This window comes from Trifolium pratense, linkage group LG6 (assembly GCF_020283565.1).
Source record: "Trifolium pratense cultivar HEN17-A07 linkage group LG6, ARS_RC_1.1, whole genome shotgun sequence".
Classification (NCBI taxonomy): domain Eukaryota; kingdom Viridiplantae; phylum Streptophyta; class Magnoliopsida; order Fabales; family Fabaceae; genus Trifolium; species Trifolium pratense.
Window position 1 is genome coordinate 12,514,572 of NC_060064.1, and position 60,908 is coordinate 12,575,479.

The window sequence follows — 60,908 nt, forward strand, 5'->3', positions numbered from 1 at the left end:
CTTTCAGTCGGAACGCTGTATTTTGGTCCTCCCGATAAAGCCAGAGCATCCCTTGTAGCAAGTGATATGATATCTGCACATGATATTGTTGAAGGACAAGCAACTTCAAGTGCTTCCTTTACTTCGTCGATTATATCAAGCCTCTAACACTTGCGTTGGCGCCATCTTTTTTCTCTGAAACGGTTTTGTTTGTAGGGTCAATTAGAAGGGATGCATCACAACCCTGCACATTGATGATGAAAATGTATGTTATACATATATGAATAGCAATAATATATATAACTATTAATATAATTAGTTTGTGAAAATTATAGTTTAAAATATCAAAGCCTATTATTAGTTTAAATATGATAACTAAATCCATTGCATATGAATAAGTTATAGTTTAAAAATTCTTCTGTTTACATAACAACTAAATCCATTACACAATGAAAGAGTTGGAATGCTCAAACTATTTATTTAGTGTGTGAGTGTGCCTATGTGTGCGAACGTGCGTGCGTGCATGCGTGCGTGTGACTTATATTAAATATGGACACCAAATTCATACTTCGTACAAAACATTCAAAATGTTAAGGGTGGCCTTATGGTATTATAGAAATGGTAGGTCGTGGTAAATTAAGGTTATTGGCCATTGTAGGATCATGCTTCCCACCAAAACCAGTTCGCCTATTAGCAGAAATCTGCAGTGAGAAACACCGACCGTATGTGCTCCCAACATGGCCACCATTTCTTCATTTGTAATTCCCTTTGCAGCAAAAAACTTCGATAGTGTTGGAATTGATATGTCAGGTCTCGATAACTCAACATCGGCTATGTTAGACACTAATCCATCCCATCTTTCAGTCGGAACGCTGTATTTTGGTCCTCCCGATAAAGCCAGAGCATCCCTTGTAGCAAGTGATATGATATCTGCACATGATATTGTTGAAGGACAAGCAACTTCAAGTGCTTCCTTTACTTCGTCGATTATATCAAGCCTCTAACACTTGCGTTGGCGCCATCTTTTTTCTCTGAAACGGTTTTGTTTGTAGGGTCAATTAGAAGGGATGCATCACAACCCTGCACATTGATGATGAAAATGTATGTTATACATATATGAATAGCAATAATATATATAACTATTAATATAATTAGTTTGTGAAAATTATAGTTTAAAATATCAAAGCCTATTATTAGTTTAAATATGATAACTAAATCCATTGCATATGAATAAGTTATAGTTTAAAAATTCTTCTGTTTACATAACAACTAAATCCATTACACAATGAAAGAGTTGGAATGCTCAAACTATTTATTTAGTGTGTGAGTGTGCCTATGTGTGCGAACGTGCGTGCGTGCATGCGTGCGTGTGACTTATATTAAATATGGACACCAAATTCATACTTCGTACAAAACATTCAAAATGTTAAGGGTGGCCTTATGGTATTATAGAAATGGTAGGTCGTGGTAAATTAAGGTTATTGGCCATTGTAGGATCATGCTTCCCACCAAAACCAGTTAGCCTATTAGCAAAAATCTGCAGTGAGAAACACCGACCGTATGTGCTCCCAATAGGGCCACCATTTCTTCATTTGTAATTCCCTTTGCATCAAAAAACTTGGATAGTGTTGGAATTGATATGTCAGGTCCAGGTAACTCAACATCGGCTATGTTAGAGACTAATCCATCCCATCTTTCAGTCGGAACGCTGTATTTTGGTCCTCCCGATAAAGCCAGAGCATCCCTTGTAGCAAGTGATATGATATCTGCACATGATATTGTTGAAGGACAAGCAACTTCAAGTGCTTCCTTTACTTCGTCGATTATATCAAGCCTCTAACACTTGCGTTGGCGCCATCTTTTTTCTCTGAAACGGTTTTGTTTGTAGGGTCAATTAGAAGGGATGCATCACAACCCTGCACATTGATGATGAAAATGTATGTTATACATATATGAATAGCAATAATATATATAACTATTAATATAATTAGTTTGTGAAAATTATAGTTTAAAATATCAAAGCCTATTATTAGTTTAAATATGATAACTAAATCCATTGCATATGAATAAGTTATAGTTTAAAAATTCTTCTGTTTACATAACAACTAAATCCATTACACAATGAAAGAGTTGGAATGCTCAAACTATTTATTTAGTGTGTGAGTGTGCCTATGTGTGCGAACGTGCGTGCGTGCATGCGTGCGTGTGACTTATATTAAATATGGACACCAAATTCATACTTCGTACAAAACATTCAAAATGTTAAGGGTGGCCTTATGGTATTATAGAAATGGTAGGTCGTGGTAAATTAAGGTTATTGGCCATTGTAGGATCATGCTTCCCACCAAAACCAGTTCGCCTATTAGCAGAAATCTGCAGTGAGAAACACCGACCGTATGTGCTCCCAACATGGCCACCATTTCTTCATTTGTAATTCCCTTTGCAGCAAAAAACTTCGATAGTGTTGGAATTGATATGTCAGGTCTCGATAACTCAACATCGGCTATGTTAGACACTAATCCATCCCATCTTTCAGTCGGAACGCTGTATTTTGGTCCTCCCGATAAAGCCAGAGCATCCCTTGTAGCAAGTGATATGATATCTGCACATGATATTGTTGAAGGACAAGCAACTTCAAGTGCTTCCTTTACTTCGTCGATTATATCAAGCCTCTAACACTTGCGTTGGCGCCATCTTTTTTCTCTGAAACGGTTTTGTTTGTAGGGTCAATTAGAAGGGATGCATCACAACCCTGCACATTGATGATGAAAATGTATGTTATACATATATGAATAGCAATAATATATATAACTATTAATATAATTAGTTTGTGAAAATTATAGTTTAAAATATCAAAGCCTATTATTAGTTTAAATATGATAACTAAATCCATTGCATATGAATAAGTTATAGTTTAAAAATTCTTCTGTTTACATAACAACTAAATCCATTACACAATGAAAGAGTTGGAATGCTCAAACTATTTATTTAGTGTGTGAGTGTGCCTATGTGTGCGAACGTGCGTGCGTGCATGCGTGCGTGTGACTTATATTAAATATGGACACCAAATTCATACTTCGTACAAAACATTCAAAATGTTAAGGGTGGCCTTATGGTATTATAGAAATGGTAGGTCGTGGTAAATTAAGGTTATTGGCCATTGTAGGATCATGCTTCCCACCAAAACCAGTTAGCCTATTAGCAAAAATCTGCAGTGAGAAACACCGACCGTATGTGCTCCCAATAGGGCCACCATTTCTTCATTTGTAATTCCCTTTGCATCAAAAAACTTGGATAGTGTTGGAATTGATATGTCAGGTCCAGGTAACTCAACATCGGCTATGTTAGAGACTAATCCATCCCATCTTTCAGTCGGAACGCTGTATTTTGGTCCTCCCGATAAAGCCAGAGCATCCCTTGTAGCAAGTGATATGATATCTGCACATGATATTGTTGAAGGACAAGCAACTTCAAGTGCTTCCTTTACTTCGTCGATTATATCAAGCCTCTAACACTTGCGTTGGCGCCATCTTTTTTCTCTGAAACGGTTTTGTTTGTAGGGTCAATTAGAAGGGATGCATCACAACCCTGCACATTGATGATGAAAATGTATGTTATACATATATGAATAGCAATAATATATATAACTATTAATATAATTAGTTTGTGAAAATTATAGTTTAAAATATCAAAGCCTATTATTAGTTTAAATATGATAACTAAATCCATTGCATATGAATAAGTTATAGTTTAAAAATTCTTCTGTTTACATAACAACTAAATCCATTACACAATGAAAGAGTTGGAATGCTCAAACTATTTATTTAGTGTGTGAGTGTGCCTATGTGTGCGAACGTGCGTGCGTGCATGCGTGCGTGTGACTTATATTAAATATGGACACCAAATTCATACTTCGTACAAAACATTCAAAATGTTAAGGGTGGCCTTATGGTATTATAGAAATGGTAGGTCGTGGTAAATTAAGGTTATTGGCCATTGTAGGATCATGCTTCCCACCAAAACCAGTTCGCCTATTAGCAGAAATCTGCAGTGAGAAACACCGACCGTATGTGCTCCCAACATGGCCACCATTTCTTCATTTGTAATTCCCTTTGCAGCAAAAAACTTCGATAGTGTTGGAATTGATATGTCAGGTCTCGATAACTCAACATCGGCTATGTTAGACACTAATCCATCCCATCTTTCAGTCGGAACGCTGTATTTTGGTCCTCCCGATAAAGCCAGAGCATCCCTTGTAGCAAGTGATATGATATCTGCACATGATATTGTTGAAGGACAAGCAACTTCAAGTGCTTCCTTTACTTCGTCGATTATATCAAGCCTCTAACACTTGCGTTGGCGCCATCTTTTTTCTCTGAAACGGTTTTGTTTGTAGGGTCAATTAGAAGGGATGCATCACAACCCTGCACATTGATGATGAAAATGTATGTTATACATATATGAATAGCAATAATATATATAACTATTAATATAATTAGTTTGTGAAAATTATAGTTTAAAATATCAAAGCCTATTATTAGTTTAAATATGATAACTAAATCCATTGCATATGAATAAGTTATAGTTTAAAAATTCTTCTGTTTACATAACAACTAAATCCATTACACAATGAAAGAGTTGGAATGCTCAAACTATTTATTTAGTGTGTGAGTGTGCCTATGTGTGCGAACGTGCGTGCGTGCATGCGTGCGTGTGACTTATATTAAATATGGACACCAAATTCATACTCCGTACAAAACATTCAAAATGTTAAGGGTGGCCTTATGGTATTATAGAAATGGTAGGTCGTGGTAAATTAAGGTTATTGGCCATTGTAGGATCATGCTTCCCACCAAAACCAGTTCGCCTATTAGCAGAAATCTGCAGTGAGAAACACCGACCGGATGTGCTCCCAACATGGCCACCATTTCTTCATTTGTAATTCCCTTTGCAGCAAAAAACTTCGATAGTGTTGGAATTGATATGTCAGGTCTCGATAACTCAACATCGGCTATGTTAGACACTAATCCATCCCATCTTTCAGTCGGAACGCTGTATTTTGGTCCTCCCGAAAAGCCACAGCATCTCTTGTAGCAAGTGATATGATATCTGCAAATGATATTGTTGAAGGACAAGCAACTTCAAGTGCTTCCTTTACTTCGTCGATTATATCAAGCCTCTAACACTTGCGTTGGCGCAATCTTTTTTCTCTGAAACGGTTTTGTTTGTAGGATCAATTAGAAGGGATGCATCACAACCCTGCACATTAATGATGAAAATGTATGTTATACATATATGAATAGCAATAAACTATATAACTATTAATATAATTAGTTTGTGAAAATTATAGTTTAAAAAATCAAAGCCTATTATTAGTTTAAATATAATAACTAAAAATCCATTGGATATGAATAAGTTATAGTTTAAAAATTCTTCTGTTTACATAACAACTAAATCCATTACACAATGAAAGAGTTGGAATGCTCAAACTAATTTTTTATTTTATTTAGTGTGTGAGTGTGCATGTGTGCGAACGTGCGTGCGTGCATGCGTGTGACTTATATTAAATATGGACACCAAATTCATATTCCGTACAAAATATTCAAAATGTTAAGGATGACCTTATGGTATTATAGAAATGGTAGGTCGTGGGAAATTAACATTGTTCTTTGAGACTAATCAACAACAAATGTCGTGTTCAACATTCAAAGTAATTTTTTTATTACTTTTAAAATATTAAATAAATGAGACAAATTATTTTTTTCGTCTATAAATGAAGTGAAAAACACCACTGATACTCAAAAATACAACTATGAGGACCAGAGCTCAAATTCGAGTACGATTGTGAGCAACTTAATAATATCAGATACAAAAGAATAATACATCTATAAATTTATGTTAATCTCTGTTTGCAAAAGAACAAACAAATGAAAACAATAATTTGTTTATGTTTTCAAGCAAATGAGAGTTCAAACAAAATAAAACAAAAGTGTAGCTAATTTCTTTTGTTGAAAACCCTACAGTTCTTGCGAATTTCTCCTTCTTTTCCAACCAAAACTCCAACTTTTCCCATCTTTATCATAGCACTTGCAAAACTCTTAACAAACTTGTCACCATTTGAAGCAAAATTAGACACAAAAGTACTTGTAGATTTATCCAAAGCAAGTTGTTGATCAATCTGCATTATACCTCTCTTAAGAAGAATCTGCTTGTAAAATTCATTATCAACAACAAAAGAAGTATTCTGATCCAAAAATGCAGCACCATTAGTATTTGATTTACACAAGTTAACAAGCTTAGTATTCAATGCAGGGTCACCAATAGAATTTGCGAAGAAACCGCAATGAGCAACACCAACAGTATGTGCTCCCAAAAGGGTCACCATTTCTTCGGTCGTAATTCCTTTTGCAGCAAAAAATTGTGTTAGCTGTGGAATAGGAGAGCTAGGTCCCGGTAGAATATTAGCATCAATACTATTGGAGACTAATCCATCGCGTCTTCCCGTTGGAACGTTGTACTTTGGTCCTCCTGATAAGGCAACGGCATCTCGTGTAGCAAGTGCTATGATGTCGGAACATGAAACTGTTGAAGGACATGTAGCTTCAATTGCTTCCTTTACATCGTCGATTAGATCATAGCCTCTAACACTAGCGTTCGCGCCTGTTTGTTTCTCTGATGTGTTGTTCTTGGTTGGGTCTATGAGGAGGGATGCATCACAACCCTGCATATGCATGAAAATGTATGTTATGAATTGATATAGTTGAGAATATATGTTAATAAAAAATCAAGATATCTTCTCTTGTCTCATATCTGCCGTCATCAGTGGTTGACCGTTTGATTATCCAAAAATCAAGATTATTGATCTTTTTATTGTTGATATCGACGGTCAACCTCTGATTGCAAATGCAAGAGAGGAACAAAATATTTTTTTTAATTAATAACTTATCCTACAAGTTATGCTAAGTTTCTCTACCATAATATCTTGATCAACTTTTTACATCTAATTTTTATATAACTGTTGAAGCTTAAAATGGACTTTTTTTATTGATATCAAACTAACACATAAAATATATTTAACTAGATAGTTCTTACTCTAACAAAACAATCATGAAAATGCATGCGAAGCAAGGCTGCAGTTATGGATTTGTCGCGATTGAATCGCTTCTGTACAACTTTATGCACGATGGACTCGGCTTTTCGACAAGAAGAGGCATAGAATCCTAATTGTAGATCAGCAAATGCCAAAGGAAGTATAAAGAAAAACAGGATGATTGATATCTGCTTCATTTTAAAACCTTTTGACTTAGCTCTTACTTTCTTAATTAATATTCTCTAATATTTTGTGCTTCTCAAAATGAAAATTGAATTTCTATATATATAGGAAAAAAATGAAGCTTCATAGTTGACATGCATAGTTGAAATTGCCGCCTTCCACACTGAATTTCTAGCTAATATGTTGCAAATCATGCAGCTAATAAAGCCATACTAATGTACTATATATGGATTAATTAGACTTAAGAAGAATGATTCAATTCAAATATAATGAAGTTTGGACTAATATATTTATCTTTTGTTGAATGCAGAATTGTAGCTTCGTAAATGTTCACAGAAAAATTAAGAATTATATCATATAGTTTAATATGCTATATATGTTTTTTTTTTATAATGTTTACAGATAATTTGCATTATTGTTGTCACCATTTATCAAACATGACATTGACATAAAAATTAGTAATAAGGAACATATTTGTGAAACTTGGACCTTATATATTTAATTAATAGTATTAGTCACTTATGTGATATAATTTGATCTATAATTTTTAATTGTACAATTTTAGTCTCACTGACCAATGAAATTAAACTTTCACTATAAGTCGGCAAATTACACAATAAAAACAAGTATTCAATTCCTTGTCTTTGTTCATCAGACTTTTTAATTTTTTTTTTATGAATTGTTCAGAGACTAATTATGATTACATCGCTGTATTTGAACTGTCTTTTTAAATATTTTTTATTGGAATGTATCCTTGTTATAGTCAATTTTAGCATTGACCACCATTTCATATGATTCATGATGAACTATGAAATTGAGAATCCATTGGTTGTAGATATGTTATTCTATTTTTCATTTAATAAATAACTATATAGTTACTAAGTAGTTTATAAAACATACCGTGCAATGCAAGTCATAACTATAATTAACATAAACTAGCAACAAACTAATCTTCCAATTGCATATACAATGTAACAATGAAAATTCTCGCTCCATCTTCACTACATATAACACTATTTACGCAAAAATTGAAAAGTGTCTTTGTTTTCAATAATTTGAATGTTAATCAAGACATATTCATTATAAATTATAACCATTAACAACACTTTGTGAACAAAAGACGATGAAAAGCCGCAGAAACCAACTAGCGCAAAATAAACAAAATGCCTTCCCAAAGGAAAAAAAAAGGATTAAATTCAAGTTGTTGCTTGTTGTGCTAGAGGCCTGTGAGGTTTTGGAGCTGCAATGAAATGAAAACATTCAATTGAAAATGGAAGAATAAAATTTTAAATGAACAACTAATCCCTTGTGTGTCCCCGACCCAAATCTGTTCGAAATCAAAACTCAAGCTACTAGACAATATAGAAAAAAATAGTGAAAATTATTTTACCATTTGGATTTCCTTGCTCGTAGAATGTTCGCAGGAGAAGGACAGCTTCTGTTGCCATTATACCTCCGGCACATTTGAAACCCCTTGTAGATGGAAATACAAGGTTAATAAGAAGAAAAATTAAGAATTACTCATTTATAAACAATAAAGGATGTTGAGTAAAGTGGCATACTTATTAGGTGACACGGTGTCGCCTAAATGCAATGATAGTATTGATCCACAACCTCCAAATTTATCATTTGAACAGCCATAAAATACTTCCTTTATACCTGACAAATTATTGAATTAGAAAGGCCAACATAAAAATAGATACTGATAGAGTTCGAACAATTGAAGATTTGAAGGAGCATACCTAAATTTGATAAAGCAGATGCACACATTATGCATGGTTCGCAGGTAACATAAAGACTGCAGTTTGAGAACTTTTTAGCAACTTCAGTCATTGAAAGTCCATTTTTCTGCCACTGTTCTAGAAGCACGTCTATAGCTTCCATTTCTGCATGTCTTGTGGCCTGTAAAAAATAGATTTAGTAATAATAATAGAAATTCAAAGATATTAAAAAACATAATAGTAACAAAAAAAATCCAAAACAAAAGCATGATCCGTGAATTGCATAAATCATTGATGAAATATGTAATAGCTGTCATGGCAAGCTCTATATTAATGAATGACATTCTTGTTTACATATTTGACAAGGGAACATCTGAATAAAAATAGTCAGATGCTTTTTCTATACATGAACATGGAACAGTCTATATAACAGGACTATCAAGAAACGGCTAATTCAAAAGCAGAACTACAGAAACAGATATTAAGTTGTGATTATTTGGAAAAAATGAAGATGCTTCCAAATATGAAGATGACCATATATAAAAATAGAAAAGTAATCATGATCAAGTTACATTTCGTGTCTCGGTAGTTCGATTCCTTCCTGAGGCTATCACCTTGCCATCCTCAACAATTACACAACTGTCAACAGATATTATAGTTTACATAAATATAGTAGTCATAAATCAAATTCACTTTTACCAGTTTGACACCAAACAAATGATAGGATGAAGATGAACACCCGAAATTACAAGTATATGTTGATTGAAACTTGTTCTAATGGTTATATCATGTTAAAGGACAAATTAATATACCATCGTTATTAAACAAATTAATCTCTGACTTTGCATGCAAATCCAATTTATGATGACCCCAGGTACAACAACAGGACAAAAGGAATAGGTAGCTTACCCAACAGGTACTTCGAGGGCATCCATAGCTAATTTTGCCTGTCACATGAAACATAAGGAACTCATTCAATTCTATAACAACAACAACAAAAACTGGTGCAAGAACAAACTGCTACATAGACTACATGGTTCATAAATGGAAAGCAAAATCAATACTTAGTAAAAAGTGACAATACTCAAGTTGTCAGTTGAGATGCAATTTGATAGAGCAGAGATAACAATATAAAATGGTAAGAAGTTATTGTATATATGATGAATGGAAAACTGGAAATACAACCAGAGCTAAGGCTCCTCAGTAGAGAAAGTTTCTCTTACTGCCTAACCACAAAGGTGAATAATAAAACGAAGTGATATCATAACTAATTCCCACTATGATATTTATTGAGGGAATATCCTAACAAACTGCCACGTCAGTCATCACACTTCCTTTGTGACTCTTTTCTTAATTCTCCTCTCATACACACGCCACACTTTGGGCTCGACATTCTCTTTGTTAACCAGCACATCCCCTTCTTTGTTAATAGGCCCACTCCTATCACAATTATTACTACATAAATTATGCCATGCAAATTTTCCACTAACAATCAACACAAATTTTCTCCGCCGCCTTCCATCATTTGAAATTTAACGAGTTAGGAATATCAGAAGTTAAAGAAACCACATAACCAACTACAAAAAATTGTTAATTTATGAAACAATCATCAGCTGAGCTTATTGCCCCCAAAAAACACAACCCAACTAGATGCTGATATGCAGATATGAGTGGTGCATACAAAGAGGTCCCAAAAACATTACCTGTTGTATTGCAAGTTCCATGAATATATGAGTATCTGGAGAGGTCATCTTAAGCTGATTTAGTAGGAGCACAATGATGCAGAGAATAGTGGTTCAGGGGAAACTATTATCCTGTTCTAGTAGCGTGTGTTCTGCAGATACAATATATCAAATATTATTCTACACTGACATATTAGTGTTTGATGCTTGATCATTCACATAGTATAAATTGCAAATTAACTATCACATATAAATATAAAAGCGCTCTACAAGGCAGTCAAAATTGAGATCTTGCCAAAGGTTGGGAAGAGAACAAAAAATGTAAAATGTGATTGTAATACAGGTTATAAGATAAGATCATACAAAGTTTATATATGTGCATATAAATTCATTTATAAGAATTAAGAATAGCATACATAAGGGGGTCAACCATTAACTCACTACCACAACCTCTTTAAACTTAAATTCAAAATCTATAAAAAGGTCAAACACAACTCATAAGTAAAATTAATAACTTCAACCAGAGTAGTAACCACTTTTCAACTCCAAATACAAGACAAAGAACCAAACAACAGAAAACAAGCAATAAGAACACCGAACAGAGGAAGATAACAGAAAACCAACCAAATATATCTCCAAACACCAAACAAATCAAGCGCCAGACCAAAATTCAGTGGGCCAAGCCACGCCTGCCAGACAAAAATAAAGGAACCAGAGGCAGAATGAATATCATGGCACTAGAGGTTATTGGAAACACCGGAGCTGTGAAGATGATAAACACATGCATAGAAGAAGAATGATTGATAAGGTTGGGTTCAAATGAAATAAATGCTCAAAATAGGGTCATAAGGGTGGGTTCAAAGACCAATGGACTTAGGCACGGGAAAAGTTCAGTTCAGGAACAAAACTGAATCTGAACCAAATCACACTGCTTTTCAGTTCAATAAATGTAAACCGGTTGCTTTTTTGAACCAGTTTATAACACCCCGTTTTAAGTAGAAGAAATTTAAAAATAATTTTCTCAATGCGGAAATCATTATTGAAAATAAACTTTAGATTCACTAAAAATAATTTGATAACATACTTAGCCACTCAAATATACTTTACAATTGAAGCATTAAACTAAAAATCAAACTTTGTTAAAATTTTACAAACCAATTGTGATCCAGCTTCGACTTGACATATTGAATATTGAAAAATGATACCTGAAAAAATAAACATCCCGTGGGGTGAGATATAAACATCTCAGTGAATTCCTGGACACGGAAAAACTACCTTACCTCTTTACTCACCTTCATTACTTGGGATTCTAACTTTAATTCTAATTGGACTTAAATTTAAAGAAAAATTTGCAACTTATTTTCAGCAATCACCATATTTGTCTAAGTCTCCGAATGTGAGAATAATCCGAAGGCTTAAACATAACTGACAAGTAACTTAAGGAATTGTGACCAATTTCGTCACCATAACATGTCAGTCAACCTCAAAAGTCTTTTGGTAAGACGGAGATAGATTAGCTCCGTAAACGGTGCCCAGTTTACCCTCACTTACACATCCCGTCTTTTATAAACAGAGAATCCACTTAGTTAGAGTGGATCATAATATCCTCACTTAGTCCTATACGTTCATCTATATGTACATACATAATATAACATACATATACATATATCCTCAACATTTCGTATAGGTAACTTCAATTTATGGAAAAGACAAGATACAAGATACAATGAAGTTGTGGTGTGCTAAAGATATCAAAACAATACACAGGTTACAAAAATACACGTGTTACACAAATACAATAAAGACAGTACAGCAGAAAACCTCAACTTGTAACTTGATTTTCTCTATCAATTATCAATGAAATTTTGTGAAACCAGTGCCTATCTCGAAGGTAATTCGGTCTTCTTTCCAATGACACAGAAATCAGTTAAACAAAAGCAGTGTACAACCAGATATAGTTAAATTACCACAGCAACATCAGTGCAGAATTTAAATCAATAACTGAAACTTAGGGTTCATTTGTCTCACTCAAAACTCAACTAAATTGAGTCATTCCAGAGTCTATTTGATGTTAAATTTTGTCAAGATTCCAAAATGTTAACAATCATTCAAAAATGAGGTCTATAAAAAAAGATATGAATAAAATACCAAATCTGGGTCTAAATCACTCAAATTCTTCATCAAACATCTCATGTGCAATACATTAACAATGGTGCACGTTTTTCATGCATATAATTCAGCCAACCAATCAAAAATCAAATAATCAATTAGACCATGCATGTAAGATTAAATCATTTTCTCACTCAATATCATACCCAAATCATGAAAACCTAAATTGTAACCAAAATCTCCAAATTTAACTAAAACCAACTCATGCATGAGGGAAGAGGGAAGCGAACCCACCTTAATGTATGATCTTGAACCCTAAGAGCATTAATTTGCTTCATGTCCTTGTCAGCCAAGTCTAAGAAGATAGGATAATCAAAAACTTAAAATTTATTGTAGATACATGGAACCATAAAAACAGGAGGGAAATAGAACTCAACACTGGAGTACAGATGTAAAGGATTGAATACCTGCCATCGGAATGGGTAGATAAGGTGACAAATGGCCTCTGATACAGTGATGCTATAGTTAGAAGTGAATATTGGCAAAAAGAAAATACAGAGTAAACTATCATTTTACAATTGAGTTGAATATACAGTCTAAATGAAAAATTACCAAACAACTGAGATAAAATTGAGGGAGAATTATGATCAGTTGTAGTATTTACTACATTTGGAAACTAGTCATCAACACTAATTCACCCCAAAAATAATCATGCAGGAAATATTGATAGAGTAAGTACTCCAAATCTCAATGTATCAGACACTTTTATGTAAAGTAACTACCAAATAAGTGGTTAAATAACAAAAAGAAGTGAGTAGTGTATAATACAAAAGTGAAACTTATCATCAGTATGAATCATAGAGAAAATACAGGTGAAAGCATGCTTGTTCCCAAAAAAATAAAAAATAAAAAGCATTGAAAACTCACCTAGTGTTAACGAAGACAATGAATTGAGCTCTGGGTTCAATTGATTTCCAGGGTTTCAATTGATTTCTAGGGTTTCAATTAAATTTTAGGATTTCTGAGTTCTAGGTTCAATCAGTTTTCATTTTAGGGTTCAAAGAGGGGAACGATTGAGAGAAGAAGGTTTTAAGGGTTCAAGCGACGATTTTGACGGAGAGAAAGAAGGTTTCTGAGTTCGATAGAGAGAAAAATGGAGGGTGGTTTAGGTGAACACGTTTTGGGGATCGAAGAAGGTAAAGAAGGAGATTGACGAAATAGTGAGTTCGATGAGGGAAAAGGTAAAGTTGGAAGAAGGTGAGATAGGCGAAATATTGAGTTGAGTTTGAAGAAGGTCTCTGAAGCCAAAACGCTAAATAAAATATTTTATGCAATTTTTTATTGGGTCATGTTAACATGTGCATAAAAGGCACATGTTAAGGTTCTAAATATAGAAAATTGCATTTATTGTTAAAAAAAAATTTAATGCTTAAGAAGTTAAATGCACATGTTTCAATATATTATTTCTACTTTTGCTTCTTTAACATGTGCCTTTGGTGCACATGTTAACATTTTCCTTAAAAAAAAAACGTACAAGAAACACAACCAAACAAAAGTTACATAATTAAAACTATGGAGAATGTTAACTTGTGCCCTTAAGGTACATGTTAAGAAGATAAATATGGAAAATATTTATTGAACTTGTGTTGTATTTAATTCTCTAAGCATTAAATTATTTGTATCATTAAATGCTATATATTTCTATTTTTAGGTAGCTTAACATGTGCTCTTAGGGCACAAGTTAACATGACCCTAAAACTATTTAATTTCTCTGATAGTATATATATCTCTGAATTCATTATACAAGCACACATCTTACCCGTGGTTTAATTGGACAATAATATAATATAAGGAAGTGATATGGCATTATTGAGTGATTTAATTGAATGTAAGTGGCTGACGTGGATTAAGGTTTTGAGAAGGTGATAAGATAACTATCTAAGAATTATATATATAGATAGATAGATATCTCTGAATTCATTATACAAGCACACATCTTGTATCAAAAAACAAAAAGAAAACTCTTGCACACCAAGAAAAAGATGAAGAATCAAATAGTCTTCAAATTTCTATTGGTTTCGATGACGATCCTCTCACTTGGGTTTGGTATATGTATGTATTCCCCACATTTTTCAATATATATATATATATAGTATATACTAACTAATAATTTTATATATTTAATAATTATTGCAGATGGTGAAGCTACAAAGGAAGATGGTCTTTGTTTTGCAGGGGAAGTAAAGACAGAATATCAATGCTCGAAGATAATTTGCGATCATGATTGTTTCTATTTCCATTCAACTGAAAATGGAGAATGCATTGCACCAAATCTTTGTCGTTGCTTCAAAAAATGTCCTCCAAATAAAACTGTATTTTGATGGCCTAGCCCGTTTTCATACAAAAAATATAACTATATTAATGTCTTTCTTAATTGTGTTAAATAAATTCTTAATGAATTGCAATTTCTTGTTATATTTTTTTTGTCAAGTCAATTTCTTGTTATATTCATGTATTCTGAAGACATGCAAAATGGATTTAGGACCTTGTGAGCAACAAGGAATATTGTTGTCATTTATCATATTGATTATGTTTCTCTCCTTATAAGTCAACTACCATGAACTATTTTTCAAAGAAAATAGCGAATTTTTCATTTCCAAACCATATCGTGAATAAGTAGGAATCATTTCTCTCAATGAGCTTATAATTTATTTTACTAGATTATAACTTATTTTCAAACGTTTCAAGTAGCTTATAACTTATAGCTTATCATATTTTCTTCCAATTTTACCCATGTCATCTTACTTAAAAAATTACTCCCTCCGTCTCAAAACTTTGGTCTTTTTAGAGTTTTGCACCTGAATTAAGAAATCATAAAATTGGTATGTTAAGTCGTTTTTACCCTTACTTTATTAAGAAAAAGAAAATTCCTTTAATGAATGTTTTAGCTTTTGTAAGGGTACAAAATGATAAAACATCGTTAATTGTACTTTGGTTTCTTAAAAGAACCAAAATTTTGGAACAAAACTAAAAAGCTAAAAGGACCAAAAATTTGGGACGGAGGGAGTAAATATTAATTAAACATATCTTTTTTTTTATGTCATTTCATATTTATAAGTTAGTTTAACCGATAATTCTACCAAGAGAAAAAAGAATATGCACAGACAGTGTAAAATTATTTTACACTGTCAACCAATCATAACCATGTTTTTCGTCACATCACCCCACTTAACCCACTTTCTTGATGTGACATGGAAGGTTGAAACATTCTTATTGGTTGAGTGTGTAAAGTTTTTTTACTCAATCTGCTTATGTCCATTAAACTCTTTTACCAAACACTACAAATAATCAGTCAGCTTATTCACTATAAGCTAAAAGCTAACTTATAAGTCATTCACGGTTAGTTCATTTACTATAATTATAAACTAGTTTATTAACTATCCGCTATTTTTACCATACAAAGCCAAGCCAAGATGGGAGAGGGTATTAGTTGCTTATTCTAATGTAAATCTAGCAAGAATAATACATCTATAAATTCATGTTAATCTCTGTTTGCAAAAGAACAAACAAATGAAAACAATAATTTATTTATGTTTTCAAACAAATAAGAGTTCAAACAAAATAAAAAGAAAGTGAAATAGAAAAAAAAATCTCTGCCATTCTCTCTAGCTAATTTCTTTTGTTGAAAACCCTGCAGTTCTTGCGAATTTCTCCTTCCTTTCCAACCAAAACTCCAACTTTTCCCATCTTTATCATAGCACTTGCAAAACTCTTAACAAACTTGTCACCATTTGAAGCAAAATTAGACACAAAAGTACTTGTAGATTTATCCAAAGCAAGTTGTTGATCAATCTGCATTATACCTCTCTTAAGAAGAATCTGCTTGTAAAATTCATTATCAACAACAAAAGAAGTATTTTGATCCAAAAATGCAGCACCATTAGTATTTGATTTACACAAGTTAACAAGCTTAGTATTCAATGCAGGGTCACCAATAGAATTTGCGAAGAAACCGCAATGAGCAACACCAACAGTATGTGCTCCCAAAAGGGTCACCATTTCTTCGGTCGTAATTCCTTTTGCAGCAAAAAATTGTGTTAGCTGTGGAATAGGAGAGCTAGGTCCCGGTAGAATATTAGCATCAATACTATTGGAGACTAATCCATCACGTCTTCCCGTTGGAACGTTGTACTTTGGTCCTCCTGATAAGGCAACGGCATCTCGTGTAAGAAGTGCTATGATGTCGGAACATGAAACTGTTGAAGGACATGTAGCTTCAATTGCTTCCTTTACATCGTCGATTAGATCATAGCCTCTAACACTGGCGTTTGCGCCTGTTTGTTTCTCTGATGTGTTGTTCTTGGTTGGGTCTATGAGGAGGGATGCATCACAACCCTGCATATGCATGAAAATGTATGTTATGAATTGATATAGTTGAGAATATATGTTAATAAAAAATCAAGATATCTTCTCTTGTCTCATCTCTGCCGTCATCAGTGGTTGACCGTTTGATTATCCAAAAATCAAGATTATTGATCTTTTTATTGTTGATATCGACGATCAACCTCTGATTGCAAATGCAAGAGAGGAACAAAATATTTTTTTAATTAATAACTTATCGTACAAGTTATGCTAAGTTTCTCTACCATAATATCTTAATCAACTTTTTACATCTAATTTTTATATAACCGTTGAAGCTTAAAATGGACTTTTTTATTGATATCAAACTAACACATAAAATATATTTAACTAGATAGTTCTTACTCTGACAAAACAATCACGAAAATGCATGCGAAGCAAGGCTGCAGTTATGGATTTGTCGCGATTGAATCGCTTCTGTACAACTTTATTCACGATGGACTCGGCTTTTCGACAAGAAGAGGCATAGAATCCTAATTGTAGATCAGCAAATGCCAAAGGAAGTATAAAGAAAAACAGGATGATTGATATCTGCTTCATTTTTAAACCTTTTGACTTAGCTCTTACTTTCTTAATTAATATTCTCTAATATTTTGTGCTTCTCAAAATGAAAATTGAATTTCTATATATATAGGAAAAAAATGAAGCTTCATAGTTGACATGCATAGTTGAAATTGCCGCTTTCCACACTGAATTTCTAGCTAAAATGTTGCAAATCATGCAGCTAATAAAGTCATACTAATGTACTATATATGGATTAATTAGACTTAAGAAGAATGATTCAATTCAAATATAATGAAGTTTGGACTAATATATTTATCTTTTGTTGAATGCAGAATTGTAGCTTCGTAAATGTTCACAGAAAAATTAAGAATTATATTATATAGTTTAATTTGCTATATATGTTTTTTTTTTAATAATGTTTACAGATAATTTGCATTATTGTTGTCACCATTTATCAAACATGACATTGACAGAAAAATTAGTCATAAGGAACATATTTGTGAAACTTGGACCTTATATATTTAATTAGTAGTATTAGTCACTTATGTGATATAATTCGATCTATAATTTTTAATTGTACAATTATAGTCTCACTGACCAATGAAATTAAACTTTCACTATAAGTCGGCAAATTACACAATAAAAACAAGTATTCAATTCCTTGTCTTTGTTCATCAGACTTTTTAATTTTTTTTTTTTATGAATTGTTCAGAGACTAATTATGATTACATCGCTGTATTTGAACTGTCTTTTTAAATATTTTTTATTGGAATGTATCCTTGTTATAGTCAATTTTAGCATTGACCACCATTTCATATGATTCATGATGAACTATGAAATTGAGAATCCATTGGTTGTAGATATAGTTAACATAAACTAGCAACAAACTAATCTTCCAATTGCATATACAATGTAACAATGAAAATTCTCACTTCATCTTCACTACATATAACACTATTTACACAAAAATTGAAAAGTGTCTTTGTTTTCAATAATTTGAATGTTAATCAAGACATATTCATTATAAATTATAACCATTAACAACACTTTGTGAACAAAAGACGATGAAAAGCCGCAGAAACCAACTCGCGCAAAATAAACAAAATGCCTTCCCAAAGGAAAAAAAAAAGATTAAATTCAAGTTGTTGCTTGTTGTGCTAGAGGCCTGTGAGGTTTTGGAGCTGCAATGAAATGAAAACATTCAATTGAAAATGGAAGAATAAAATTTTAAATGAACAACTAATCCCTTGTGTGTCCCCGACCCAAATCTGTTCGAAATCAAAACTCAAGCTACTAGACAATATAGAAAAAAATAGTGAAAATTATTTTACCATTTGGATTTCCTTGCTCGTAGAATGTTCGCAGGAGAAGGACAGCTTCTGTTGCCATTATACCTCCGGCACATTTGAAACCCCTTGTAGATGGAAATACAAGGTTAATAAGAAGAAAAATTAAGAATTACTCATTTATAAACAATAAAGGATGTTGAGTAAAGTGGCATACTTATTAGGTGACACGGTGTCGCCTAACTGCAATGATAGTATTGATCCACAACCTCCAAATTTATCATTTGAACAGCCATAAAATACTTCCTTTATACCTGACAAATTATTGAATTAGAAAGGCCAACATAAAAATAGATACTGATAGAGTTCGAACAATTGAAGATTTGAAGGAGCATACCTAAATTTGATAAAGCAGATGCACACATTATGCATGGTTCGCAGGTAACATAAAGACTGCAGTTTGAGAACTTTTTAGCAACTTCAGTCATTGAAAGTCCATTTTTCTGCCACTGTTCTAGAAGCACGTCTATAGCTTCCATTTCTGCATGTCTTGTGGCCTGTAAAAAAATAGATTTATAAATAATAATAGAAATTCAAAGATATTAAAAAACATAATAGTAAAGTAATGAAGAAAATCCAAAACAAAAGCATGATCCGTGAATTGCATACATCATTGATGAAATATGTGATAGCTGTCATGCCAAGCTCTACAATATCGAATGACATTCTTGTTTACATATTTGACAAGGGAACATCTGACTAAAAATAGTCAGATGCTTTTTCTTTAAGATGAACATGTAACATAGCCTATATCATAGGACTATCAAGAAATGGCTAATTCAAAAGCAGAACTACAGAAATATTTAAAAGTTGTGATTATTTGGAATATTATGAATTATTCTACATCAAATTTACAGGCACACAAATCAAAATTTGGGGGGTTCAGTTAATTGGAAATTTAGTCTATTGTGTGAGCCAAGCTTCAAATTTCTCATAATTTATCTATAAGTCTCTTTCTCATGTAACACTCATAAAGGTTGAGTTCCTAACCACTGAATACTCCTTTAAACTTGCGAGTTTTTTTATGATATATGAAAATAATTCTTCATTACTTTCACAGCACTATAAAACTTCAAAAAAATTCACTTGAAATTCAGTTCCTATGTATACCACAAAAATATGTATGTTCATGTAATGTCTATATCCTAAAACACTAAGCTTCTAGAATCCAAATTTTTCGAATAGTCTAGTAAAAAGGCATATAATTTGAAAGTAATCCATAGTTCTAAACAGCATGTTGGAAAATATTTAGTTTCCTAGTTTGTTATTTCTAGGAGATTCTAAGCTTATCTATTATTTCCTTTTATGTTTGTACTCTTCCTATTTAAATCAGCCTTGAGCTGATGAATAACACACAACAGTATTCACTTATTATTTTCTACATGGTATCGAGAGCTCCCGATTTTGGGGGTCTCGCTTCCGCAAAACCCTAGCCGCCGTTGTGTTTACAATCTGACCACGACAACTGATTTCGTGTGCGGCACTGTTCACCCGTGGTACTGTTCATACGTACTGTTCATTCCCTGGCACTGTTCACGACGGTACTGTTCACGTAGTTACTGTTCACAGGTGCTGTTCACCGGTGTTAATTTTTCTTTGCTGCTTCCGGTACTACTTGGCTAAGATTATTAATTATGACGTTTTTTTATTCTCGACGACGATCATCCACTTTCAAATACCGTCGTGAATGCAAATATTGTCATCGTTTGGGACATACTATTTTTCAATGTTGGAAATTACATGGTCTTCCGCGACCTTCAAATCAGAAGAATAAAGGTGGAGGTGAGGGTCATACATTCCAAGCCAGTAATTCTGATCAAGAGCATCAGTCTTCTTCAATTCAGCTTTCATTCACGATGGAACAACTAGACAGACTGTACAAAATTCTTGAATCTAACACTCTTTCTGGCTCTGTTGTCCCCAAAGGTACTTCTGCCCTTTTTAGTGTCAGTCCCAGTCGTGCTTGGATAGTAGATTCGGGTGCAAGTGATCACATGACAGGTGATTCTACTCTGTTTTCTTCTTATAGTCCATGTGCAGGTAACCATAAAATAAAAATTGCAGATGGATCCTTTTCAGCCATTGCGGGTAAAGGTTCGGTTGTGTTGTCTCCAAGTCTAACCCTTAAAGATGTTCTTCATGTCCCAAATCTATCTTGTAGTCTCATGTCTGTCAGTAAATTAGCCCAAAATAGAAATTGTCAAACTAATTTTTTCCGTACTCATTGTGTTTTTCAGGATTTGAACTCGGGGAAGATGATTGGTAGTGCTAAGGAGAGTGGAAGACTCTACTACTTCGACATTGAACCTGAATCACAACTACCTTCCAAACCAATAAGTTCATGCTTTGAATCTTTTTTAGTTCTGAATAATAATAATGATGATGTTATGTTATGGCATTCACGATTAGGTCATCCTAGTTTTCCTTATTTAAAACACTTATTTCCTGAGTTATTTCGTAATAAGGATTTGTCTTTGTTTAAATGTGAAGCATGTGAATTTGCAAAACATCATCGTTCTCATTTTCCATTACAGCCCTACAAACCATCAAAACCTTTTTCTGTTATTCACAGTGATGTTTGGGGCCCTAACCGAACGAGTACACTTTCTCATAAAAAATGGTTTATCACATTTATAGATGATCACTCAAGAGTTTGTTGGGTGTACTTGTTAAAGGGGAAATCTGACGTTTGTCAGGCTGTAAAAGATTTTGTTAAAATGGTGCAAAATCAATTTCAAACAAATATTCAAGTATTTAGAAGTGATAACGGCAAAGAATATTTTAACACAATGTTGAGTGATTTTTTTCGTGAAAATGGAATTGTGCATCAAAGTTCATGTCCTAACACTCCCCAACAAAATGGAGTTGCGGAAAGGAAAAATAGGCACTTGTTGGAGGTGGCTAGAGCTTTACTTTTCGCAAGTAAAGTACCAAATTATTTGTGGGGTGAAGCAGTTTTAACTGCTGCATACTTAATTAACAGAGTGCCCTCCAAAGTTCTTAATTTTCAAACTCCAATTCATATTTTCAAAGAATGTTTTCCTAATGACCGTGTTTCAAACGATTTGACCTTAAAAATCTTTGGTTGCACTGCATTTGTTCATGAACATAAGAATATTAGCAAACTTGAACCGCGTGCTATAAAATGTGTTTTTGTTGGGTATTCTCCAACCCAGAAGGGATATAAATGTTTTGATCCAAAAAATCAGAAAATGTTTGTCACCATGGATGTTACATTCTTTGAAAACAAACCTTTTTTTGACACGCATCTTCAGGGGGGAAATTTAAATGAAGATTCGTCTCAAACTGAGGACATGAGTTTTTTTAACTCGTTTCAAACTGAGGACATGAGTTTTTTTAATAATTTATCTTTGCCGGTATCACAAAGTTCTAAGACTTATACTTCTGTACCAACGAAAAATGGCCATGATTCTTTATCTAATCCTACTCCTGTTATGAGTAGTGAGCTTGGTGAATCCGAGCCTACATTTTCTCATGAAGAAAACAATGAGAATCTTGAAAACAATGATAATGATGATCTCATTGAAATGCCACAAAATAATGAGTCATATAAAGATAATAGGTTTGAAGCAGGAAACAAGACTTGGAAAGGAAAGGTTTTTGTGAGAAAGAATCACAAAGAAAGTGATGAGTCCACATCTCAACACTGTCATGAATCTGAACCGGGGGATGATCAACTTCCTAAAAAAAGAAAAGGTAAGTCTATCTCTGTTTCTGAGAGTCGTATTTTGTATCCCGATATCGATGATCCTGTGGCTGTTAGAAAACCTGTTAGATCTTGCACTAAATACCCATTGTCCAATTTTATATCATATTCAAATCTGTCTTCGTCTTTTTCTGCCTTTACCTCAAAATTGTCTAGTGTAGAGATTCCAAAAAATGTACAGGTTGCTCTAGAAGTTCCAAAGTGGAGGGAAGCTGTACTTGAGGAGATGAAAGCTCTTGAAAAGAACAAAACCTGGAGTGTTATGACACTACCGGATGGCAAGAAGACGGTTGGATGCAAATGGGTTTTTACTGTGAAGTATAATTCAGATGGGTCAATCGAAAGGTACAAGGCTCGATTGGTGGCTAAGGGTTTTACTCAAACTTATGGTATAGACTACTCAGAGACTTTTGCTCCTGTTGCAAAATTGAACACTGTCAGAATTCTCTTGTCTCTTGCTGCTAACTTAGATTGGCCCCTACATCAGTTGGATGTTAAGAATGCTTTTCTCAATGGTGATTTAGAAGAAGTATATATGGACATTCCTCCTGGCTTTGAAGACAAGTTTGGATCAAATGTATGCAAACTAAATAAGTCTTTGTATGGATTAAAGCAGTCTCCTAGAGCTTGGTTTGAAAAGTTCACTTATTCCATGAAGAAACAAGGGTACATTCAAGGACAAGCTGACCACACCTTGTTCACAAAGTTCTCCCAAGATGGAAAAATTGCTGTCCTAATTGTTTATGTTGATGATATCGTCCTTACTGGAGATGATATAGTTGAAATGGCAAGAGTAAAAGAGAAATTAGCATTAGACTTTGAAATCAAGGACTTGGGATCCATGAGATATTTTCTTGGTATGGAGGTTGCTCGATCAAAAGATGGTATTGTAGTTTCCCAGCAAAAATACATTCTAGATTTATTGAAAGAAACAGGAATGAGTGGATGTCGACTAGCAGATACTCCCATGGATCCTAATGCAAAACTTTGGGAAGAAGGTAGTGTTCCTGTTGATACTGGAAGGTACCAGAGATTGGTTGGGAAACTGATTTATTTGTCACACACTAGACCTGACATTGCTTTCTCGGTTAGTGTAGTAAGTCAGTTTATGCATTCTCCTTTTGAGGAACATCTTGAGGCAGTCTATAGGATACTGCGATATTTGAAAGCAAATCCTGGAAAGGGATTATTTTTTAAGAAGACTAATGAAAGAAATGTGTCTATCTTTACCGATGCTGATTGGGCAGGTTCAGTCACTGACAGAAGATCAACCTCCGGATATTGTACCTATGTTTGGGGTAATCTTGTGACATGGAGGAGCAAGAAACAAGGAGTTGTAGCAAGAAGTAGTGCAGAAGCTGAGTTTAGAGCTATGGCTCAAGGTATTTGTGAAGGATTATGGATCCACAGAGTCCTAGAAGAGCTTAAGATGAAAATTGAGCTTCCATTGAAATTATACTCTGACAGTAAAGCCGCTATTAGCATAGCTCATAACCCAGTTCAACATGACAGAACCAAGCATATTGAGATCGATCGACATTTCATAAAAGAGAAGTTAGATGCCGGAATCATATGTCTACCTTTTGTAACTTCGAGTCAGCAAACTGCAGATATCTTGACCAAAAGCTTAGCAAGACCCACCTTTGAGCATTTGATCGGCAAGTTGGGCATGATAGATATCTATGCACCAACTTGAGGGGGGGTGTTGGAAAATATTTAGTTTCCTAGTTTGTTATTTCTAGGAGATTCTAAGCTTATCTATTATTTCCTTTTATGTTTGTACTCTTCCTATTTAAACCAGCCTTGAGCTGATGAATAACACACAACAGTATTCACTTATTATTTTCTACACAGCATATTGATTATTAAAGGAGGTGCTTCCAAATATGAAGATGACCATATATAAAAATAGAAAAGTAATCATGATCAAGTTACATTTCGTGTCTCGGTAGTTCGATTCCTTCCTGAGGCTATCACCTTGCCATCCTCAACAATTACACAACTGTCAACAGATATTATAGTTTACATAAATATAGTAGTCATAAATCAAATTCACTTTTACCAGTTTGACACCAAACAAATGATAGGATGAAGATGAACACCCGAAATTACAAGTATATGTTGAATGAAACTTGTTCTAATGGTTATATCATGTTAAAGGACAAATTAATATACCATCGTTATTAAACAAATTAATCTCTGACTTTGCATGCAAATCCAATTTATGATGACCCCAAGTACAACAACAGGACAAAAGGAATAGGTAGCTTACCCAACAGGTACTTCGAGGGCATCCATAGCTAATTTTGCCTGTATGAAACATAAGGAACTCATTCAATTCTATAACAACAACAACAACAAAAAATGGTGCAAGAACAAACTGCTACATAGACTACATGGTTCATAAATGGAAAGCAAAATCAATACTTAGTAAAAAGTGACAATACTCAAGTTGTCAGTTTAGATGCAATTTGATTAAGCAGAGATAACAATATAAAATGGTAAGAAGTTATTGTATATATGATGAATGGAAAACTGGAAATACAACCAGAGCTAAGGCTCCTCAGTAGAGAAAGTTTCTCTTACTGCCTAACCACAAAGGTGAATAATAAAACGAAGTGATATCATAACTAATTCCCACTATGATATTTATTGAGGGAATATCCTAACAAACTGCCACGTCAGCCATCACACTTCCTTTGTGACTCTTTTCTTAATTCTCCTCTCATACACACGCCACACTTTGGGCTCGACATTCTCTTTGTTAACCAGCACATCCCCTTCTTTGTTAATAGGCCCACTCCTATCACAATTATTACTACATAAATTATGCCATGCAAATTTTCCACTAACAATCAACACAAATTTTCTCCGCCGCCTTCCATCATTTGAAATTTAACGAGTTAGGAATATCAGAAGTTAAAGAAACCACATAACCAACTACAAAAAATTGTTAATTTATGAAACAATCATCAGCTGAGCTTATTGCCCCCAAAAAACACAGCCCAACTAGATGCTGATATGCAGATATGAGTGGTGCATACAAAGAGGTCCCAAAAACATTACCTGTTGTATTGCAAGTTCCATGAATATATGAGTATCTGGAGAGGTCATCTTAAGCTGATTTAGTAGGAGCACAATGATGCAGAGAATAGTGGTTCAGGGGAAACTATTATCCTGTTCTAGTAGCGTGTGTTCTGCAGATACAATATATCAAATATTATTCTACACTGACATATTAGTGTTTGATGCTTGATCATTCACATAGTATAAATTGCAAATTAACTATCACATATAAATATAAAAGCGCTCTACAAGGCAGTCAAAATTGAGATCTTGCCAAAGGTTGGGAAGAGAACAAAAAATGTAAAATGTGATTGTAATACAGGTTATAAGATAAGATCATACAAAGTTTATATATGTGCATATAAATTCATTTATAAGAATTAAGAATAGCATACATAAGGGGGTCAACCATTAACTCACTACCACAACCTCTTTAAACTTAAATTCAAAATCTATAAAAAGGTCAAACACAACTCATAAGTAAAATTAATAACTTCAACCAGAGTAGTAACAACTTTTCAACTCCAAATACAAGACAAAGAACCAAACAACAGAAAACAAGCAATAAGAACACCGAACAGAGGAAGATAACAGAAAACCAAGCAAATATATCTCCAAACACCAAACAAATCAAGCTCCAGACCAAAATTCAGTGGGCCAAGCCACGCCTGCCAGACAAAAATAAAGGAACCAGAGGCAGAATGAATATCATGGCACTAGAGGTGATTGGAAACACCGGAGCTGTGAAGATGATAAACACATGCATAGAAGAAGAATGATTGATAAGGTTGGGTTCAAATGAAATAAATGCTCAAAATAGGGTCATAAGGGTGGGTTCAAAGACCAATGGACTTAGGCACGGGAAAAGTTCAGTTCAGGAACAAAACTGAATCTGAACCAAATCACACTGCTTTTCAGTTCAATAAATGTAAACCGGTTGCTTTTTTGAACCAGTTTATAACACCCCGTTTTAAGTAGAAGAAATTTAAAAATAATTTTCTCAATGCGGAAATCATTATTGAAAATAAACTTTAGATTCACTAAAAATAATTTGATAACATACTTAGCCACTCAAATATACTTTACAATTGAAGCATTAAACTTAAAATCAAACTTTGTTAAAATTTTACAAACCAATTGTGATCCAGCTTCGACTTGACATATTGAATATTGAAAAATGATACCTGAAAAAATAAACATCCCGTGGGGTGAGATATAAATATCTCAGTGAATTCCTGGACACGGAAAAACTACCTTACCTCTTTACTTACCTTCATTACTTGGGATTCTAACTTTAATTCTAATTGGACTTAAATTTAAAGAAAAATTTGCAACTTATTTTCAGCAATCACCATATTTGTCTAAGTCTCCGAATGTGAGAATAATCCGAAGGCTTAAACATAACTGACAAGTAACTTAAGGAATTGTGACCAATTTCGTCACCATAACATGTCAGTCAACCTCAAAAGTCTTTTGGTAAGACGGAGATAGATTAGCTCCGTAAACGGTGCCCAGTTTACCCTCACTTACACATCCCGTCTTTTATAAACAGAGAATCCACTTAGTTAGAGTGGATCATAATATCCTCACTTAGTCCTATACGTTCATCTATATGTACATACATAATATAACATACATATACATATATCCTCAACATTTCGTATAGGCAACTTCAATTTATGGAAAAGACAAGATACAAGATACAATGAAGTTGTGGTGTGCTAAAGATATCAAAACAATACACAGGTTACAAAAATACACGTGTTACACAAATACAATAAAGACAGTACAGCAGAAAACCTCAACTTGTAACTTGATTTTCTCTATCAATTATCAATGAAATTTTGTGAAACCAGTGCCTATCTCGAAGGTAATTCGGTCTTCTTTCCAATGACACAGAAATCAGTTAAACAAAAGCAGTGTACAACCAGATATAGTTAAATTACCACAGCAACATCAGTGCAGAATTTAAATCAATAACTGAAACTTAGGGTTCATTTGTCTCACTCAAAACTCAACTAAATTGAGTCATTCCAGAGTCTATTTGATGTTAAATTTTGTCAAGATTCCAAAATGTTAACAATCATTCAAAAATGAGGTCTATAAAAAAAGATATGAATAAAATACCAAATCTGGGTTGATACGAATTTAGGCAAAATCACTGAAATTCTTCATCAAACATCTCATGTGCATAATAATACATTAACAATGGTGCACATTTTTCATGCATATGGTTCAGCCAACCAATCAAAAATCAATTTTCTCACTCAATATCATACCCAAATCATGAAAACCTAAATTATAACCAAAATCCCCAAATTTAACTAAACCCTACTCATGCATGAGGGACGAGGGAAGGGAACCCACCTTAATGGATGATCTTGAACCCTAGGAGGAGAAGGTGAAGATGATAGGGATGATCATGAATGGTATTGCTGGCACAAGCTCCCTTCATCTTCTCTCTTCTTATTTCTCTTCTTTCTTTTGTTTCTCACGCTCTCTCTATTTCTTTCTCTATTCTGAATTATTTTCTTCTAATGTTAAGTGAAAGTTTTATCTAGTGTGTGGATTCGGGCTTAATGGATGTTATCTACTAGGTGTACTCCCTATTCTCCCTTACACCTCTTCTAAATTTCTTAATTCAAAGCTTAACTCATGCTACTCAAGTGAAACTAAAACCTCGATCCTAAGGGATGAACTAAGGTATTCTATTCAATAATAATAATAATTCCTAATAAAAATATATATTGAGCAGAAAATGTGGGATGTTACACAGTTCACAGGTTTATTCCTTATGTTTAAAGATTGTGATCAGTGGCGGAATTAGGAAAAAAAATCAGGTGAACCACTTTATTTTTCTGCTAAATTTGGGTGAACCGCATGTATATAAGAAATCAACGACAATTAATTAACTAAATTCATATTCAACGACAAACAAGAACGATCACACACAATCAACAAAAGCAAGAAAGAAAAAAACAATCAAGGCCAAGAGCACTACAAACATGATGATCACACTCACATACTCTCAATTTTTACAAACAATGTGTTTGTTTATAGTTGATGACAAAATAATGTGTTTGTTTCTTGTTTACAAAGAGAAAATATTAAATTAACAAGGCACAGGGTTTGCCACAATTACAAAATCCAAGATATAATCCACCCCCTTACACAAACCAAAGAATACCATATATCAGAGCCCCTCACCCACAACTCACCATTACGATTCCACCCCTGAACCTATACACCAGAAACACAACCCAGCTGCTAACCTTAAGATACTTTACATAAAATTTATGATTTTCTTTTACTATAAAACAACACAAGGGGAACTTGTTAAATATTTCATAGGTATACTTGAGTTTGTGGAGACTTAGGTTGTATTTTTTTTTTTGGTATTAACCCTCTGGTTCCCGGGGAAAGGGGGCCCGGTACTCTAGAGTTCCGCCGCGAGACAAGTAAAGTCTGGTTAAGAAATTGTTCCCACATGGAATCGAACTCGGGTTCTCCCGGATGATTCGTCCTAGGGTAGCTCACTAACTACTTGAGCCCAATGTGCAATCAGCAATCACTCATTCAAAACCAACAATCAGCAATGTGCAATCACTCATTCAATAAAAATAAAAATAAAAAACAAAACTTTCATTAACATGAAAGTTAGAGAGATTGAGAGAGAGAGAGAGAGAGAGAGAGAGAGAGAGGTTACCTTTTTAAAAAACAGAGAGCAGTTTCATCTCAATCGGTTACCTTTTCTCTGATTAAGCTTTAAACAGTGTTATTGTCTTCATCTCAATCGGTTTCAACTTTCAACAATTTTTTTTTTCTTCTTTCAACTCAACTCGGAAGGGCTTTTGATCATTGTCAATAGAGAGCGGTGTGGGTTGATGGTGGTTTACTACCACTAGTAACAGCGGCGCACCGGTGGACAGTGCGACAGCAGGAACTTTTCTGGGTTTTTGACGAAAGGAACTTTTATGGGTTGTTTTGATTAAAACTGGCCCAAAGGCTGCTGCCTTTCCCGCTAAAAAGTCACTCAATCCTTATCCAGGGGAGCGATTATGGTGTATAAATAACACACAAAATCATTTCACAGTAAAAATGGTTTTAACATAATTAAGTACATCTAATGTGAAATCATTCCAAATTAAGCTTCCTGACAAAATGGTGAATGTTATTATGCATGCAATAACGAGTGTTGAGACGAATGTTAAGTGGAATGGGGCTCGGTCGGATTTTTTTAGGCCTCAACGTGGGATTCGACAAGGTGATCCTATATCTCCCTATTTATTTGTTTTGTGTATGGATAAGTTGTCGCATCTCATTATGCATTCTGTTGATGTTGGAGAGTGGCGTGGTATTAAAGCTGGTCGTTCGGGACCTATGGTATCACATTTAATGTTTGCGGATGACTTACTTTTGTTTGGTGAAGCAAGTGAAAAGCAGATGAGATGTGTGATGAATATTCTCAACAAGTTTTGTCGTATGTCTGGACAAGAGGTAAGCCAAGAAAAAACTAGTATATTATTCTCTAAGAATGTAAATAGTGGTATGCGGGACAAATTGTTGCATCTGTCGGGTTTTAGAGAAGCTCATGACCTCGGCAAATACCTTGGTGTTCCCTTGATCGGGAGGGCACCTAAGAAGGCAGATTATCATTACTTGATTGATCAAGTTAGCAACAAACTTGCGAAGTGGAAAGCGAGACAACTTTCATTTGCCGGGAGAGTAACTTTGGCAAAAAGTGTCTTAGAGGCAGTCCCTATCTATCCCATGATGACAAGCAGAATTCCACAATCTTGCTTAGATGAAATTCAAAAAATTCAAAGGAATTTTATATGGGGTGATACGGAAAATGTGCGTAGATACCATGCTGTGCGATGGAGCGCTGTGACTATGCCGAAGGATATAGGAGGTTTGGGTCTGAGAAGGCTAGATGCCATGAATAAAGCATGTTTATTAAAGTTGGGATGGAAGCTTAATAATGGAGCTACTGACTTTTGGTGTGAGGTTTTAAGAGGCAAATATGGATCAAATAATTTGACTATAGAGATGAATACAAGGTCTTCAGATTCTAATTTGTGGAAAAGCTTGATCAATTTGAGATTGTTTCTTTTAAATAATACTTTCTGGAACATTGGAGATGGGTGTGCGACTGATGCGTGGAATAAAGCATGGATAGAGCCTGGATATCATGTTGCGCAGCACTGCGAAGTTCCGAGTTACCTGGATGGTGCACGCGTAAGTGATCTGGTGGATGAAGACGGCAGATGGAACTGGCAGATATTTCGGGATTGGATGCCAAGCGATATCCAAGGAAAAATAGCAGCAATTTTACCGCCATCTGCTGTTAACGGTTGCGATGAACCAGCAGGTGTTGGAGGCAATAATAATGAGTTTTCTGTTGCTGCTATGTATGAGCACATATGCGGTTTTGATCGACGAAATGCACAGCTGATGTGGAAAAAAACATGGCAGTTGAATGTGACAGAGCGCGTGCGTTGTTTTGTATGGTTACTAACTTATGACAGATTGCTTACGAATAGTCGAAAGAGTCGAATGGGACTTGGTCATGCTATGTGTAACTATTGCGGGAATGTAGAGGAAACGACCATACATGTTTTGAGAGACTGTAATTTGGTGAATAAGTTTTGGCTACAGGTTGTTCCATTGGAAGATAGAAACACTTTCTTTATGGAGAACCTTCAACAATGGATATATTCAAACTTGAGCAAAGGTGCAAAAGGAAGAATTGATAGTGCATGGTGTGATTACTGGGCTACAGCGTGTCATTGCTTCTGGACATGGAGGAATAAAGAAATTCATGATGCTGAATTTACTAGACCAATTTATGCAATGCAACATGTATATAGAAGAGTGAATGATTACTATCAGGCAAACAAAACAAACAGGCTAATGAGAATTAAAAATGATATGCTTGTATACATTAGTTGGAAGCCTCCATGTGGTAGTTATGTTAAACTTAACACTGATGGAGCTTGTAAAGATCAAAATAGAGGAGGTTGTGGAGGTATTATTCGGGGAAGCCAAGGAGAATGGTTGGGAGGTTTTGCTAGAGGATTGGGAAATTGTAGTGCTATTATTGCTGAGTTGTGGGGAGTGGCTGAAGGATTGAGTTATGCGCGGCGGCTGGGTTTTACGGCGGTCGAGCTTAATGTTGATTCTGTTGTTGTGGTTCAGGCGATCAAGACCGGAAGATTTAGTAGCTCGGTTGGATTACCTTTGGTGAAACACATTCGGCGAATGTTGGATTTGGATTGGGAAATTAAAATTGAGCATGCTTACAGAGAATCAAACAAGTGTGCAGACGCTATGGCGAATATTGGTTGTCATTTAGATCGTGAAACCATATTTTATGATTCTTGTCCTATTCGGATTAAGGAGTTATTGTTAGCTGATGAGTTGGGGATAACCACCCCTAGAATAATTTCTATGTAATCTTTTCTTTTTGGGGCTTAGGCCCTCCCTATTACCAAAAAAAAAAAAAAAAAAGTGAAATCATTCCACCGCAAAAATAGTTTTGGCATGATTTTAGTTTAAAACTAACTACGAAGCAATCTGATGACGTTCAGGGGTTGCTGTTGTTGATTTGGGGGTGAGAAATTGTGCGTTTGGAGATTTGTTATATTCAATTTGATGGTGGAGATTTGTTTATGCATCATGCATAAGTTTATTCCTTATGTATAATAATTCATGCCCTTGTCCAAGGTGGGAGGATGGACTTGTAATTTTTAATAATTATTGAGGTATTGTATTCTAGTAATTTTCCATATGTTTTTTTAAGGAGTGTGACGTGGTGGTAGGCATCGTTGATGGCTAGGGTTGTGAATAGGTTAGGCCAGGCCGGCCTAAAGTGGCTTATGGCCTAGGTGTGACGTTATGGTATTAGATGAAATTCATTTCATCCTATTCAATTTCATTCCTTTATTATTTTTCAAATTCAAATAATAAAACATTATTCCATCCATTTCCATTTCATTCAATCTCATTCCATCAATCCAAACATAGGCAGATAAGTGGAACAATCAGGGTTCTAACCCCAGTCCCCTACATATATAATGCAATTGTCCTGCCAATTGAGCTAAACTCACCGGATTACATTTATTATTATTATTATTACTATTATTTTTTTTAGTATACTATTATTATTATTATATATTAAAAATTGTACTTTGATTAAATTATAAGTTTATTAATTTTTTTAGTAGTTTAAATTTATTAATCTACATTATTTTTTCACATATATTAACGTATTATTATTACAAACTGAAATTTAGATATGATGTCATATATAGTCAAATTCTCTAAAATATCAGGTTAAATATCAAAAAGAAGTTTAATCTCATTGGTTTATTAGTTCATTAGTATATATATATAAAAATAAATATAATTAGTTATTTAAATATATTCATGTGAAATAAATAGACTTTTAAACAAGCTAATAAGTCATTTCAGGTTTTTAAAAGGCTAGGCTTAGGCCATGTCAGACTTTCAAAAAACTAGGCTATGGCCTATTTTTAATAATCTCAAAGAGTCTTCAAAAAGTCACAAACGACCCTGCTAAAATCTCTCGTTTCCTACAAAATTAATAACATTTCTTAAAGTGCGTGTGAAATGGTCAAAATGACTTGTAGTTTGATATGCGGATGCCATCAGTATTTTTTTCCCTAGAAGAATGCCTTTACCAATGCATATTATTTTGGTTTAATTATAATTTTAATCCCTATTTTTACTCATTTATAAAATTGATCTTTTATTTTAATATCACTGAATTTTGGTCCCTCCATTAAATTTTTGTACTTAAAACTAGTAATTTAACTCATTAAAAAGTTCGACTTCAATTTCTCTGTATCGTTCCAATTTTATCGAATGTTCCCGAAGGGAGAGTTCAACTTCAATTTAAAAAACTATTCAATTTTTAATTAAATTAATGAAATGTAAATAATAATCCGGTTGAAAGAACTATATCATTTAGTTGTACATATTATCTCTTTTATTAAATTATCATTTTTAAGTATAAAAATCTGATAGATAAATTAAAAATATGTGATTTTAATATAGATGACTAATTTCATTATAAAAAAATAAATAAAATAGATGACTAATTTCACGAGTGAGGAAAAATAAGAAGACCAATTTTTTAAATTGGTATTTAATTAGTCATCTATTTTTATTTTTTTTTATAATGAAATTGGTCATCTATATTAAAATCACATAGATAAATTTCTCTATTAATACCAAATTTTTTTAATAATACACTAACAAGTGTCCCAAGGACACATGTTACCTGTTTCCTAATACTTCCAAGAACACATGGATGATCAACTTATGTGGCCTTACACTAGGTCACAGAATAAATAATCTCAACATTGAGGATCTTAGTTAAATTGCTTCTAATACCTATGGTATTTGGTATGTGCGTAATTGTCGGGTGTTTGAAAACAGAGATATTGACGACAAAGTTATCATTGACAAAGCTTTAGAAAACATCCTAGAGTATCAAAAGAATATCTCTATAGAACAAGCTGTTCCGAGAGGGGTCTCGACTAATAATCATGTCCCCCACCCAACCGCAACCCTTCCAATCACTGGAAAAAAAACCCAATCAAGGCATTATTAAAGGTAATTGCCATGCTAACCTCTCAAATGAAGGACGATGGGGCCTAGGTGTCGTCTTTCGAAACGACGAAGGCCAAATCCTAGCCGCTGCGACTTGTGAGATATCTGGTTATCACGATCCAAAAATGGTAGAGGCGTGTGCGTTGTACCTCTCGGTCCGATTATTAGCGGAGTGTTGCTTCACTCAGGTCGTATTCGAGAGCGACTGCAATAACCTGATTCGGAAGCTCAATGATCAACGATACAACTCGAGGTCTTACTTATGGAATTTTTTTGATTATGCCAATATAGTCATATTGGGAGAAAGGCTAATAGTGTTGCTCATGTGTTAGCACAAATGGCCCACTCTGAGCCCAATGTGGTATGGTTAGAGGAAGCTCATCCTAACATTGTTCCTTTCTTGTATATGTGATTCAGTGCATTCAGTGCATTATTCTATGTCCCAGATGCCTTCAGAAGGAGGAAACTATTAATCATGCTTTCATGGAATGTCAAAGAGCAGCTAAACCTTGGTTTGGTTCTAGACTGGGAATCAGGTTTGATAATAACCACAAAAACTTCATTGATTGGCTAGCTCACAGTATAAATAATCTCAACAATGAGGATCTCAGTTACGTTGCTTCTATTACCTATGGTATTTGGTATGCGCGTAATTGTCAGGTGTTTGAAAATAGAGATATTGACGACAAAGTTATCAATGGCAAAGCTTTAGAAAACATCCTAGAGTATCAAAAGAATATCTCTATAGAACAAGCTATTTCGAGAGGGGTCTCGACTAATAATCATGTCCCCCACCCAACCGCAACCCTTCCAATCACTGGAAAAAACCCAATCAAGGCATTATTAAAGGTAATTTCCATGCTAACCTCTCAATTGAAGGACGATGGGACCTGGGTGCCGTCTTTCAAAATGACGAAGGCCAAATCCTGGCCGCTGCGACTTGGGAGATACCTGGTTATCACGATCCAGAAATGGCAGAGGCGTGTGCGTTTTACCACTCGGTCCGGTTAGCAGCGGAGTGTTGCTTCACTCATGTCGTGTTCGAGAGCGACTGTAATAACCTGATTCGTGTTCTAGGTGTCTTACTTAGGGAATTTTATTTGGGGCATCAACTGTAATATAAGCAAATTCAGGTTATACCAATTTAGTCGTATTGGGAGAAAGGCTAAGAGATTTACTTTTCCCTTGCCCTACGTTTTTCCCATTTTATCATTCTTCTACTTAAGTCGCTGATAGGACACGATCTCGATTAAACATTAGGACAAATATAGAGCAGAAAAACAATTGTTGTTATATTGATAATCCAATAGAATCAAGTGATTCTACGGCTGAAGTACACTATAAGATTGAATGATAAAAATGCAGAAAATATAAAGATAAGCTAGGTAATTCGAGACACCTAGAATCTCCCAAGTAGAGTGACTACTAAAATCAATCCATAAAAAAACAATGGCAGGGAACATTCTTCTATTTAATCAATCAGATACAGATCTATTTTCTCTTCCCTCGCGAATAAGGAAACATTCCTATAATGGTATGATTAGTTGTATCCTTCTGCCCAAGTTTCCTTTTATAAAATCTGTCATAACTATCAATACCTCCCCCTTCAAAATTCTCCTTGTCCTCAAGGAGGAATCCTGAGAACTCTTTGTGCACTTCAATTACATGCTCCCATGAATTCTGAAAGGTATGTAGTCTCCTCCCTTTTACCAAAACCTCAACCTTCATTTGTTCATTCTTTCTAATGTCCAAGGCCTCCTCAAGCTCCTTATCTAGTCACCAAATTTCTGGCAAACCTTCCGGCAGTGACTGAGAATCTGCTATATGCCTAATTAAGCAAAGCATATATTGAAAGAGAATTTTTCCAATAACATTCACAAACAACTTTAGCCATAAAAGCATAGATTTCCCTGGGTCCCATGGTATTATCCTCACTGATGAATTTAGTTCCACCATTTTTTCATTGGCTAAATGACACAACCTTTCTAAATAACAAGCACCGAGATTCCAGGTAAACATTAAGAATGTCGCCATAAATTTGTCACTTGTAGTGGATTTCACGAACATGGCCTGAACAGCTAGCAAAAAGTCAAGGAATTTGAGCACAAACTTATCCTTCCAAGTTATGATTAAAGCTAGTGACCTTGGTACCTCCTTTAAAGCCATGACTTGGGCATTGTTCATTGAAGATTTCAATATTGAACTGGATATTTTCATAAATTTCTGGAGAGAACTCTGATTGCAAAAGTTGACCCATTCTTGGAATTCAAAGGTAGTGATCAACATGTCCCCTAACACTCCAATTATCTTTGAGAACTTATAGTTTTCATGTTTTGAGATCCTTGAAATATAACAATGAACAAGTACATATGCAATGCAAGAAGGCCACTGATCTATTCTATGCTCACTTCCAAAAATTGGTTCCTTCCCATCGCAACATTGAAGGGAACAATCAACAATATCTCTCCTTGTTGACTCAATGGCATCACTAATCATTTTTGACTCCCTGGTTGCTAATTTAGTCTTTGATTGAACAAATTGCAGTTCATAAGAGAGACTAAACATGAATATTTTCAAATGAACAATAGTTGTCGCACCAATACAGACATCAAAGAACAACGCACCTGTCCACCGCAACCGCCTGAAGCTTAAGAAACGCCTAAGCATTATAGCAGTATTCCACAAGTATTCACCTTGTAAAATAGTAGTTGAAATTGAAAACCACACCTAGTCCCCAGGGTCCCACTGTTGAGAACTTGTTGAGTCAGCTTCAAGCAACCGAATCTGCAGCACAACTTCACTCGCACTGCCTCTAAGTGACAACCTGTAGTTCCTCTCTTTCAAATCCACTGTAGCTCGGACATGATCAATCATAGGGTCAGCTGGGAAAATTAAAACCTCCCTTGAAGCATCCAATGGATCAAATGTTGTGACTCCTATAATACCCAGTAGCAAGACAAAGACATAAGCTATAAGCTTGTCCAGCAACACAAGAAAATCACTTTCTATATTCTCCATATGACAATTCATTGTATGAAATGATAAGGGTACTGATACTGGTTCTTCTTTCATATACCTTCCATTCAAAACAAGAATTATAAATAGATTATCATCAAAATGGATAGTGAGCATCACCGTGTATTCACACATTCTCTCAGCATAGTAAGAATTCCCATGTAATTTTCCCCCACCTTGCAACACCGAAAAATCACCATTTGATGACAAAAGATGAGTCAAAAATGTCAAACACCAAGTCATACATGCACACAACCTTTTCTCTTCGTTCTCAAAGACTTTCCCACATACCCCTTGTTGTGCAAACCCACTAGTTAATAAGAGCAGCCTGTGTGTGACTTGTATTTTTTGAGAACTTGGGTTAATCAACAAATTAACCTTATCCTGGGCCTGCTTCAGTGGTTCTAATCCAGCCCTTGAATCGGTGGCCAGTGACTCCGACTGTGGTGGTAGCTTGGAAAACAACCCTTTCCCATCACCATAATTTTCCGGATCTGGCGGTTTAGGTAGCGGAACTCGCCGTGGAAGAATCATCACAGATTGGTTGGAATCCGATGATTCTGGCTTTAGTAGTTGTGTGTGCGCTACCGGCGCTTGAATGATTTGGAATTTTTCGGCCATCGCAAGCAAATCGCCCACCAGAGGTTTGGGTGGCGGGACTCGTCGTACTAGTGTTGTTGTAGGTCGATCGGAATCCCACAATTCTGAAGGGTTTGATTCTGGTGAAGGTGGATCAAGTGATTTTGGCTTGGGAAATACCTTGGCAAGTGAACCCGACGTTTTATCGGTCACACTCGTGTGATTCTCTATGACACACACTCTCATGTGCTCTGCCATTACCTTCACTGCAGTTTCAGATGCCTTCATTGCTATTTCAGGCTGATACTCAGATTTGTTGAGGTGAGTTTCTTCCTTGACGTCGTAGAATCTATCGTTACCACCATCAATTTGCGGTGGTTGAGGTGAGTCCCACGACCACGAATTATTATCGCTTCATTCCTCCTCTTCGTGATAGTATTGCACTCTTCCCCGAGGTCGCCGCCGCCGACGGTTACGGCGATCCCGTTCCTCTCGAATGAGCTCGCGAATCTGCTCCACCGTGACTGGTGGTCGTGATTGTTGTTCTAACACCATCTGACGAAGCTGCTCAACTGCAACTTCAGCCTTGCTCATCCTCTGTTCTAACGCATCAACATGTTTCTCTATTCGATGATTGGATTTTGGATTGTAACCGAGGCTCTCGATACCAATTGATAGGACACGATCTCGATTAAACATTAGGACAAATATAGAGCAGAAAAACAATTGTTGTTATATTGATAATCCAATAGAATCAAGTGATTCTACGGCTGAAGTACACTATAAGATTGAATGATAAAAATGCAGAAAATATAAAGATAAGCTAGGTAATTCGAGACACCTAGAATCTCCCAAGTAGAGTGACTACTAAAATCAATCCATAAAAAAACAATGGCAGGGAACATTCTTCTATTTAATCAATCAGATACAGATCTATTTTCTCTTCCCTCGCCGAATAAGGAAACATTCCTATAATGGTATGATTAGCTGTATCCTTCTGCCCAAGTTTCCTTTTATAAAATCTGTCATAACTATCAGTCGCGGACGTTGTAAAATGAGAAATTTTTGAGAAATTTCACCCTAGTCGTCTGTTGCCTAATTCGTGGAACCGTCGGCGGTGTAAAGCAACTGCATCAATCAAAGGAATGCCACTCCAGTACTATATGCTCTATTGGTTGTTGCCAAGTATAGATATATAATTTAATCTATGTGTTGAATTGGGTTTCTAATTGCTACCAAAAGAAAACCAGTGGACGCATTTACGCATTTGACTTGTCTCTGGTACGCGACTCTTTAATTTTTTTCATTGCTTCAACTTGGTTGATTTGGCGTTTTAGCTAAACTGATAAATTTGCTTACTCTTGCTAAGATAATTTAGTAGACTCTTCGCTATATATGTTGAGTGTTAAATTTGGAGTACATATATATTGATCTAAGAGTAGCATAGCAGCGCATATATAGCTTGTTTAACGATATGTCAAATTGTTGGGTTTAACTTTTTATGTGGATATATAGCATGTTTTGTTCCTAATTATTTATAGAAAAACAATTTTTATTCCATGTATTATATGTGATACTGATAATATTATTATTACTATTAATTTGGTTAAAAGTGATCAAAGTATCACTAGTTCCTTTAAATAAATAATGATCTTAGTACCATTATCTTTTTGATTTGAGAATGGTCTTAGTACTATTATCCCTTTGTTTTGAGAATGATCATAGTACCATGTTGGAATGACCCCAGTGTCATTATCTTTTTTCTTCTGTTAATTTTATTTTTTAGTGTTTGTAGTGTTTAGTTTTTAACATTTCGTGCCTAAGTGGTCGCATAGTCCTCCGTCTACTAGTCTTATCGCAGTTACCGATGTTGTTTAGTAACAATGGTTGGCTGCGGTATGCTATTCGACGGGGAACTTTTGTGTCCTTATATTTAGTTACAGTATGATTAGTCGAAACACAGAACCTGAAGCGGCTGGAAAAATGCGCGAGCATAAAACACTCGCTTAAACAGTAAAGTCGCCACCGAACTTTATTTATTCACAAAGGAAAAGGAAAATATCGATAAAACCTTGAAAGAATTAAAAATATTCGTCGCAATCATTTCCAAGTTCGGGAGTCGATTATGTGAGGGGAAGGTATTAGTACCCCTCACATCCGTTGTACCCAGCGGGAACCTTCTCGTTAATTTTAGGGTTAGAAAAGTGTTTTAATTTATTTGCTTACTTTTATTAATTATCGGAATTATTTACAAGTGGGGAAAAAATTAGTTTTTTATTAATGGGCTCGACAAGATGTTGAATCCCGCTCCTACGTATTCCCTGGTGCGATGGGAAACTCAAAGCCCAGTAGTTCTGGGTAGAAAATGCTTGTGTGTTGGTTGATTTTATTTACGAAAACTTTTTAATGCGCTTTGGAAAAAAGTTTGTTTGAGTAAAAAAGAAAACTCGTGCTTGGGAGACGGTACCCGTTTGAGGAAAAGAAAATTAGCGTGCATGGACGCGAACAGAGCGAAGTTTGATGAGTTGAGGTTGATTTTAAGTTATGGAAGACAAACAACCGGTAGGCAAGGCGCATGATCAGCGTTCGGGCGTTTGAGGTATGAGCGGATGTACATCCGCTGGTCCCCTTTAATCCAATTTTATTTATTAATTTCTATTCGTGGAAGACAAACAACCGATAGACAAGGTGCATGACCAGCGTTCGGTCGTTTGAGGTATGAGCGGATGTACATTTGCCGGTCCCCTTTTCAATCCAAATTATTTAAAATAAAATAAAATAAAATAAAAAGGAACTGGGGGGTGTGTATAGCAACAGACGCACCAGGCCCAACCAAGGAGGGCCCAAAAACGAAACACAAAACAAAAGAAGACAGGGGTGATACGGACTGTCTGATTGATCAGACAATCCAAAATGGATCAGGAAAAAAGGGCGGATAAGCCACTGGACCAGAGATCAAGGGCAGGGAGTGAAGGCGCATGGCAAGTACAGTGAACTCGCGGGCACATGATCACAGCCTATATATATATTTACAACTCCACGTATTATATGATTTTTCCCAAATTTTCTCTTTCTGTTTTCAACTTCTCTACCTCTCTCTTTTGTTCATCATTCATGTTCTGCACTCAAGAACAACGACAGCCGGACACCGTGGTTTCCAGAATCCGGCGCGGTGGCAGTCGGACCGTCACGGCGCCGCCGCCGCCGCCGGAATCCTATTATTTTGTTTTTTTTTTTACTTTTTTGCTTAAAACGTTCCTCCTGCCTCGAATCGAACCCAAAAACCCCCAAAATCAAAACAGACAGATTCGGTGTACAGGTTCAAGATTTATTCGGTTTATGCTTTTATCACGAATTAGATCCCAAAAAAAATCACAAAGAAATTACCATAAACATAAACATAAAGCAACACAAAGAACACATATTTAAACAACAAAAATCCTTATTCATGCATTATATAAAGTGAATTTGAGGTCTAAAAGGTGTAACCTGGCCTGAAGTGAATACCAACGGTGTAAGCTTTTCCTTTCCTTTTGCTCCTCTTTATTTTGTGGTTCCGACTCTTCTTCCTTTTCTGTTATTGCTGCTAGGTACCCTGGAATTGATGAAGGTTGTGATGATGAATTTTTTGATTAAAGGGTTGTTCTGTTTTTTTGGGACTCTGTTGTTTCTTTTTTTTTTTTTTGCGTCTGCTGATTCTCTCTCAGATTTTCTGTTTGGATTCTTTTTTTTTTTTCTTACTTGTAAAGCTCTTGGGTGTATATAAAAAAACAAAAAAAAAATTAAATGCACTTTTAATCCTCTTATTTTCAAAAACATGAAGTTTTGGTTTCCTATTTTAAAAATCAATTTTTTGGTCCTCAATTTTAATTTTTTCAAAGTTTTGATCCCCGTTCCGTTTTGAAGTCAATTTTGCTTACGTGACTTTGTTAATAATGATGTGGCAACGCCTAGTAGACAAATTTATAATGAATGGCAAAACGCCTCATCAACCGCAAAGCATCATGATGTAAGAGACAATTAATCAAAATAAGAAAAAAAAAGAAGATGAAAACAATTTTCAGAATTTTAATGAATTCTCTAAATTACTTGTACTTTATAACCGTGTTTTCAGAACAATATCAGGAGGTTTAAGTTGACCCAGGAACCGACCAGTACCCCGGTTGGTTCAACCATGGCCAGTTTTGTTAGGAATCAATATTTTGGGAATTTTCAAGATTTGATAAATTTAGGGTATATTGAGATTTTAGGGATTTTGATTTTTGATGATGAATATGTTTAATGCTTATGGAAGATAATTTTGATTTGTTTGAGTTAATTAATTTTGACAACGGTGTTTTTAAAATTTTTGGGATTTTGATGAAACTGGTGAAAATAATGAACACATGGTGATGAGGATTATGAACACAATGAAGAAGATGATGAACACATTAAATTTTTATTTTTTTAAAAAAAATATTTAATTAAAAAAATTAACAATGACGTGTATTATAAATTTGTCTACTAAGCGCTGCCACATCATTAATAACAAAACCACATAAGCAAAATTGACTTCAAAATGGAATGGGGATCAAAACTTTGAAAAAATTAAAATTGAGGGACCAAAAAGTTGGTTTTTAAAATAAGGGACCAAAACTTCATGTTTTTGAAAATAGGGGGATCAAAAGTGCATTTAAACCAAAATTAAATTTAAGATTAATTCTGATTGCTCTCATTTTGGGAAGAATTCATCTGATTGAAATTTGAGTTATGATTGAATGAAAAACTTCCATTTTGGTTGTGATTTGTGATTACTCCTGTGCGTGAAATTGAATTCTCAGTATCCTCGACTTTTTTTTAGATTTTTCTTTGAACACTCTCCTCACTACCAAATCGGCTAATTCATATATTCGAAATAAATTGCGACACAAAACCCTATATGACAAAAAGAGTGGGCAAAATTTAGGGAACGACAGAACTCTGTTAAACTTTTCAGCTCACACTACCTAGCTGTCTGCATTAATCTAATAATAAGCAAGTGGTTGATAATTGTTGGCAGGTGTTATGTCATAAACTTTCTTTTGTTGGTGAGTGGTTAATAATTTTTTTTGTCTAAAAAAAATAAATTATAAACCTGTAATTTTATTGTCTAATCTAAGTTAATCATGTAATGGTTTATGATGTAATTTACTAATTTTTTTGTCTAATGTAAGTTTATCGTGTAATTGTAATGGTTTAATATAATAAAAGTATAATTTGTTAATATTTTTTTCCACTGTCAGTTCTTAGTTCTCCATCAATTATGCAACATAAATGGCAGTCCGCCACATAGGTAGCAGACGATACGAGACCACAAACTAAAATATAAATTGTTACGATAGTGGAGAAGTTCGATAAAAACAACGAAAAATTACATCGAGTGCGAATATCGTAAATTAAAAACATAAACTAAAATAAACTAAATTAAACATAAGATAAATTAACTGGTTCAACTTCAGCCTCTTCATCCTCTCCGGGTTTAACCATGAGAGCCGCGATTTCGTCGAAAGTTCTTGGACGCCTCAGAGGAATCATGTTTGACAGTATAACTTCGACGGATCTGACCAACGTTTCATCTAGCTCGATCGGTCCCTTCGTCATGTACCGAGTGAAAATAGAGAACATTGTTCCATCTGTGCATACCGACGGATGGCGATACACAATCTAGGTTACCCATCTCTGTTCGCGGAAGTGGAGAAGGCTGTTCAGCTGGCGCTTCAGATCAGACAGTGTAACATCATTGCGGATCCTCACCAAATTCGGCGTCCCATTGTTGAAGTAGACTGCAGCTAAGCTAGTGTTTGGTTGAAAATCTAAAACATTCATTTTTTATTTTTTTTTATTTGGTGTGAATGAATGAGTGAATAAAACACCCACTCACCCCTATTTATACACGTTCTGGTGCATTTAAGTCCACACAAATTCTGACCACCGTACACGCGACTTATGTCACGGCCACCCTACGAATTGATTTTGCAACCTAAGTCACGGTTGGTCGGTGTTCAGAATTTTTGTGGTCTTTGGTAATAGCCAATGCTCAATGGACAGTGGGAGTTTTGATTGGCAGTCAAAGAGGCTGTTTCCAATTTCATCCAATAGGATTCAAGCAAGAATTCTATAAATACAAACCTTTGTTTTCATTTCTTCTCTCAAATTTTGTTTAAGTTTTGTGTTTTGTTATTGTAGTTTTGTTGTTTTTAGGCGTTTACGACTACAATGTCTGTCGTCGATTAATCATAATGATCTTATGTATGCATGTTCTTTCATGGCGGCGATTGAGATCATTATGTTAATCGACGAGAGAATTTTTTAGGCCTCTTAAGATCATTATGACTAATCGGAAGGGATCTAACCCGTTTTTCTTTTTACCTCAAAATGGGGAGGAGGAGGAGGAGGAGGTGGTGGTTTAGTAGGAGGAGAAAGAGGTGGTGGTTCATGCGGATTCACCCACCTTAAGTTTGTGGTTGGGGAGGGTGTTATAAAGTGGTTTATAACCCCCTCCAACAAGTTTGATCATTGTGATTAATCGGTTTCTTCGTTTTGTATTTCTTTCAAGGGAAAAATAATTCTCAAACGCTAATAGTGTTACTCTTGTGTTAGCACAAATGGCCCACTCTGAGCCCAATATGGTGCGGTTAGAGGAAGCTCATCCTAACAGATGTTTTCTCTCCCGACCCACCACCTTTTTTTTATACCCCCAAAAATCTCATTTTACCCCTTGCGGTTTGAAAAAATTTGGCCAACTTATTTCGGTTTATACAAACCGAAATTTTTAAACATGGAAAAAAAATTCTGTTTATATAAACTGAAATAACATAAATGTTAAGAAAAGAAGAAAGATTTATGCGAAAATTCGTGTAGAGCTACATGTGGTAAATTTAGCATATCGCTCTGAATATAAGTCGTATGCTAATAATTTTTAATCTAGTGGTAAATTTAGCTACCTGTGGTAAATTTACTACAAGATTGACACCAGAATTGTTAAATTTCATTAAGTATAGTATGAGAAAGTCTACCTATAAGTTTCAGAAAAGTTTCTGCTATGTTTTTGTACCAATACCCATTATTTGGTCAAACTGAACCAATTGTATAGTTAACCCTCAAAACAAAAATTATATTTGTAATCTTGACACCCTAAGCTTTCCAACGAGTGGTCGTTTACTCAAATCGGACATCATTTAGTATTTTAAATAAATTGTGGAAGTTGATGGTCTGATGCTGAATTTATGCAGGAAATATGGAAAACAAATTTAGAACACAAAATTTCGGTTTTTATTAACCAAATTTTTTGAGCATGACAAAAAAATTCGGTTCGTACAAACCGAAGTATCCCCAAGAGCAAAAACGGAAATTCAGGGGGTGGAAAAGAAAGACGGGAGATCGGGAGAGAAAACATCATCCTAACATTGTTCCTTTCTTCAGTTTCTTGTATATGGATACTGCTCATTAATAAAATTTCAGTTTTCATTCAAAAAAAAAACTAATAGTAATATAAAAACATGGTAAACACTTTCCCATAGTAGAAGTTGTCTAATAAAAACATACTCACATACCATTAGGAAAAAAAAAATACACACATACAATTGTACAAAAAAAAACATTGAAAACTCTTTTGGTTTAATAAAAATGCTAACAGACGATAATCTAATGATTAGAGGATGTGTCCTGCCTTCTATGAGTAATTTCCGTAACAATCAGGTTGGGTCTGCTTTTCACATTTTCTTTTATTGTAGTTTTGCTGTCAGGATCTGGTCTTGGTTTGCAAATTGCTTAAACTTGGTGCTGCATTTCACTTCTATAGAGGATATGTGGAAGTTATGTGATATGAATCGGTCCCCTCAATGCAAAATTACCATCACTGCTGCCTTGGTCAACCTGATCAATGCAATTTGGTTTGCCAAGAATCAAGCTAGATTTCATGATAAACCCATAAATTTCAATTCAGTTATTTCTATGATTATTGCAAACTCCTCTCTTTCATGTAATAACTCTAAAAAGTCCTCTTCTAACTCCATCAGAGATTTTATCATTTTGAAGCATTTCAATGTTTTCAACTCATCGCTCAACTCCTCCTCTTATCAAAGAAGTTTTGTGGCAGCCTCCATTGATTAATTGGATTAAATGCAACATAGATGGGGCTGCAAAAGGTAGTCTGGGTATTACTTCATGTGGTGGTGTGTTTAGGGATCATACTACTGCTTTATATTACTTTTTTGCTGAGCCTTTACGGGAAACTTCTTTCAAGCAGAGCTTTGTGCTGCTATGAGGGCAAAACAGTAGCTTACAACATGAATTGGTATAATCTTTGGTTGGAAACAGACTCGGAATTGGTAGTTCTGAACTTGTTGAGAGAAATATTGTTGAGAGAAAATAATTTTGGACATTTAACTTATTTTTTTAATAAAACAATACTAAAATATAATCTAAATTCATGTGGAAAGAGGTGTAATGGGGATACCCGATCCCCGTTGGGTATGGGTTTGGGGTTATCATTTTTATCCCCGCTCGAATTTGGGATGTGTTTGGGGAAACCCGAACTTTATGGGTTTGGGTTTGGGGAGGGCAAAACCAGTCCCCGCCCCGCCCCATTGCCATGCCTAGTAGTTCATGCTTTCAAAAACACAAATTTCATGGTAGCGTGGAACTTAAGGAATAGATGACATAATGTTAAATTCCTTCTTTCTTATATGAACTGTATCGTTTCTCATATATATATATATATATATATATATATATATATATATATATATATATATATATATATATATATATATAGATAGATAGATAGATAGATAGATAGATAGATAGATAGATAGATAGATAGATAGATAGATAGATAGATAGATAGATAGATAGATAGATAGATAGAGAGAGAGAGAGAGAGAGAGAGAGAGAGAGAGAGAGAGAGAGAGAGAGAGAGAGAGAGAGAGAGAGAGAGAGAGAGAGAGAGAGAGAGAGAGAGAGAGAGAGAGAGAGAGAGAGAGAGAGAGAGAAGGAAATCAAGTTGCAGACACTCTTGCTAATCATGGTTGCTCATTGTCTTCTTTTACCTATTGACATTAGGTTCCAGATTTTATAAAAGATAGTTTTCGAAGAAACCAGTTAGGTATCCCTAGTTTCAGAATTTGTAATTCTTGATGGAGTTTTGGTCTATGTCCCCTCCATGTTGTTTTGTTTACTCTTTCTTAATATATTTTGGGTTGGTTAGCTCTCAGCTACCAACTTCTTTTGCTTAAAAAAAAAAACACTAATTTTCTGAAATACAACACGATTAGTAGCGGAATTAGAACAAAAATATTCAGGTGAGCTGTGTCAGAATTTGATCCTAAATCTAATTCAAATGATTTTTACAAAAGAATATTGAGAAATACATCAAATGATTTTTACAAAAGAATATTGAGAAATACATCATAGGGCTCGTTTGGATTGTTTTATTTTTGAACTTATGTAAAACAACTTATGCAAATAAATAAGTTCTTATGTATTATTATAAGTTTTTTAAGGTAGTTTATGAAAAAAACAGTTTATAAAAACACAATTTGTGTTAATAAACACTTATAAATTAACATAAAAGTTTATTTATTTGCATAAGCTATTTTAAAAAATAAGGCTAATCCAAACGGACCCTTATAATATTCAATTTTATGCAATTTTTAGTTTTTTTTTTAAAAATCAATTTAAAATTTTATTTTAGATTAGTTTAAATTTGAATACATAACACAAACACACTACAATTAACTAGATTAATCAAATGGCATTGGAAATGACCACACGATTTTTCTTTCCTTTCACCACTTTGTTCTATGAATCCGCGTAAAGTGCTCGATTTTTTGTTGTTGAATAAGTCGTTCTTAAAAAGACTTTATACCTTGATTAAGAAAAAGAAAGAGACTGACCTTCAAGGCTTCACACCTTTACCTAACTACTTAATGCATAATATCCGTTGAAGTTCTCGAAGAATATATTCTCCCAACACAAGTAGCACTAGAGTATAAATATAATAGTATATCTATTTTTTTGACAGAATAATATATCTCTTTTAATTATTATTTAAAATGATTTTTATCATATAAGGTTGAATCACTCGATTTTTATGGATTACAAAAACCTAAAATAAATTAATTTATTGAAATTAAGTGATTAATAAATTAGTTTGGATTAATCTTGAGTTTAATTCTTGGTGAAAATAATTTCTTTTGTTAAACTTTACCAACCTCGCAACTGATTTCCAAATTATTGGTTAGAGTAAAATAAGAGGTATTTTGGCAGTACAACCAATGGAGTACGTCGGCGTGGCAATGCGGTAACGTCGAGAATGATTGAAACTTTGGATAAAATGAATATGCCATAGTGTTATTTTTTTTTACCACAAACCTTGCACCATTGGAGTAATAAAATATTACTTCCTCCTGATCTTAATATAACAAACAAATTATTATTTAAGTTTAATGGAAAATTAATGTATTTAGTCTATATTATAAATCAAATATATTAGTTTTTCAATGAACTTAAAAAATAATTTATTTCTTATATTAAGGATTCGATGGAATAATATGTAATGTAAAATATATAATAGGATCAAATATGAGTTCTTTAGAGTTGCTTTGAAATGATATGGCTTCAATGTAACCACAAAAAAACATTTGAGTGATTTATTGGAGATATTCTTAGAGAGAGAGAGAGAGTACCTTAATAATTAATACAAAATAAAAACTACACTAGTTTGGCTAATTAACTAGTATTTCTTTTTTCAAATAGGAAAATTCATGGAAATTTAGTTAAAGTGATAATATTACAACAGTACCTACCTAGTAGTATGACTATATATATATATAGTATAAAGATGTTGGCATATTGTTGCATTGCATCTACCATTCTGGCTCAACTTAAAGAAAAAAACAAAGTACATATCATATATATGGCTAATGTTTTAACACCAAGATCAAGTTTTAATCTTAATCCTGAAGTAACAATTCATGTTGTTAATGTTAATGTTTACAATTATAGCATCATGGGAGTAGAAACCAATCCTTTACATGGTCTTATGGCTTTCATTTTCTTTGTACTCCTTGGTTACCTCCAAATTAGTTATCCAGATAATCCCTCTGCATTTCAAGTCCATCCAAAGACAATGTTTGTCTCTATTGCTAGCTTTCTACTATATTGCATGTTCTTCTGGATTAAGATTAAGTTTGTGATCACAAGGATTGATGCTTTCATGGAAGTGTTTGGTTCACTATCAATAATTTCTTTGGTGTTGATGTTCCTGCCAAACAATTGGGGATTGTTTGGATACACTATTATATATACAATATGGTTCATTTCACATGTGTTAATTGTCATGATCAAACTATGTTTTATCGGGCTATGTCCGAAAATGAGAAGGAAGCTGCGACCACTGCTGCCAAATACTTCAATAGATTTGAATTAATTATACTTTTTTTTAAAGACCGCGTTTAGATATTTGTGTTAAAGTTCTTTTTATTTCTCTCGTTTTATTTTGAGATAGATATACACAAATAAATAATTTTAGAAAAATATCGAAATAGATGTTTATTTCAATCAGAATGAAGATGAAGGAATATCCCATGATGATTATCGCATACAGGATAACCTAAAATTATCCCAAAATTTAAATATTTCTCTTTCATATATGAATCATGTTTGACACTCAATATTCAAGAACAAATTAGAGAATACATACAAGATAACTAATATTGCACCACATGGTTTTTTTTTCTTTCCTCTCTCTCTCTCTCTCTCTCTCTCTCTCTCTCTCTCTCTCTCTCTCTCTCTCTCTCTCTCTCTCTCTCTCTCTCTCTCTCTCTCTCTACGATCATGAATTGTTAGTATATATTCTCTTTTTTACATATCTACTCAAGTGTGGTGTGGTTCATGATCATTGGATTTTGTTTATTGAATACAAGCTTGATGAAAAAATTAAAACGGTGGTGCAAATTGGTGTGGTGTGTTGTGATATGATATGATTCTCAAAAACTCTGATGTGGTTCTGTTTCACTAAATTCTTGATCTCCCAGTCCTAAAATCATAGTTTTAATAGACAGAAATGTCGAAATTGTTAGTATCAAACGTTATGATTGGGGTTCGAACTTCCATTCCTCCACTCTGTATGTGTGTGAGTTTTCAATAATTTGTCATTTCGTCTATCTATAAAAAAAAAATCTTGATCTCTGGTGAGTTTTTAATAATTTGTCATGTCTTTCATTTGCTTTAGCAGTCTCATTTACTATTTTTTTGAAGTACATCTCCATAAAATGTAAGGTGACTTCAATCTCTCCCAAAAAATTGATTATTTCTTGGTAGTTCCCGACTTTCTATTTAAATTAGAGGTCCGACTCTCATCGTAAAAATAGACCTTTGATAAAATACAAATGCAATTTTTTATAAAAGAATAATTTTCTATTTAAATTGTAAATGAATACAAAAAACTAATTTAACTAGGGGGTGCAAACAATAAATCAGCATAGTCCGGGGGTGTAGATTGCTGACTTGCTGGTTACACCTCTTATGCTACACTAACTTACTATTTGCACCCCTTAGATAAAAAAAATTTAAAAATCGAGGCCCGACTCTGTAGAGCTATTTCCACCTCCCTAAGGCCGCCCCTGGGTAGCTCATCTACTTTTGCAGTAGTTGTTGTGGTAAGTGTGAGATAAGTTTTTTTTTTTTTTGAAAAAAAGTGTAAGGTGAGTTCAATCTCTCATTACTTAAAAAGATGAAGGTTGAATACTTTATAAGTGAGAGGACGCATAAACCTAATGTTTTAAGATGTTGGATAAAAATATAGTGTCCATCTCACTTATATAATTGCTATAAGTCTAATGTAGAAGATCCCTAATAATCTCTTTCACTTGCCAAATTAGGAGCATAAAGTATCTTTTTTTTGAAGAAGCTAAATTAGTCCACCCAAATTGATACCAGAGAGAATCAAACCTCAAACCTTAAGAGGAGCACACTCTCAGGTCCCAAGCCAATACCAATCCACCAACCCAAGTGGGTTAGGAGCATAAAGTATCTTATGTGTCATCTTTTCCTTTTGCAGTGGCTTTCATGTATGATAATTTTCTAATGAATGACCACTGATTTGACAAAAATAATAAGAGGATTATAGTCTTTCCAACTTAACATCTACATTAATAGCATACAATATATAGTATACGGATTTTCAAAAGAGTTTTTACATCGACTCATTTTGTTTAGGTAAAATTGAAACGGAAAATCGTCAATTTTATTTCTTATTAAACTAATATTAAATTTATATATATTACATATATATATATATATATATATATATATATATATATATATATATATATATATATATATATATATATATATATATATATATAATATTATAAATGCATCAATAATTTAAAATTTCAACATAATTTAAAAATATTTAAAATATTATCGGTGGAAGGATGGACTTGTAATCAATTGTAGATTATAGTTTAAGGTTTCAATCTTCCCCCTTTGGTTATGTGGAACGGATAGAGAGATGTGATAATAACAAGAGGAAGCGTATTGTTACTGACGATATGAGAGGTGACGGCTGCAAATGGCATTCGGAAGGACGAAGATTTGACAACGACGAGTTGTGATGAGAGGACGAGTAAGAAAATGAACAGTGAAGCTTTGTGCAAAGAAGAAGAAGGAACCTTTACGTTTACGTTTTTTTTTTCCTTTTTCTTTTCTTTTCTTTTTGAATCTGGACCACACATCTGGACAAGGAACTAGGAAAACCGGAGGATAACCAAAAAGAAAAGAAAAAAAAAATACAAAAATAGTCTCTGACTCTGCAATCTGTTAGTCACTTTGATCTCTGAATTAAAAATGACCGTTAACTTTATAAAAAAAATTGATGTGCCATTTTTTTTATGACACATGGCACAAAAGTGGTCCATGGTGGACCAGTATTTAAAAAATATTTAAAATATTATCGATAATATACGTTGATGTTTAAAAGTATAATTTAATAAAGATGTAACTCGTACTGAATTGAAGTTAATAATGCCATTTTTCTAGCTGTAAAAACAAGAAGAGTCATAATTTTTACTTCTAAAAAGGATTATCGGCAGTCGTTAAAATTTATGATAATTTTAAGCATTGTTCCATGGTGGACCACTTGTGAAACTAGTCTAGCGTATCATTAGCCCTACTTAGAGCTGGGTATACGGGCCATGGTCCGTAGGTCGATCCGTTTAACCCGCAGCCCGCACAGACTTAAAACCAATTTTTTTTGGCCCGTTTATATTTTTGGCCGTGTGGGTTGGACCGTTAAAACCGTGGGTTATGTGGGTTAAATCCGCGGGTTCGCGGGATTGGCCCGTGACCCGTCTTATTATTATTTTTATATGATTAATTATAAATTTTATCACTTATAAATTATAACCTCGGTTGATATTAAATTTTTAGTTATACTCTTAATATTGGTTTGGACAAGTTCTTTTTAATATTTTGAACAAGACTATTAAAGTTCTTATTAAATATTATTTGTGTTTATTTTATGGATTTGAAGTGTGTGGAGAAAGAATGATAATAAGAACCGGTTGAATTTGATTTTGGTTACATTACTTGCCTAGAGAAGATATATAAACTCAAAAATGTCACAAAACTTTATTTATTTTTATTTGTTACTTACAATTTATGTTATAACATAAATTTTTTAACAATATAGTTTGTTTTAGCTTTTATTATATCAATATTTTAGTTTTTTTTTTTGAAAAAAGTGATTTTTTAATTTTTTTTGTAATAGTCCGCGGGTCAACCATTTAACCCACGGGCTTACGTGGACCGGACTCGAACCTACATATCATAACTTATTTACATTTGCTGACAGGCTTGCTCGCCCTGTTTAATATGCGGACTTATGCAGGGCGGGTTAAAGGGGCGGGCCAACATACTTAACTAGATTAATCACAATCACATATCATTGGAAATGAGCACACTATTTTCATTTTCTTTCACTGATTTATTGTTTAGTAAATCCGCGTAAGAAGAGTATGATTTTATAGTTCAATGAGTGAGCTCATTAAAAGACTTGACCTTCAAGGCTTCACACCTTCACCTACTTTATATCTGTAGAAATTCTCGAAGTTATTCTCCTAATTATAGTACTGGTCTACTGGAGTATAATTATAATACTTCTTACGTCTCTTTTAATCATTAATTAATTTTAGTCTGATTGTTACTATTTTGTATTTAGAATTCTAGAAATTATTGGGTAATTTCATAGGAAAATATTTTTTATCACAAAAAGTTAAATTGCTAGATTTTTATTGTGTTTTAAAAAACCATAAGTAGTTGGGCTAATTAACTAATTTGTAAAGTAGGAAAATTCGTAGAAATTTAATTAAAGTAATAATGTTACAATAATACCCAATAATATGACTATTGACTATATATATTGACTATAAATAGTAGTATAGAGGTGTTGCATCTACCGTTCTAACTAAACATAAAAGAAAAGAAAAAAAAAAAAAGTACATATATATGGCTAATGTTTTAAGACCAAGATCCAATTTTAATCTTAATATTCCTCAAGTGACAATCAATGTTAATGTTATTAATGTTTATAACATCATGCCACCACAAAAAAAATATGCTTATAACATCATGGGAGTAGAAACCAATCCTTTTCATAGTCTTATGGCATTCATTTTCTTTGTACTCATTGGTTTCCTCCAAATTAGTTATCCAGATAATCCAACTGCATTTAAAGTCCATCCAAAGACAATGTTTGTCTCTATTGTTAGCTTTCTACTATATTGTTTGTTCTTCTGGATTAAGATTAAGTTTGTGATCACAAGGATTGATACCCTCATAGAAGTGTTTGGTTCTCTTTCAATAATTTCTTTGGTGTTGATGTTCTTCCCAGACAATTGGGGATTTTTTGGATACATTATCATATACACAGTATGGTTGATTTGTTATGTATTATTTGTTATGATAAGACCCTGTTTTATTGGGCTACGTCGACGACTTATGAGAAGGAAGATGCCACGACTTCTGCCAAATACATCAATAGATTTAGATTAATTATACTTTTTTCAAGAGTTCAGATCTTTGAATTAAACTTCTTTACACTTCTCTCGTTTCATTTGAAGTGAAAAGAATTTCAACTCAAATAATTTCTTTTTTTTACGAATAGAATTTTAACTCAAATATTTAAACTCTTAAAGAAGTATGATTAATTCAAATCTATTGAAATATGAAGATAAATTACACTTTCTTGATAGTGATGATTACGCAGTATATGAATTTATTCTGAATTTTAAATATTTCTTTTTCATCTATGAATAATGTTCAAGACTCAATTCGAGAACAAATTAGATAGTAATTAAAAAGATAATCAATATTTTAAATTTGTATTTTGCAATTTATATTATATAAATCTCTAATTGTAATTTTATTTTTGATACTTCATAGTTCATTTATATTTCGTACTAATTTAAGATCTGTGTTGTCTAATTTATCATTTTTTTATAATATGCATTTTTAGTTTAAAAAGTTATAATAGTATCCATAATTATATTTTATTTAATAATTTAAAATAATAAAAATAAGATGAATATTTCGGTATACCGAAATTTTTAGTTGTGTACATTTCCAGTACCTCCAAACACAATTTAATGTCATATCATATTTTTTTTATATTAAAATAAATTTTGCCTAGAAGATACCGATAGATACCCAACAAAACATAATGGGTACCTAAGAATTTACTTAAAAATAAATCTACATGTTTGTTTAAACCTACTTTAATTATTACATATATCCCTTAAAGTAATTTTGATCTAAAATAATTTAAATAACATGAGTGGATATAAATCAATTTTTTAGTTAATGTATCCAAATAAATATTACTAATTATAACCGTGCAACTCAATTTTAATTAAAATCAATTATACAAAAACTTATTTTTAGTAAAAAGTTGTGGGTAACTCATAGCAAATTGAATTTATATTATTTAATCAAATCAGCGGCATAGTTTTTTAAATAAACTAATGTCCCGTTTGGATTAACTTATTTTTGAGTTTATTCAAACAGTTTATGTAATTTTTATGTATTATTATAAGTTTGTCTATGATAAAATAGCTTATAAAAATACAATTATCACTATTGTGAACTTATAAAATAATATAAAATTTAATTTATATTGCATAAGCTAAAAAATAATTTAATCCAAACTGGGCCTAAGAGCATGTTGAAGCTATAACAGGAATGAGACCTCAGATACTAATGTACTCATATATAATAACAAGAATAAAAATAAAACAAAATTTGGAGAAATAAACCAATTTTTTTTTTGAATGGCAAATAAAGAAAGCATTCAAAGAGAATGATTTTTTTTTTGGATACAAAAAGGGCCTAAGCCCAAGGGAAGAAATTAAACAGAGATGACTGTAGGGGTAGTAACCCCCATTACATCCATAAGCAACAAATTACTCAAACTAGCCGGACATTGTTCATAAACACGTAGTCAAGGTCCATGATCGCATCCCATATTAACAAGAACATCCGCACATGCATTTGCTTTACGGTATGTGTGACAAATTCTAATCTCACATAATGAAATTTTGAAACACCGTTAGAACGAGTATCGTAATTACTGCTAGTTCTTTTAGCATGCCGAATCGTCAAACTTTTCTTCCGAGTCTAGGATAAATGTAGAGAGTAAAGTTGGTCTCTCCATCTTTAGTAGGAGTTCTCATAATAACCTGCTTAATATCTTTCTCTAGTAGTGTATCTCCCCATAGTTGTTTAAGCAAATAAATGTCTTTCTGTACAATAAGATTGAAATAATGAACATATATCATTAGCCTAGACCTCACTTTCTCCACAAAAATTTGATGCTTTATAGTTCAGCTACATTTGTAGTAGTAACTTCTTTCGCATGTTATTTTCATTTTAATAATATTTTTGGTGAGATGATAGAGGAGTGGTAGTGCATTGAGGTGCCAACATAGTTGGGATGTCGATGACTTACTATGATGTCATGCTCTCCATTTTTGCTTAAAAAAAAAAACTTCTTTGGCATGTTGATCAGATTTTTAGGAGCATAAAATGCCTCACAATTATTTTCTAATGAAATGACGAATAGCATGACAAAAAGAACATAAGGATGAGAGTTTTTCATACTTAATTAACATTTACATAAAAGCATAGCATATATATCACTCTCGATACCTTTCAATAAGAAGGAAACTAGGCAATAATTCTAACAAAATCAAGGGCAATAATTTCTAAATGTCTTGTACTAGCTTCGTCTAAGTTAAGAGAGATACCAACATTTGTTGCAATTGCAAAAAAAATCGTGGCCTAGCTCCAATATACAAGAGTAATATTATTTTTTGTGATTTTGTCGTCTTATAGTGCAACGTTGTTTGTTTTGATTTTTCGTTATAGTTCGATATATTCTATTATCCCGTCTTAATGTGGTGTATTTCATTTTTCCGTCTTGTCGGGGTGTTCATTTATTTCAGGTTGAAGAATTAAGTTTGATCAACACCGCGTCAATCAATGACTTAAGTGTCATCAATGCTACAAATCCGAATACATGAATATTCTGAACACTTCAATTTTCTTCAATAAACTATGTAGACTTATGCAATTTACCATCTTATGTTATTAACACGGATACCGTGAATTTGTTTGTAAATTCATCATTTTTATTTTTAACATTTTTGAGTTTATATTGGATCGATATACTGTATCCATTTAAATGAATATTGTTTATTTAGTTAAAAAAAAATTTTCCATACTTTTGTTGCACGAGCATTGAACTCATAGGGTCATATGTTTAGGATGTCACTACTCTCACACTTTGCCTCAATCACAGTCAGTTGTCCGTAGCACAGGTAGAGAGGAAAGAAATTGTACTAGAATAGAGTACAAGTACACAACCTTAATTGGTGTGCTGTCGCATAATGAAAGGGTGGGACACTAAAATTTGCAGTGTGTGTGGGGTTTAAGAATCAATCATAGGTAAACACTATCACTAGTGTCTAGCTTCTCCGTTGCCATATGCCACTAAATGCATGCAATTGCAATGCAATAATCCTCCAGAAAGTATTAATGAGGAGGACTCTCCTATATATATATGCTATGCGTAGTAGTACTAACTAGTAAGTGTGCTCCCACTTCAACTTTTCTAGTCCTACGCTGCATATCACTTACATCACTTATCTTAATACTAAAGAATTAATACAAAGAATATTCAGCCCTTATAATTCAAGAACAATCATCTTATAAAAAGCATAAAGAAAAATTGTTACACCAATCAAAAAAACGAAATTTAGATTACTACTTACTCAGCCTATAAATCAAAATCACGATATATATAAATGATTTGGTCCTAAATATCACAAAACGCAGCACCTTTCGTGTAATAATAATAATAATAATAATAAAAATAATAATAATAATAATAATAATAATAATAATAATAATAATAATAATGACCCTATACTATTTTTTTTAAAAGTTAGACATATTTTTTCTGACCCTATGATTGAGATGATAGAATTCAAGATGCTTAATTTTTCTTCCTAGTCAACTTCTCTATCACTTTTCTCTTCCCTCTAACTTGATTTCTGTTAAAACATTGAACTTCTTGTGTTGTTTTTGCAATCTAATCATGTCAATGCCAATTATTTAAAAGCAAACAAACTATACTTATCCTTATAGTAAGACATTGGGACATTGCAAACTCTTACTACATGTAAAGACTTTTTTATAGAATGTTACAACATTATTTAATTAATTATACTGTATTTTCTTTGAGGGCGGCTATTTGTACAACTTAAAAATAACAACACATTGACACCGTACTTTCTTTCTAGATGACACTTTTCTGTCTAATCACGTGTTGTGAATTCGTTTAAATCACATCAATAACCTTAATGTGCGGAGCAAATACGATTAAACAACCAAATACGTGAGAACGACAATAAATAATCACAAGAAAAGATAAACAACGAGGAAGAAATAACACAATAAAATTGTTTATTCAGTTTGGTCAAAACGACATATTCTGGGAGAGAACAGCTTCCACTATCAAATATGAAGTATTTGTTTAAAAAGAAACTCTCAAAGAAATTACAAGAATTAGCCTTGATCCTAATTCTATCATTTGTCCGAATTTCTTCATGTGACCAAAATTTCAATATGAAAAGTATTTCTCAAGGTAATGAATTAATTCTCACCCTAGAATATGTGCAAGAGAATTTTCTTATAAACCCTAAAATCCTTTTAAAATAGTCAGAAAACGTGAGGCTTATGAATAGACTCGCGGTGAGCCTATCCTGTCTGGCTTACCTGCGCCTCGCGCAGTGCATGAGCGTGCGCCGCACCCAAGTCAGGGATGAGCCTGCTGAAACTGATTTTCCGAAACTTTCAAGGCAAAAACAACAGCACGCATACCAAGGTACACTAAAAAGCTAAAGAAACCCACCGGTCGTATATATATACGGTATGAGTGTCAGCATTGGTTGTTCAAGTAGCATAATTCATTTTTTGTAAAAAAAAAAGTAGCATAATTCATTTTCTTATCCAATAAATTTTGAAAATTTTCAAGAGAACGTGACATGTTTAACTAAGTGTTAGTAATTCATTGTCACAAACACGCATGTTAGGAAACCTCATGTAATAGATAAAATTAAGCTTTTATTTAGATTGACTCATTTTTTAATTTTTGCAACATAATTTATATATGTAGATAAATAAATTTCGAGTTAATATATTTTTAATGGCTATAAAATGTGTCATTGGAGGGTATGTTTGGCCGATTGATTTATTTTTGAGCTTATATAAATTTTATGCAAATAAATAAGTTTTCATGTATTATTATAAGTTTGCAAATGTAGTTTATGGAAAAATAACTTAATTTTGAAAATAAAATTTTCGTTAGTGAGAACTTATGAATTAATATAAAAATCTATTTATTTGCATAAGTTAATTTCATAAGTTAAAAATAAGTCAATCCAAACAAATCGTGTAAAGAGTTTATTGAATATTAGAGTTTATGATGTAAGCTCTTATGTTATAAGCTCTAATAAATGTGTTTATCCATATAAGTTGTTTATTCGAAAGAGACCTAAATAGTTGCCATCATAAGATTTTCTGTATTGATAAAAATAAAGATATACAAATCAAAACTCAAAAAAGTTCCCACATCATTATTATATACGGTTAAATATGGTTAAATAAGTTATTTTTTTTAAGGGAATGATTAAATAAGTTTTTATTTTCTATAAATATCTCGAATTCAATTTGTTTTTAATCTATACTATATATAAAGCGAATACATGAGTTTTAATGTGAACTTTTCATAATACTAACAATATCCTTGATTTTTTTTAGTAAAAACAAAAATCTTTTATTAACAAACTCACTATAACATAAGACACATTTGTTTTAGCAGCAAAAATATTTTATTAACAAACTCACCATAATATAAAACATATAATTTTTTTTGACATAAGTTAGACACAGGCAGGCGCGCCGGCTGGCCCGCTAGTCCCTATAAAAAAATCCAGCAACTTTTCGTCCCTCTGATATTTTCTGCCACAACTTTTAGTACCTACTTTTAAATCAACTCTTCTACATATACTTTTAGGTTTTCGAATGGTTTTTTGTATCCATGTTTATAATATTATAAGAACCTCTCACACAAAAATTTAGAATTTTTTAATATAAGATGAATTATTTATGAATTTTAAGCGTAAAAAATAAAAAATTCATATTCAATTCATTTTTTGTCGAAAAAATTTGAACTTTTTCAAAAGAAATTTCAATACTAAACATGACCGCCTAATTTTTTTAAAAAAATTTAAATGTTATATATGAGTTTAATGAAAAGCAGAGTCCAAAAATCATGACAAAATATTTGAGGGACCAAAACTTACTGAAAGTTTTATAGACATTAAAAATGAAATTTTATATATTTATAAAGATCAAAGACATATTTAACCGTATTATATAAAGTATGTGCTTTGCTCAACGATCAAACTAGTGCTATATATTCCTTAAAAAAAAGAAGCTAGTGCTATATATGTGATACGCATGCACACATAATTCTCATATGAAAAATGGCAGACCCTACATCATCCATCAACAATTTCCTTTCAAGAGAAGGTGCAAAAAGACATTACCCCCAGTTACTGCAACCACCTAATTCACCACGCAGTTTTCAATGCCATTTCTGCCACCGAAACTTCTACTCGTCTCAAGCACTTGGAGGACACCAGAACGCACATAAACTCGAGAGAGCAGCTGTAAGGAGATCAACTAATCCCCTCATCCATTTTCATTATCATAATAATAATGGGCCCTTTCACTCTTCTTCTCTCAGGCCCAAGCCCAAGCCCAAGCCTGAATTAGCAAATTTTCCCTTTTTCCACAATTACCCTTACTTGCTTGAAGTTGAGCCTTTTCATCACAATGCTCCTCCTGCTTCTCCTCAACCTTCTAACCATGTCAATCTTGACCTCACTCTTCGCTTGTGAAGCTAATTAATGTTTGTTTTGTCGTTTGTCTTTTTTAATATTGTTGATAATTTTGTCATAATTAAACATTATATAATTTTACTAGTTTTTCTTTGTTATGTTGACCATCATGATATTATAAAGAATAAAGGATTTGCTGATTAATATGTATCATTTGTGGTCGTTTGGATTGAGATTAATAGATCATATTTCAAACTGGATAATTTTTATTTGGTTGGATGTTACTCGGTATCAGTGGTTCTGTGGTTGTAACAAAATAAAATTATATATGTTTTAACGGTATATATAGCTAATCATGATTGTG

At 33.5% G+C, this 60,908-nt stretch overlaps 5 protein-coding genes across 12 annotated transcripts; 1 reads left to right on the forward strand and 4 right to left on the reverse strand.

Annotated features, from left to right (window-relative positions):
* Window positions 1-5,974: 5,974 nt before the first annotated feature.
* LOC123892663 (peroxidase 44-like) lies at window positions 5,975-7,266 on the reverse strand. Its single transcript, XM_045942508.1, has 2 exons — window positions 7,072-7,266; window positions 5,975-6,700 (listed from the first exon to the last, which is right to left on the reverse strand). Exons 1-2 carry the CDS (start codon window positions 7,264-7,266, stop codon window positions 5,975-5,977), a joined length of 921 nt encoding a protein of 306 aa, XP_045798464.1.
* Window positions 7,267-8,177: 911 nt separating this feature from the next.
* Window positions 8,178-14,072, reverse strand: LOC123892665 (tRNA-specific adenosine deaminase TAD2-like). Of its 5 annotated transcripts, XM_045942510.1 has the most exons (11): window positions 13,692-14,071; window positions 13,232-13,269; window positions 13,059-13,119; window positions 11,811-11,860; window positions 10,677-10,807; window positions 9,883-9,920; window positions 9,546-9,612; window positions 8,995-9,154; window positions 8,815-8,911; window positions 8,643-8,725; window positions 8,178-8,492 (listed from the first exon to the last, which is right to left on the reverse strand). In XM_045942510.1, exons 5-11 carry the CDS (start codon window positions 10,722-10,724, stop codon window positions 8,449-8,451), a joined length of 537 nt encoding a protein of 178 aa, XP_045798466.1. In that variant the 5' UTR covers window positions 10,725-10,807; window positions 11,811-11,860; window positions 13,059-13,119; window positions 13,232-13,269; window positions 13,692-14,071; the 3' UTR covers window positions 8,178-8,448. The 5 variants fall into 5 exon arrangements, with proteins under 5 accessions (XP_045798466.1, XP_045798470.1, XP_045798467.1 ...); XM_045942514.1 differs by lacking the exon at window positions 11,811-11,860 and having other exon boundaries at window positions 13,692-14,072; XM_045942511.1 differs by lacking the exon at window positions 11,811-11,860 and having other exon boundaries at window positions 13,232-13,283.
* A 2,361-nt stretch (window positions 14,073-16,433) lies between these two features.
* On the reverse strand, window positions 16,434-17,723 carry LOC123892664 (peroxidase 44-like). The gene is made up of 2 exons (XM_045942509.1): window positions 17,529-17,723; window positions 16,434-17,159 (listed from the first exon to the last, which is right to left on the reverse strand). The coding sequence occupies exons 1-2, from the start codon at window positions 17,721-17,723 to the stop codon at window positions 16,434-16,436; spliced, it is 921 nt and encodes a 306-aa protein (XP_045798465.1).
* An 830-nt stretch (window positions 17,724-18,553) lies between these two features.
* On the reverse strand, window positions 18,554-41,782 carry LOC123889987 (tRNA-specific adenosine deaminase TAD2-like). 4 transcript variants are annotated; one of them, XM_045939521.1, is made up of 8 exons: window positions 41,547-41,782; window positions 25,827-25,957; window positions 25,033-25,070; window positions 24,696-24,762; window positions 19,371-19,530; window positions 19,191-19,287; window positions 19,019-19,101; window positions 18,554-18,868 (listed from the first exon to the last, which is right to left on the reverse strand). In XM_045939521.1, the coding sequence occupies exons 2-8, from the start codon at window positions 25,872-25,874 to the stop codon at window positions 18,825-18,827; spliced, it is 537 nt and encodes a 178-aa protein (XP_045795477.1). In that variant the 5' UTR covers window positions 25,875-25,957; window positions 41,547-41,782; the 3' UTR covers window positions 18,554-18,824. The 4 variants fall into 4 exon arrangements, with proteins under 4 accessions (XP_045795477.1, XP_045795480.1, XP_045795478.1 ...); XM_045939524.1 differs by lacking the exon at window positions 41,547-41,782 and adding an exon at window positions 29,533-29,837; XM_045939522.1 differs by lacking the exon at window positions 41,547-41,782 and adding an exon at window positions 28,194-28,348.
* An 18,402-nt stretch (window positions 41,783-60,184) lies between these two features.
* Window positions 60,185-60,604, forward strand: LOC123888582 (zinc finger protein KNUCKLES-like). Its single transcript, XM_045937656.1, has one exon. It carries the CDS (start codon window positions 60,188-60,190, stop codon window positions 60,602-60,604), a length of 417 nt encoding a protein of 138 aa, XP_045793612.1. The 5' UTR covers window positions 60,185-60,187.
* The last annotated feature ends 304 nt before the right edge of the window (window positions 60,605-60,908 follow it).

What these genes read in the sequence shown, in the direction of transcription:
- LOC123892663 (XM_045942508.1), bottom strand. Translation starts at nt 7,266, where the DNA reads ATGAAGCAGATATCAATCATCCTGTTTTTCTTTATACTTCCTTTGGCA. An exon ending in TTCATGATTGTTTTGTTAGA is followed by an intron (nt 6,701 to 7,071) that starts GTAAGAACTATC and finishes ATGCATATGCAG; the next exon opens with GGTTGTGATGCATCCCTCCT.
- LOC123892665 (XM_045942514.1), bottom strand. Translation starts at nt 10,724, where the DNA reads ATGACCTCTCCAGATACTCATATATTCATGGAACTTGCAATACAACAG. An exon ending in GAACTACCGAGACACGAAAT is followed by an intron (nt 9,155 to 9,545) that starts GTAACTTGATCA and finishes TATTTTTTACAG; the next exon opens with GCCACAAGACATGCAGAAAT. An exon ending in ATCTGCTTTATCAAATTTAG is followed by an intron (nt 8,912 to 8,994) that starts GTATGCTCCTTC and finishes ATAATTTGTCAG; the next exon opens with GTATAAAGGAAGTATTTTAT.
- LOC123892664 (XM_045942509.1), bottom strand. Translation starts at nt 17,723, where the DNA reads ATGAAGCAGATATCAATCATCCTGTTTTTCTTTATACTTCCTTTGGCA. An exon ending in TTCGTGATTGTTTTGTCAGA is followed by an intron (nt 17,160 to 17,528) that starts GTAAGAACTATC and finishes ATGCATATGCAG; the next exon opens with GGTTGTGATGCATCCCTCCT.
- LOC123889987 (XM_045939521.1), bottom strand. Translation starts at nt 25,874, where the DNA reads ATGACCTCTCCAGATACTCATATATTCATGGAACTTGCAATACAACAG. An exon ending in GCCCTCGAAGTACCTGTTGG is followed by an intron (nt 24,763 to 25,032) that starts GTAAGCTACCTA and finishes ATCTGTTGACAG; the next exon opens with TTGTGTAATTGTTGAGGATG. An exon ending in GACACCGTGTCACCTAATAA is followed by an intron (nt 19,102 to 19,190) that starts GTATGCCACTTT and finishes TCCATCTACAAG; the next exon opens with GGGTTTCAAATGTGCCGGAG.
- LOC123888582 (XM_045937656.1), top strand. Translation starts at nt 60,188, where the DNA reads ATGGCAGACCCTACATCATCCATCAACAATTTCCTTTCAAGAGAAGGT.